At 47.8% G+C, this 72,089-nt stretch overlaps 1 protein-coding gene across 1 annotated transcript; it reads right to left on the reverse strand.

The window, feature by feature from the left end:
* Positions 1 to 21,640: 21,640 nt before the first annotated feature.
* Positions 21,641 to 33,594, reverse strand: POLD3 (DNA polymerase delta 3, accessory subunit). The gene is made up of 12 exons (XM_040426548.1): positions 33,484 to 33,594; positions 29,741 to 29,796; positions 29,332 to 29,434; positions 27,974 to 28,013; positions 27,761 to 27,893; positions 27,441 to 27,675; positions 26,141 to 26,213; positions 24,882 to 25,017; positions 24,623 to 24,738; positions 23,860 to 23,945; positions 23,584 to 23,662; positions 21,641 to 22,645 (listed from the first exon to the last, which is right to left on the reverse strand). The coding sequence occupies exons 1-12, from the start codon at positions 33,538 to 33,540 to the stop codon at positions 22,458 to 22,460; spliced, it is 1,302 nt and encodes a 433-aa protein (XP_040282482.1). The 5' UTR covers positions 33,541 to 33,594; the 3' UTR covers positions 21,641 to 22,457.
* Positions 33,595 to 72,089: the final 38,495 nt, after the last annotated feature.

Consider the following 72,089-nt stretch of genomic DNA (forward strand, 5'->3'; position numbering starts at 1 on the left):
ATAATACTGCTCCTATGTACAGGAATATAACTACTATAATACTGCTCCTATGTACAAGAATATAACTACTATAATACTGCTCCTATGTACAAGACTATAACTACTATAATACTGCTCCTATGTACAGGAATATAACTACTATAATACTGCTCCTATGTACAAGAATATAACTACTATAATACTGCCTCCTATGTACAAGAATATAACTGCTATAATACTGCCTCCTATGTACAAGAATATAACTACTATAATACTGCTCCTATGTACAAGAATATAACTACTATAACACTGCCTCCTATGTACAAGACTATAACTACTATAATACTGCTCCTATGTACAGGAATATAACTACTATAATACTGCTCCTATGTACAAGAATATAACTACTATAATACTGCCTCCTATGTACAAGAATATAACTGCTATAATACTGCCTCCTATGTACAAGAATATAACTACTATAATACTGCTCCTATGTACAAGAATATAACTACTATAACACTGCCTCCTATGTACAAGAATATAACTGCTATAACACTGCCTCCTATGTACAAGAATATAACTGCTATAACACTGCTATGGACAAGAATATAACTGCTATAATACTGCCTCCTATGTACAAGAATATAACTACTATAATACTGCTACTATGTATAATAATATAACTACTATAATACTGCTCCTATGTACAAGAATATAACTACTATAATACTGCCTCCTATGTACAAGAATATAACTACTATAATACTGCTCCTATGTACAAGAATATAACTACTATAATACTGCTCCTATGTACAAGAATAGAACTACTATAATACTGCTCCTATGTACAAGAATATAACTACTATAATACTGCTCCTATGTGCAAGAATATAACTACTATAATACTGCCTCCTATGTACAAGAATATAACTACTATAATACTGCTCCTATGTACAAGAATATAACTGTAGAAAAAAATCCAGCAGCAGGCTCGGGATAAAATCCAATTTCTTTATTTCTTCATTATAAAATCCATAGGCTGACCAGACAGGAAAGGTCTACGCGTTTCGACTGATCCGTTCAGATAATACGACCATCTGCATTCGTTCAGAACGGATCAGTTTGTATTATCTTTAACATAGCCAAGACGGATCCGTTTTCATTGTGCCAGATTGTGTCAGTGAAAACGGATCCGTCCCCATTGACTTACATTGCGTGTCAGGACAGATCCGTTTGCCTCAGTTTCATCAGATGGACACCAAAACGCTCGGTTACACTGGATTCCAATGTTTTACCCCCTGTAATATATTGACAGGTGTTACAAATACTATGGCCACATCTGTAACTGCCCACAACATTCAGCCACGTGGGTTTGCCATTATCCGATTTTTCTATGAACAAGCTCGGGGACAAAGCGGAGCACAGAGTAGGTCTCGTCTGCTCACCACCTGAAAGCCTGGCTCTAGAATTTGTTGCAAGCTGTCATCTTGAAATAAAATAGATATTTCCTGATAATACCTTGTATCCGGTGGCGTGCCTAGGGTGTTTGGCACCCGGGGAGGGTCCTTTCTCTGGCACCCCCCAATACTTGACCACATACCTCTTACATCCAGGGACATCTCCTGTCATGTAGACCTTCTCCTTCCTCTTCTCCTCCGTTTGACCGCCATGACAAATTCTTTCAGCCGCATCTCGTCTCTACAGTTTGTAACACAGACACATTAGATTTCTAAGTTTTGCCATCAACCTCCCCAGCCTGGTGTCCCCACAGTGTCATCCTGCTGCCATCCCCAATTCTGTGCCCGTTGTGCCCCCCAATGCTCCAGGTACTATACTGCTGAAGAAATAGTGACCCCCGCTAGACATAATTTGTCCCGGATGAAGTTAGCAGATAGCTGGAACATATAAATAAATGAGCGACTGGCTTGATCCCAAACTAAGGAGCTTATAGGTGAGCCCTATAAAACCCTAAGAGCTCTCCCTGACTGCTATGCACATGCAAGGGTCTGTATGGTAGACGATTGCATGCCCGCGTACCTAATACTGTGTAACACCTGAAAACCCTATAATAGTGAGGGGACACGACCACCGGCTTAATACGGACGGAGTCAGGGTCACCTAGAATCAAGCCAGCAAGGAAACACAATAAAGTAAATGACTTATCTGAGCAAACAGCAGAAGCTGCCTCCAGCAGTGAACACTTCATCCTGGAAGTAGTATAAACCGCAAAGTGAGGCAGTATGGGAGGGAATATAAAGGAAGACGATCTAAATAAGTGACACCTGGCAGAAGGAAAGGAGATGAGAAAGTGAAACCAAAACAAAGAACATCATACAAGAGGTAGAGAAGAACGTCTGCCAGATCTTCTCACAGAACTGGCGGTGACATAATTGGGGTCATTTATCAAACTGGTGTGACGTAGAACTGGATTTCCAAAAGAGCTGTCAAATATGAAAGGTGGAATCTGATTGGTTGCTATGGGCAACTAAGCCAGTTCTACTTTACACCAGTATGATAAATTACCCTAAATGTCCCCTAGAGTGCCCCCAGTAATAATAACACCCTTTATTGTGCTCCAGGTAATAATCCCTGTATAGTGTCCCCAGAAATAATAGAATTGCCCCTACAGTGCCTCCCCAATAGCAACGCCCCCCACATAGTAATTTCCCCCACACTGCCCCCATATAGTAATTTCCCCCACACTGCCCCCATATAGTAATTTCCCCCACACTGCTCCATATAGTAATTTCCCCCACACTGCTCCATATAGTAATTTCCCCCACACTGCCCCCATAGAAATCCCCAATAGTAATTTGCCCCCTCATACAGTAATTTCCCCCCACAAAGTAGTTTCCCCCACACAGTAGTTTCCCCGACACTGCCCCATATAGTAATTTCCCCCACACTGCCCCCATACAATAGTTTCCCCTACACAGTAGTTTCCCTCACACTGTCCCCCCCACAGTAGTTTCCCCCACACTGTCCCCCCCCACAGTAATTTCCCCCACACTGTAGTTTCCTCCACACTGCCCCATATAATCATTTGCCCCCACACAGTATATCACTATATTATTTTTCCCCCACATGTCCTCCTGTGTCCCCCAAAGTTGGCACATAAAGTAAAAAAATTAAGAAATAAAAAAATAAATAAAAGCTAAATACTCCCCTATGTCTAGGCGCTTGCTCGCAGAGGAAGGCGCACACACATCACTGTGGTGCTGCGTCCCGGCACAGGCGCGCACAATTTAGTCATCACGCACGCCTGCGCCGGGATTTCACTACCGCATAGGCCCCAGGCCTACTAGGCCTGAAGCCTATGGCGGTGATCGGCGGCGGGGCAGGGAACTATGCGTTCCCGTGCCCCGCCGCAATATGTGGGCGTCAGCGCTCCAGTAATAAGTGCTTCCATCTGTGTTGATGGAAGCGCTTATTGCTTCTGGCACCCCTCTGAGAGCTGGCACCCGGGGCGGACCGCACCCCCTGCCCCGGCACGTAGGAGGTGACAACCCCCGTCTGTTGTCCTTCCCTCCTCACTGTACTATGTGTGATCACTGCCTCTCTATTCACGTCTTACTTTCTCTCCTGCCGGCTTCAAAAACCTTTCCCCCCCGATGCGACCTATACACTGCGTGCAGAATTATTAGGCATATGAGTATTTTGACCACATCATCCTCTTTATGCATGTTGTCTTACTCCAAGCTGTATAGGCTCGAAAGCCTACTACCAATTAAGCATATTAGGTGATGTGCATCTCTGTAATGAGAAGGGGTGTGGTCTAATGACATCAACACCCTATATTAGGTGTGCATAATTATTAGGCAACTTCCTTTCCTTTAGCAAAATGGGTCAAAAGAAGGACTTGACAGGCTCAGAAAAGTCTAAAATAGTGAGATATCTTGCAGAGGGATGCAGCACTCTTAAAATTGCAAAGCTTCTGAAGCGTGATCATCGAACAATCAAGCGTTTCATTCAAAATAGTCAACAGGGTCGCAAGAAGCGTGTGGAAAAACCAAGGTGCAAAATAACTGCCCATGAACTGAGAAAAGTCAAGCGTGCAGCTGCCAAGATGCCACTTGCCACCAGTTTGGCCATATTTCAGAGCTGCAACATCACTGGAGTGCCCAAAAGCACAAGGTGTGCAATACTCAGAGACATGGCCAAGGTAAGAAAGGCTGAAAGACGACCACCACTGAACAAGACACACAAGCTGAAACGTCAAGACTGGGCCAAGAAATATCTCAAGGTTTTATGGACTGATGAAATGAGAGTGAGTCTTGATGGGCCAGATGGATGGGCCCGTGGCTGGATTGGTAAAGGGCAGAGAGCTCCAGTCCGACTCAGACGCCAGCAAGGTGGAGGTGGAGTACTGGTTTGGGCTGGTATCATCAAAGATGAGCTTGTGGGGCCTTTTCGGGTTGAGGATGGAGTCAAGCTCAACACCCAGTCCTACTGCCAGTTTCTGGAAGACACCTTCTTCAAGCAGTGGTACAGGAAGAAGTCTGCATCCTTCAAGAAAAACATGATTTTCATGCAGGACAATGCTCCATCACACGCGTCCAAGTACTCCACAGCGTGGCTGGCAAGAAAGGGTATAAAAGAAGAAAATCTAATGACATGGCCTCCTTGTTCACCTGATCTGAACCCCATTGAGAACCTGTGGTCCATCATCAAATGTGAGATTTACAAGGAGGGAAAACAGTACACCTCTCTGAACAGTGTCTGGGAGGCTGTGGTTGCTGCTGCACGCAATGTTGATGGTGAACAGCTCAAAACACTGACAGAATCCATGGATGGCAGGCTTTTGAGTGTCCTTGCAAAGAAAGGTGGCTATATTGGTCACTGATTTGTTTTTGTTTTGTTTTTGAATGTCAGAAATGTATATTTGTGAATGTTGAGATGTTATATTGGTTTCACTGGTAAAAATAAATAATTGAAATGGGTAAATATTTGTTTTTTGTTAAGTTGCCTAATAATTATGCACAGTAATAGTCACCTGCACACACAGATATCCCCCTAAAATAGCTAAAACTAAAAACAAACTAAAAACTACTTCCAAAAATATTCAGCTTTGATATTAATGAGTTTTTTGGGTTCATTGAGAACATGGTTGTTGTTCAATAATAAAATTAATCCTCAAAAATACAACTTACCTAATAATTCTGCACTCCCTGTAATGTAGGGATTAGGGAGAATCACTACTACGGTACAACCATTGGTGAAATGTATTCCAAGTTATTTGGGGGACACGAAGCACGTTCTGGATATTGTAAGTAGAATAGAATGGAGGGAGGGCTTCAGGTGGGCCACATGCCATGTGGTGGTGGCACTTTACCCTTCCATCCCACACCACTCGGGCTTGCTTAGCTCGAAAGACATCTGGATGTATATAGTGAATACAGTCCGGCTCTCTAGGAGTTCCTCTATATGTCTGTCTTACTTTTCCTTCAATGAGAACTTTTATTTGCAGACGAGGGGGGCATCCATGTCCCATTGGGAGGAGCGTCATCTCATGTCCGAGGATAACACATTCATGTCCTCCATCGTGTGGGTTCATGGATGACATTGTCATGGTCTGGGACTCCACAGACCAGGTTTTTTTTTAAGGTATCGACTACATGAATAAGAACGATATGACTCTTAGACTTACATATCATTCGTCCTCAGAGGATAATCCTTTTTTGGACATTAAGCGATCAAATAAGGCGGGGAAGGTGGTTAGCAGGAGTTACAGAAAAGACGCAAGCGGTAACACCCTGCTTCGAGCCTCATCATGCCATCTGAAACATGTAATATAAGGCATTACCTATGGTGAGACCATTAGAGTAGGGCTGCAACGATTACTCGATGTAATCGAGTCAAAAAAATCCTCGATGCAAGTTCCCTGCATCGAGGATTCGTTTAAATCACGTGACCACGGAGCGTGAGTGAAGTGTAGCCTATCACTCACCGCTCCGTGGCCTCCCTGGAGCCTCTGCTGAAGTGTCTGTTGCGGCAGTACCGGGGCTCGGTCGTGGTGCGAGAGGAAGCGCAGTGTGTGCTGCAGTGCCCGGGCTGTGGCGGCTTCCTGCCGGACCCGGTCACTGTGCAGTGCGGGCACACGTACTGCTGGCCCTGTCTGCGGGGAGAGCCCAGGAAGCGCTGCCGGCTGTGCCAGGGGAACATGGGGCACCCGCCCCACCGGACCTGTGTGCAGCTCAGGCAGCTGGCCGACAAGTGCGTGCCCGGAAAAAGCTGGCAGCACCGGGATATCGCCGAGCTGCTAGAGGCTGGAAAGCACCAGGAGTAGAGGCTGGGGAGCACCAGGAGTAGAGGCTGGGGAGCACCAGGAGGCGTTGGCCAGGATCCGCTCCGCCATATACACAGGTAGGAAGCCTGCTGCCCATAGAGATTTGTGCCTGGGAAAGCTGGGTGGCAGCAGCACTAGGCTCTCCAAGGCTCCTGAATGCCAACACTATGGTACTACTGCTGTGACTACAGGGGAGCAGTGGGGTGACCCCTGTGTGGTGACTACTCGAGAGCGGCGGGGTAGTGACCCCTGCGCGGTAACTACAGAAGGGGACATGGCAATGGATGGCATGGAGGGGCAAATGGCACTGGGGGACATGGCATCTGATGGCACTGGGGGATTGGAGCTGAAGGCACTGGGGTGGGGAGAGCTGATGGCACTGGGGGGAATGCTGTGGGCATGGTGATGGTGACACACAGGGAGAGACACACACACACAGTGAGAGACACACAGGGACGGGGACACACACAGGGAGACACACACACACACAGGGACAGACACACACACACAGGGACAGACACACACACACAGGGAGACACACACACAGACACAGGGACAGACACACACACACACAGACAGACACACACACACAGGGACAGACACACACACACAGGGACAGACACACACACAGACAGACACACACACACACACACAGACAGACACACACAGGGACAGGGCCACACACACACACACACACAGGGACAGACACACACACACACACACAGGGACAGACACACACACACAGGGACAGACACACACACACAGGGACAGACACACACAGGGACAGACACACACACACAGGGACAGACGGACACACAGGGACAGACACACAGGGACAGACACACACACACACAGGGACGGACACACAGGGACAGACACACAGGGACAGACACACACACACAGGGACAGACACACACACAGGGAAGGACACACATACATACAATAAATATGATCACATCACGGCTCCTGCCTGTCTGCTTTGGTAAAGCCGGGCATAGATGGGCTATATCAGGCTTTAGCAGAGTGGGCACAGGACACTGGGCACGATATGTATGCGCGCACAGCTGAACGAGTGCAGGGCAGGAGCCCGCATACACATCGCTCCTCCTGCCTGTCTCATTACTTCCCCGGGCATTTTGGGGGGCATTAGGGGTTGGATAACCCCTTTAACACCTTGCTGCTGATGCTGAGTACATAGCCACCAATCATATTCCTCCCCTAAAGGTGACTGATGTGCTGGGGGGGGGGGGGGGGGGGGGGATATGATTGGTGGCTATGTGCATACTCAGCATCAGCAGCAAGGCGTTAAAGGGGTTATCCAACCCCTAATGCCCCCCAAAATGCCTGGGGGGAAGGATGTAGGAGGAAAGCACACTGTGCCCCTGAGGCCTCTATGAGCCCCAACCCCACTGCTTGCTGCTGCCCTCAATCCAACCAACCATATAGACCGGTCCTTCAGTCTGGGGTGGGGGAAGGGCTGCACTCACTGCCACTGGCTGATGACTTTAGGGTGGCAGACGTGAACGCAGGGACCGAGAGGATGATAGTAGGCAGGGTGTGTGTGTGTGTGTGTGTGAACTTACGTGGCGCCTGCTGCCTTTCAGCTACACACTGGCCAATCAGCATCAGGAGTGGCAAGTGTGAAATGCTGCAGACGCCCGCAGCCCGGATCGTCAGGTCAAACAGGGGGGGGCGAGGGAGAACACAAGGGCCTCTGCCGCATTCATGGGTCCATACTTTATTAACTAAGTAGCAGGACACGTAGGGCATACATTGGGGATGCCCCTGCACTTACTATTATTTCTGGGTGCCACTCCATTGCGCTGCTGTGGCCCCCGTTACATTCTCCTGTGCTGTATGCTAAGTAACAGCATCGGAACACCAGGGAGGAGACATCACAGACAGGGAGAAAAAACCCTCACCTTCTCCCTGGCTGTGACGCTCTGCGATTGGACAGCGCTACAGCCAGGGAGAAGGAACGCCCAGGAGAGAAGCTGATGTCTCCTCCCTGGTGTTCCGATGCTGTTACTTAGCATACAGCGCGGGAGAATGTAACGGGGGCCACAGCAGCGCAACGGAGCGGCACTCAGAAATAATGGTAAGTGCGGGGAGATCCCCCATGTATGCCCTACATGTCCTGCTACTTAATAAAGTATGGACCCATGAAAGGTCATCTTTAACTAATAACTGTCTGTGCAGAGTAGACGGAGGGGGCGGGGCCTTCTGTGCGCTCTGGACCCCATAGCAACGGCGTGGTCTGCCTATATTGGCGGTACGCCACGGCAGTGATCACAGTGAGGAGGAAAGGTGAGGACGACAGACGGGGGGTTGTCACCTCCTACAGTCGCCAGTTTCAGGAGATACAAGGTATTATCAGGAAATATCTACCCATTTTACTTCAAGATGACAGCTTGCGACAAATTCTAGAGCCAGGCTTTCAGGTGGTGAGCAGACGAGACCTACTCTGTGCTCCGCTTTGTCCCCGAGCTTGTTCATAGAAAAATCGGATAATGGCAAACCCACGTGGTGGCTGAATGTTGTGGGCAGTTACAGATGTGGCCATAGTATTTGTAACACCTGTCAATATAATACAGTGGGTAAAACATTGGAATCCAGTGTAACCGAGGAGGTCTTCAAGATCAGAACCTACATCAACTGGAACACAAATAACGTCCTTTATTTGGCGACCTGCAGCGTTCACTACGTGGGATGCACCTGCACCTGCCTGAAAGTGAGAAGAAGAAGAAAGCACTTGCCGGATGTCTCCAATCTCACACTGCTGAACGTCTCAATGCTATCTAGACATTTTAGAGATGTTCATCAGGGTGACCTGACAAGCCTGAGTGTCATGGGTATAGAAAGGGGGTGAAAATCCGCACGAGGAGGAGGAGACATAAACAGGCGACTGCTGAAAAGAGAAACTTTTTGGGATTTTTACACTGAACACGAGAAATCCGAAGGGTATGAATAATGCATATGATGTGATCTATGAGCGCTGACTCGCTCCCGTTTTGTTTCTTGTGTTATAATCGAGTAGCATTTTGCATGCATTTTAAGAAAGCCATAGGAGGCAGCTCTGGCTAATCTGGCATCCAGTCTATAATGGGAGATGAATGTTGATTCAGAGCTCCAGGAGGCAGACTTGCAAATCATGTCGAGAGGAAGAAGACTCCTCTCGGCAAAAGAAGTGGCTAAGGCCCTAGTAGAATGGGCCTTCACGAACCCCAGAGGGTCCAGATATTGGGAAACAAAGGCTTCCTTAATCCATCGACTGATGGATGGTATAGATGCCTTACGGCCTTTAACCTTACCGGCAAACAGGATAAGAAGATTTTCATCTTTCCTGAACTCCTTTGATCTATCCACATAGATCCGGAGACGTCCAGAGGATGTAAAGCAGGTTCATCGGAGGAGGTAGAAGTTGTAGAAAGAACCAGGAGGGATATCACCTGGTTGATATTCTGGAACGAAGGAACTTTAGGCTTAAAATACGGGAGAAATCTTATAAGGACCCGGTCTTGAAAAAAGATGGTATAGGGCTCGTGTGCTGAGAGAGCTTGAAGCTCGGAGACCCTCTTAGCCGAAGTCACTGCAAGAAGAAAAGCAAGCTTCCATGTGACTAACTTGAAATCCACCTCCTTCAAAGCCTCAAAGGGGGGAGATGCTAACCCCTTGAGGACTACTGATAAATCCCATTGAGGAATGGGTCTCAGTTCTGTATGCTTTAATCTTTCAGCTCCCTTAAGGAACAGTTTGATGAGCTGATGAGAAAAAGACCTGTTGAAGCAGGCTGAGATGGCTGAAACTTGAACCCTCAGAGTAGATGGAGCAAGGCCTTTGTCAAGGCCGTCTTGCAGGAACTGAAGGATGGCGGAGAGGGGTGGATCTGAAGACGCCACCTCCCTTGAGGTACACCAGGATGAGAATATCTTCATAAACCGTGAGTAGGCTCTCTTGGTTGAGTCCGCTCCTGAATGAGACCGCGTTCTCAGGACCGACTCTGAAAGCCCTTCTACTATGGGAAGCGACTGATCACCCTCCAGGCTGTCAGGTTGAATCTGTGCATATCTGAGCAGAGGTGAATATCCCACGACACCACGGTCTGCTGAGGGGGGAGCCTCCAATATTGCCCTCAACTCATCTGGGTGAGCTGGGTAAACCAGGATCTCTTCGGCCAAAACGGTATGATGGCTATCACTGAGGCCTGATCCTGACGGATTTTCATCAATACCCTCGGAATCATGGAAAACGGAGGTAAGATGTAAGCCAGCCTGAACCTTCAGGATATTGACAGAGCATCTATCGCCAGGGGGTTGTCCTCCCTGTAAAGGGAGCAAAAGCTCTCCACCTTGGCGTTTAACCTTGTTGCCATGAGATCCACCTCTGGCATCCCCCACTTGTGGACTATCTGCTTGAATCTCTCCAGATGTAAAGACCACTCCATTGTTGGAAGACCGCGGCTCAGCCGATCCGCTATCATTGAGGGAGCCTCGAATGTGGATTGCAGATAAATAGGACAGGTTCGACTCTGCCCAATCCAGAATCACCCCGATCTCTGATAGGAGGGGAAGTGATCGTGTGCCTCCCTGCTTGTTGATGTAAAGTACCGCAGTCATATTGTCTGACTAGACTTTCACAGCTTTGCCCCGGATCTGAGGGGCAAAGTGAAGGAGGGCTAGCCGGAAAGCTTGAATCTCGCGGAGATTGGATGAGAGAAGCCGCTCCTGAGGAGACCAGGTTCCGTGAACTGGAGAGTCGTCTAGGTGAGCGCCCCAGCCTACTAGGGACGCATCTGTTGTCAATATGATCCAGGTTGGCTGGGTCATAGACTTCCTGTCTAAAATATGGATCCACCATCTGAGGGAATACAGAGTTCACCAAGACAGGGAGTTTAGCCCGGCAGAGCTGCCATTCCATCTGGAGAGGTCCTCCGACTGTAGAGGGTGGAGGTGCCACAGAACCCAAGGGACTGCTTCCGCAGACACTGACATGAGCACCAACAGCTTCATGAGAGTCCGAATTGGGATTCGCCAGGGAACGGATAGGAACTCTGCCATGTTCTGTATCCGGGATCTTCTTACTGGAGAGACATCCCAACAGAGTCGATTATGAAGCCTAGATATGTTACTGAATTTGACGGGCTCACGTTCGACTTCTGCCAGTTGATGATCTACCCTAAGCGGAACAGAAAGGAGATTGCTACATGAAGATGCTGGGATAGGACCGCCGGAGAAGATAAGAGATGTTCAGCACCTGAAACTATGGATACTGGAAGCCTGTGCTAGCATTTCTCCTGCGGTGTTGCTATCAGTGTGTGAAGAGTGGGAGAAGAGGGTTGCATTGACAATCCAACACAATGGGCAGCACATTGAACACATTTTATAAGTGGTCAGAAACTTGTAAATAACTCATGAAAGAATAAAGTTACGTTAAAACCAAGCACACCATTGTTTTTCGTGTGAAATTCCCAATAAGTTTGGTGTCACATGACCCTCTTCCTATTGAAAAAACAAAAGTTGGATTCAAAATGGCCGCCATGGTCACCACCCATCTTGAAAAGTCCCCCCCCCACATATACTAATGTGCCACAAACAGGAAGTTAATATCACCAACCATTCCCATTTTAATAAAGGGACACTGACAGGCCCAAAAAGCATATTTAGGTATATATATGACCGTACAGGTCTTATAAAGTGTATTAGAATCATCTAAGTATCCCCCCTGTCCGCCTTATAAATACAGTAAAATGAAGTTTTATAACCTGCTTGAATCGGGTTCAATCTGCCCAAGGCGCGGTGTTTCATCTCCACTTGCGCCCAGCCAGCCTCGCCCCAACTGCCGTTTGAAGCGCCGCCCAGCTCATCAATATTCACTTCGCTGGGCGGCTACTCTGAAGCGCTGCTCTGAACTGTGCCCGGCGTATGCGCATAAAGCAGAGGCTGCATCGGCCTCTGAGAATCAGACTGTGCGCAGGCGCAATGTGATCCCGGCCAGTGAGGGTGCCGGGCGCATGCGCTGAAGATGGCCGGGGACACTAGTAGCCGCCCAGCGAAGTGAATATTGATGAGCTGGGCGGCGCATCAAACGGCAGTTGGGGCGAGGCTGGCTGGGCACAAGTGGAGATGAAACACCGCGCCTTGGGCAGATTGAACCCGATTCAAGCAGGTTATAAAACTTCATTTTACTGTATTTATAAGGCGGACAGGGGGGATACTTAGATGATTCTAATACACTTTATAAGACCTGTACTATTTTATATATATATATATATATATATATATATACCTAAATATGCTTATTGGGCCTGTCAGTGTCCCTTTAAGGTGTATCCATATAAATGGCCCACCCTGTACTATAATACTGCTCCTACGTACAAGAATATAACTACTATAATACTGCTCCTATGTACAAGAATATAACTACTATAATACTGCTCCTATGTACAAGAATATGACTACTATAATACTGCTCCTATGTACAAGAATATAACTACTATAATACTGCCTCCTATGTACAAGAATATAACTACTATAATACTGCCTCCAATGTACAGTAATATAACTACTATAATACTGCTCCTATGTACAAGAATATAACTACTATAATACTGCTCCTATGTACAAGAATATAACTACTATAATACTGACCCTATGTACAAGAATATAACTACTATAATACTGCCTCCTATGTACAAGAATATAACTACTATAATACTGCCTCCTATGTACAAGAATATAACTACTATATTCTTGTACATAGGAGGCAGTATTATAACTACTATAATACTGCCTCCTATGTACAGGAATATAATTACTATAATACTGCTCCTATGTACAAGAATATAACTACTATAATACTGCTCCTATGTACAAGAATATAACTACTATAATACTGCCTCCTATGTACAAGACTATAACTACTATAATACTGTTCCTATGTACAAGAATATAACTACTATAATACTGCCTCCTATGTACAAGAATATAACTACTATAATACTGCCTCCTATGTACAAGAATATAACTACTATAATACTGCTCCTATGTACAAGAATATAACTACTATAATACTGCTCCTATGTACAAGAATATAACTACTATAATACTGCCTCCTATGTACAAGAATATAACTACTATAATACTGCCTCCTATGTACAAGAATATAACTACTATAATACTGCCTCCTATGTACAAGAATATAACTACTATAATACTGCTATGTACAAGAATATAACTACTATAATACTGCTCCTATGTACAAGATTATAACTACTATAATACTGCTCCTATGTACAAGAATATAACTACTATAATACTGCTCCTATGTACAAGAATATAACTACTATAATACTGCCTCCTATGTACAAGAATATAACTACTATAATACTGCTCCTATGTACAAGAATATAACTACTATAATACTGCCTCCTATGTACAAGAATATAACTACTATAATACTGCCTCCTATGTACAAGAATATAACTACTATAATACTGCTATGTACAAGAATATAACTACTATAATACTGCTCCTATGTACAAGATTATAACTACTATAATACTGCTCCTATGTACAAGGATATAACTACTATAATACTGCTCCTATGTACAAGAATATAACTACTATAATACTGCTCCTATGTACAAGAATATAACTACTATAATACTGCCTCCTATGTACAAGAATATAACTACTATAATACTGCTCCTAGGTCTATTTTTGTTACATTTCATGTTTATTTTGCAGGTTACATTGTGTCAGTATTATTATTGCATTACGTTATATTTATGTACAGTTAGACTTCTCCATATTTCACCATTAGGAAATATTTGCTCCTGTCCCAGATGAGTATTAATCAGCGGATGATGAGTAACGTGAAGATCGTGCTCTGGCCTCATGTTCCTCTCTGCTCGGATACATCCAGACATGAGAAGTGAGGTGCAGCTGTGATGATGTCATTCGTGACAATGCGCTGTGATACCACTCGGTGTTATCTGCGATGTTACATAGGACTGCAGGTGAAGGCATCGTATGGCGATATCGGAGGCATGCCATGGTGATTTGTGGGCGTGGCTTAATACAATACATATAGATATTTAGCCAGTATAGCACGGCACATGCAGACGTTATTGGCTGCAATTCCCTACTGAAGTCCTCAACGAAACGTGTTTACTAAGATATGGGAAGATATAATCTGGAAGTGTCTATAAAACCGCAGATTGTCCACCAGCACTTATGTACTCTGGGTCAGAAAGTCATCCATGTGCAAATCCTAAAATAAATACCACCATATAGTGCCATAATGTTGTCAAGTAACAGAGCTGAAAAAACCCACCCATACAGTGCTTCACTATACATTGCCCAAGTAACAGTGTTAGACAATTAACAAAGATTACCGCCATACAGTGCCTAAATAAGTGTTTTATAGCACTCAAATAATACTACCGTGCATTCCATAATACAATGTCCAAAGAACATTCTACACAGAGCTTAGAGAATGCTACCATACAGTGCCCACATAGTGTTATACTGAGGTCAAATGTCACCACCATACAGTGCCCACATAGTGTTATACTGAGGTCAAATGTCACCACCATACAGTGCCCACATAGTGTTATACTGAGGTCAAATGTCACCACCATACAGTGCCCACATAGTGTTCTACTGAGGTCAAATGTCACCACCATACAGTGCCCACATAGTGTTATACTGAGGTCAAATGTCACCACCATACAGTGCCCACATAGCAGTGTTATACTGAGGTCAAATGTCACCACCATACAGTGCCCACATAGTGTTATACTGAGGTCAAATGTCACCACCATACAGTGCCCACATAGTGTTATACTGAGGTCAAATGTCACCACCATACAGTGCCCACATAGTGTTATACTGAGGTCAAATGTCACCACCATACAGTGCCCACATAGTGTTATACTGAGGTCAAATGTCACCACCATACAGTGCCCACATAGTGTTATACTGAGGTCAAATGTCACCACCATACAGTGCCCACATAGTGTTATACTGAGGTCAAATGTCACCACCATACAGTGCCCACATAGTGTTATACTGAGGTCAAATGTCACCACCATACAGTGCCCACATAGTGTTATACCGAGGTCAAATGTCACCACCATACAGTGCCCACATAGTGTTATACCGAGGTCAAATGTCACCACCATACAGTGCCCACATAGTGTTATACCGAGGTCAAATGTCACCACCATACAGTGCCCACATAGTGTTATACCGAGGTCAAATGTCACCACCATACAGTGCCCACATAGTGTTATACTGAGGTCAAATGTCACCAGCATACAGTGCCCACATAGTGTTCTACTGAGGTCAAATGTCACCACCATACAGTGCCCACATAGTGTTATACCGAGGTCAAATGTCACCACCATACAGTGCCCACATAGTGTTATACTGAGGTCAAATGTCACCAGCATACAGTGCCCACATAGTGTTCTACTGAGGTCAAATGTCACCACCATACAGTGCCCACATAGCAGTGTTATACTGAGGTCAAATGTCACCACCATACAGTGCCCACATAGTGTTATACTGAGGTCAAATGTCACCAGCATACAGTGCCCACATAGTGTTCTACTGAGGTCAAATATCACCACCATACAGTGCCCACATAGTGTTATACTGAGGTCAAATGTCACCACCATACAGTGCCCACATAGCAGTGTTATACTGAGGTCAAATGTCACCACCATACAGTGCCCACATAGTGTTCTACTGAGGTCAAATGTCACCATACAGTGCCCACATAGCAGTGTTATACTGAGGTCAAATATCACCAGCATACAGTGCCCACATAGTGTTATACTGAGGTCAAATATCACCACCATACAGTGCCCACATAGCAGTGTTATACTGAGGTCAAATGTCACCACCATACAGTGCCCACATAGCAGTGTTATACTGAGGTCAAATGTCACCACCATACAGTGCCCACATAGTGTTCTACTGAGGTCAAATGTCACCATACAGTGCCCACATAGCAGTGTTATACTGAGGTCAAATATCACCAGCATACAGTGCCCACATAGTGTTATACTGAGGTCAAATATCACCACCATACAGTGCCCACATAGCAGTGTTATACTGAGGTCAAATGTCACCACCATACAGTGCCCACATAGCAGTGTTATACTGAGGTCAAATATCACCACCATACAGTGCCCACATAGTGTTATACGGAGGTCAAATGTCACCACCATACAGTGCCCACATAGTGTTATACCGAGGTCAAATGTCACCACCATACAGTGCCCACATAGTGTTATACCGAGGTCAAATGTCACCACCATACAGTGCCCACATAGCAGTGTTATACCGAGGTTAAATGTCACCACCATACAGTGCCCACATAGTGTTATACTGAGGTCAAATGTCACCAGCATACAGTGCCCACATAGCAGTGTTATACTGAGGTCAAATGTCACCACCATACAGTGCCCACATAGTGTTCTACTGAGGTCAAATGTCACCATACAGTGCCCACATAGCAGTGTTATACTGAGGTCAAATGTCACCACCATACAGTGCCCACATAGTGTTATACTGAGGTCAAATGTCACCAGCATACAGTGCCCACATAGCAGTGTTATACTGAGGTCAAATATCACCAGCATACAGTGCCCACATAGTGTTATACTGAGGTCAAATATCACCACCATACAGTGCCCACATAGTGTTATACTGAGGTCAAATGTCACCACCATACAGTGCCCACATAGCAGTGTTATACTGAGGTCAAATGTCACCACCATACAGTGCCTAAATAACAGTATAAAATATAGATACAGCACACTAAAGTGTTAAAAAACCCTCACGAATACCATTATACAGCACCCATATAGCAGTGCTATATCTAGGTCTTATGATAGTGTTTCAGAGCTCAAAAAGTACCACCATACAGTGCTCATATAACAGCGCTATACAGTGCCTTAAAAAAGTATTCATACCCCTTGAACTTTTCCACATTTTTTTCACGTTACACCAAAAACCTTAAATGTATTTTACTGGAATTATGTGATCGACCAACACAAAGTACAAGTCTGTGTGATAAGGAGAAGAAAATGAAACACGGTTTTCAACATTTTTAATAAAACTCTGGAAAGTGTCGTTTGCATTTGTATTAAGCACCCCCCGATTCTCACTGGGATTTAGGTCTGGACTGTGACATTCTAACACAGATTCTTAGATCCAAAACCTTCCATTGTAGCTCTGGCTGGATATTGAGGGTCGTCGTCCTGCTGGAAGATGAACCTCCGCCCCAGTCTCAAGTCTTTTGCAGCCTCTACCATGTTTTCCGCCAGAACTGCCCTATATTTAGCTCCATCTTCCCTGTCCCTGCTGAAGAAAAGCCTCTCCCAGCATGATGCTGCCACCACCATGTGTCACAGTGCTGATGGTGTGGTCAGGGTTAGTGTTCTGCCACACAGAGTTTTGCATTTCAAAAAGTTCCACTTGGTCACATCTGACCAGAGCACCTTCTTCCACGTGTTTGCTGTGTCCCCTACATGACTTGTGGCAAACTGCAAACAGGACTTCTTACAGCCGCTTTCAAAAATGTCTTTCTTCTTGCCACTCTTCCATAAAGGCCAGATTTGTGGAGCACACGACTAATAGTTGTCCTGTGGACAGACTCTGCCACCTAAACTGTGGCTCTCTGCAGCTCCTCCAGATTGACCATTGGCCTCTTCTCCGATTAGTGCTCTCCTTGCCTGAGATGTCCGTTTAGGTGGACAGCCATGTGTTGGTAGGTCTGCAGTTGTTCCATACTCCTTCCATTTTTGGATGATGGATTGAACAGTGCTCTGTGAGATGTTCAGCGTTTTGGATATATTTTTTTTCATAACCTAACCTTGCTTTACACTTCTTCACAACTTTATCCCTGACCTGTCTGGTGTGCTCCTTGGTTTTCACGATGCTGTTTGATCACTAATGTTCTCCAACAAACCTTTGAGGCCTTCACAGAACAGCTGGCGTAATAATACTGAGAATACATCAGACACAGGTGGACTCTATTTACTAATCAGGTGACTTCTGAAGGCAATTGGTCACACTGGATTTCATTTAGGGGCATCAGAGTACAGGGGGTGGAATACAAATGCACAACACACTTTTCAGATTTATTTTTCCTTAAAAATCTGAAAACCATGTAACTTTTTCTTTTCACTTCACACGTACTTTTTCAAGGCACTGTAATACCACCATACAGTGCTACTATTACCTCTATCAAACCCACTATGCCCCCGCGGGTCCTAATGCATCAAACAGATGAGGAACTTCTAACGATCACCAGGCAAAGAATTAGGACCAAGAGCAATTATATTTGTGTCTCTGGAGAGCAGCGATTCACCTGTGTACTTCCTGCCCACCACTAGGTTTATCTTGTCTGCTTTTTGTCCTTTTACACCGGCTGGGGAATCGGTGGTTACCTGGAATCTATGCCGCACATGAAGTCATCTCCTTGTGTACATCAGGATGTACTGCTGACAAACAATGAATCTGTATTTGGATGAATGACTGCAGAGAATGCAGGAGATGATCAGGAAGAAACCGTTCGTTCTCCATCATTGGCCCATGTATCAACCCATGGAAATGGATCACTATTCCTGGCACACAAACACTACAAAACTCAGGTGGGAACGTCCAACCATGACAGCTGGCAAAAACATCTACATGCATAATGAAAGTTTTTGAATGAATTTAATAATTTTTGACTTGTGTGATCATATGGACAATGTTTCTCCAGAAAGTCCTCTTTTCTGTCTTCTGAAAATCATTGTCAACTTGTTGCCTTCTTCCACTTCTCCCAAGAACTGTCTTCTCTAGCTGGGTCTTCTCATGATACATCTACAATTGGATAAAGCTCCAGTTAGTTCATTAGTCCTTCAAGTAGAAGGTCCAATGATCCACTTCTTGTTATCAAAACAATCCCAAAAGGTCAAAACTTTTCACATTGGTTTCTTTGGCTACATCCTGGACATCTCTGGTCTTGGCATCTGCAGATGCTTTTATGGTTCTTTTGTTCTTGTAGAGTTGTTTCCTCCAAGGAATCAGTAAGCATCTCCACTCAACACTATTATCCTACGTTCCAGTAGAAATTATAAGCGTCATGTTACAGAAACCAAAAGCTGTATAGCCATCATCTCCCACCATAAATCATGCCAGAGTGGAGATGAAGGCTCGTCTTCATCGCCACAGACTTCTCAGATTAATTTTATCATGTGAGCTTTTGGTCAAAGTTCCCGAAAGATTGCGTTTTATAGGTTGTTAAAGACAAATCAGATAAATTATTTTGGACAGGTCTGAAGTAGAGGAACATTCTCGTAATCTTACTATACGTCCAAGGAAGAACTCCGAAAACAAGATGGAAACAGAATTTTAAAGGGAAGATCTATGTCTCGTAAAGTGGCGACAGCCACATGCCGAGTTTTTCTCCTATTCTAAGAAGCAATAATCTTCTCAATTCCCCACTCACCATGCAGCAGAAGATAGGTATTTACTATTCAATTTCTGGAGGAGGGTTGGCGCTGCGCCCGGGGGAAATATAACCGCACTGGGATTGTTCTGGAGAATTTTTCAGTTTAGAGCAATGTTTTGTTTCATGGGTCAAAGTCTTTTTCCCACTGCTGAGTCATTAGGTTGGCCATGGTGGAATTAACTACTTCACAGAACTTCCCAAATCTCTGCAGAAGGATCTACCAAGAGACTTAGCTTGAGGCTTCTGGGCTCCAATGCAAGACGTAGAGCAGGGTTGTAGAGCAGGGACGTAGGGCATGTTTTGTGTTGCGGCAGAGACTTTGAAGCCCCCTTATCCATCAGGGTTTGTGTCCAGCTGGTACCTCTGCACACCCCATGGCTAAACCCCTGGGTCCACCTACAACAGGTGACGGAAATGATGTGTATGAGCTCCAGCAAGATGCATCAAAATGGGCCACTTGGTAGGACATACGGTTCATGTTATGACTTCAGGAGAACATGAGGTCACTAGGAAGAGTTTGTTGCTCACCAGGGGCATCCAAGCTCAATGGATCCAGTAAACTCATGTTAGCAGGTGACCAAATATCTCCCCCAGTTGGCTGCAGTAAGGGTTTTCCCCCTTGGGGAAATTTTTGTAGACCCAGTCATGCAAGTTAAGTATCCAAATGAAAGAATAAAAGACCCTTTCAGGGTCAACTAGAATCATGAGGGCATGCAGATTTTGGGTCACACGGGATCATGATGAGGTCAGGATTAGTAATAATACCAGGTGCAGGCTTTTTGAAAGTAGGCAGCTGTTTTTTTCCCCCCATATTTTTAACAACCCCTTTAAATAAGTTAGTGAATGTGACCAGAGACAACTTAGAAACGCCTGGGTCTCAATGCAATATCTGTACTGGGCCCCTCCCATACCATTCCCCCCCCCCCCCCCCCGGACAACTGCCAGGAGGAGATCCCTCACAAGCTGTTCTGCATATTGCGCCCGCTATCCATTAGAAGCTATCCTTTTATATCGGTTGCACACGGCTGCAGCCACCACCAGAGGGAGCTGTACACTACACACATATTGACTCAATGCCAGTACACAGCCAGCTCCCTCTAGTGGTGACTGCAGGCACACCGATTATGATGTAAGATTATTGGAGTAATGATTGCAGACCGCTAGCCATATTTAGATTTTTTTTTTTTAAAGGGTTTTAAAAAGATAGATATTCCCTTTAAGTCTCCATTTAATTTCTTCTATCCTCAAGCTCATTGATGCACATACAAACTTGAGAAATATTGAGGCCCGATGCAAGGCCAACAACATAGAATGCATCATCTCTAATTCCAGCAGAAGTATTACCTCCATCATCCGGTGTCCAGAGCTAAGCAATGTATGACGGGTCAATAAGGCGTCCGCCATACTAGCGGGGCACGAGTAGTCCGCTTTCTCTATATTCAGTGATATACAAATTTACTAAATTGAACTTAGACGCCTTATAACGATTTGTTTTGGATCAGTCCATGGACGTAGAGTGCGCCTCTACTGCCCTCTAGTGGAAGAGAACATCAAGACACTGCCCCTTGTCAGAAGCAGCACGGTCCTCGCTAGTCAACAGGAGCGTACAGCTTGCTGCCTCCCAGAACTGCACATTCCCCTTCTGAAATACTCAGGAGGAGGAGCAGGATCCCTCAGCAGCACAGAGGATTTCAGGCAAGGGGTGTTCTGATCTTGTGGGATGAAAGAATGAGAATAGGAAGAACAACCAGCAGCACAGAGTGAATCAGGAGAGTACTGACCTTGTCAGAGGTCTCAGACTGCAAGTAATGTAGTCTATGGAGCAGGGGCCCCCAGCAGCACAGAGGATTTCAGGAGATGTGAACAGGGGTATACAACACGAGCCACTTGTCACCTTGAACTGTAACTTTTAATAGACACCACATAGAGGATGATATAACCAGAAGGTGGGGTGACCGTCACACTTAAGGGGGGCCCATAATGTAGGGAGGTCCAGTCACTTCATACATTGGGGCGATCTCACCCTCAAGGGTTATAAAATCCAGCACGACAGACAGCAACATAGAATATAAAAAAATAGAACATTTACAATATTACAGCCCAGAGCCAACAGAAGCTCTGCGGCCGCCCTCTTGTCAGTTCCTGGGAAAGCTGGGTGAGCACTGACATGGACGCCATTCTATCTCACACGAGGGCTGTCGGCCAGGAGCTGGGGTGGTATTCTATCTGCAGGTCAGCCACTCATGAGTCTTGGAGAGCTGGGTGACCTTAGCCCAGGCACAACCGCAGGGGCCGTCATCCAGCTTTCTCAGGGTCCTGAACGCTTATGATGCGGAGGCAGAAAAGCTGGGTGACAGACTAACCTGGGAGAGGTTACAGCACGCGGCGCTCACCACCCAGCTGTCCCAGTCTCCTGCCTCGTGATGACATGAGAGCAGGACATGCCTCCTGTATTATAGGGTCAGCACCCAGCTTTCCCACACCCTGAAAGGAAAATCTGCATATTAAGGCAGCAGTGCAGAGGATGTCAGCGCTGGATTCCACTTTGCAGACTCTGGAGAAAGCTGGGTGCCCACTTCAGTGTAATGTATTGGAGGGCACCCAGCTTTCCACAGGCCGGATATTCACAGTCATGGCCGAACAGAGCACACGATGCAGAGCCGCTGCGGTACCACCTTCACTTCTTCTGGAAGAAGCCCATGATGGACGCCTGCTTGGTCCCCTTGGCTGCGGCTGCCTTCTTCGTGGTTTTAGGCTCCGCCTTAGTCTCCGGTTTGCTGGCTGCAGGCGGTTTTGCGGATGGCTTGGAGGCGGCGAAGTCGTCGCTGTCTGTGCAGGACTCGCTCGCGTACACTTTCTCCGTCACTAGAAAATAAAGGGAGACGTCAGAACATCCAACTGGGGCCGAGGCAGCAAAATAAAGGTCACATGATGCAACCGACACCAAGGTCATGTGACTTCCAGCGCGCTCTGCAGGGGCCCCACCGGATTAGCTGCACCTTCCTATGGGGCACAAAGTCTCTTCCTTGGTATTGTAGACACGGTCTTTCAATGCCTCACCGTTTTAATATCTCTGCTAGCTGTCAGTGAGTGAAAAGCACCCATGCTTTACATACAGAGGCTCAGATCCTATATAGACACCTCACGGCTGAGGGTTTGTTACTACTGCATGCAATACAGTTAAATCGCCTGGACTCCGGGCTGATGCATGTTACCTGCACTGATACACTGAAACAAACTAGCATCCAGGCTGTTCAGCCCATAAACAACTGTCTAGACTGGATACAACTGTAACAAACCCTCAGTTGTGAAAAATATTATAGTCTAGGTTCGGATTATTTAGGATTGCTCCCATTCACTGACAGAAAGCAGAAATCTTAAAAACTGAGAATGACTGGTGTAGCCGCTTCCAGAAAATACCAGGTGAGCCCTGTACCATAACCGCCCGAGGTCGTCGTAGCAAAGGAACTACAAGTCACAGCAAGTCCGGCCACTGCTTCAACTTTTCAGGGCATGCTGACACTTGTAGTTCCTCCACTACTACTGTTTAGAGGGCCATATTTAAAGGGGTTATCCAATACTATAAAATGCCCCCCCCCCCATATGAATATACTTACCTGGCTGCCCGCACCGCCGCTTCTCTATGGCAGGTGACGCTAGGGAGGCTCGTCCCCGCCTGCCATTGGCTGCCCCACGCCACCGGATGTTTTCATCCACGCACGGGGAGAAGCTACAGCGGGGACCAGGAGCGGTGCAGGCCGCCAGGGCAAGTATATTTATCCTGAGGGGCCCGGGCGTCTTACCCATGGAGCCTTCAGCATCGATGAAGGTCTTGGATTTCAGGACTCGCTTCCGTTTGCGCCGCTTTTCTCCGGGCTGCGTCTGCGAGAAAAACTATAAAAAAGAGCAGACAATGAGACAAACGGAAGAAAATGCAATGCAGGAATTACAGTTAGTCAGTAGAAGCCAGAAGACCACGGCTGTCCGCTCAGGCTTCACGTGGCCTCCGTGTCTGTACGGAGCGGACGGGAGATCTGTGGATGCAGCTCTGAATGTGACTGGAGTAGACAAAGGCTTACCTGTGACTCTGGTTCTGTCTCCATCTTCACAATGGGCTCTGGAGGAGGAGGGGATGGAGTCTTCACTTCTGGGGGCAAGGGGCCGGCTGAAGGTAAAGAGCACAGGTTCAAAATCACATTATAGCAGACCCATCCCCCCCCCCGCACACAGACCGCGGAAATATAAAGACTGAACTGCGGCTATAGGCAGCAGTGAAGGGGTTACTGCGCCAACAAATGCTGTTGAGGACCGATCTCAGGGAAAGCAGAACTTCCAGCTGCCCCTTTAACACCTCTCCTGGTAAACGCACAATACGAGCCTCAGAGCTAACGCTTTGTGACAGGCGCCGGAGCGGTGACCTTTTCCAGATAAAAGACAAATGGTCTGGAGGGGACAGGAGCAGAGATAAAGTGGGGGCTGATGCACGGCAGACTGACGCTGGGAGCCCCGGAGGCCTCACTGCCCCTGTATAATTGCACACTTAACCCCCGACTCTGGTTAACCCCGCTCTGAACTCCACCTGCGACTAAATCCCTCAGCTCCGCGGGACGGTGAAGAAAGCAAACACACATCAAAGGCGGAGCTGGCGCGAAGGCTTGCGAGCAGGCGACACAAACCGGCAGGGGGCACTGACGTGGGCGCGGCGCAGAAACCGCCACTTACTGCTTGACGGGGTGAATGGCGGTGTTTTGGCAGACGGCACAGCGGGAAATTACTCGGAGCGGCATAAACAGTATGTGGGTGAGAAAGACGCCAGAGCAGGCGCCATTTGCAGTCACTTACCATCCTCCTCGTCACTGCTGTCAGGCTGCGGCTTCTTGATCCTCCTCCTCTTCTTCTTCTTCACCAGCTTGTCCTGCTCCTCGTCGCTGTCCGACATCTCAACCCTCTTCGACTTGCTAGAAAATGTAAATTCAATAAATGTGTAAATCGCTCGCGTTTCCTGGAAGCTTCTGGGTGACTATCGCGGGTTGAGGGTTCGCTGTGGCGCCAATTTATTTCTAGATGTTCAAAACTGAATGTAATAGATAAATGCCGACACCTTTTCTTGTTTTTAGCGGCCGCTTTAGGGGGTTCAATGTCCTCCTTGGTCTCCGGCGGGGAGACCTCCATCTGCGGAGCTGCTGCCTTCTCCTCCTTGAGCGGCTCACTCGTGGTAGGAGGCTCCTTTACTTTATCTGAAAGATTAAAAGGTCAGGAACAAGAAGCTACAGAATGGAGTAAAAAGTATAAAGAGCCTGAAAAAGGGAGAAAGGTGACGCTCCCCAGAGGAAATGATGCCAAATTGTTCTCCTTTACGGTGATCCAGAGCTGCACTCACTATTCTGCTGGTGCAGTCACTGTGTACATACATTACTTATCCTGTACTGATCCTGAGTTACATCCTGTATTATACTCCAGAGCTGCACTCACTATTCTGCTGGTGCAGTCACTGTGTACATACATTACTTATCCTGTACTGATCCTGAGTTACATCCTGTATTATACTCCAGAGCTGCACTCACTATTCTGCTGGTGCAGTCACTGTGTACATACATTACTTATCCTGCACTGATCCTGAGTTACATCCTGTATTATACTCCAGAGCTGCACTCACTATTCTGCTCCTGCAGTCACTGTGTACATACATTACTTATCCTGTACTGATCCTGAGTTACATCCTGTATTATACTCCAGAGCTGCGCTCACTATTCTGCTGGTGCAGTCACTGTGTACATACATTACTTATCCTGTACTGATCCTGAGTTACATCCTGTATTATACTCCAGAGCTGCACTCACTATTCTGCTGGTGCAGTCACTGTGTACATACATTACTTATCCTGTACTGATCCTGAGTTACATCCTGTATTATACTCCAGAGCTGCGCTCACTATTCTGCTGGTGCAGTCACTGTGTACATACATTACATTACTTATCCTGTACTGATCCAGAGATACATCCTGTGTTATCCTCCAGAGCTGCACTCACTATTCTGCTGGTGCAGTCACTGTGTACATATATTACTTATTCTGCACTGATCCTGAGTTACATCCTGTATTATACTCCAGAGCTGCACTCACTATTCTGCTGGTGCAGTCACTGAGTACATACATTACTTATTCTGTACTGATCCTGAGTTACATCCTGTATTATACTCCAGAGCTGCACTCACTATTCTGCTGGAGGAGTCACTGTGGAAGCTGGCTGCCTCTATTTACTATGTGTGACATGATAATCTGGCCCCTGTCAGGTAAATTAATAGCAGATTATTGGAGTTCTCGTCGCCTCCTGGTGACTTTAGCAGAACGCAGTTACTCACTCATAGAAGCTTTTCCGAAGAAGTTGTTCATGGCGCTGGATTTAGCCGATTGTTTGCTGCTGGTTTCCGGCACCTGAAGAAACAACCAAGAAAGTGAAAAGGTCAGCAGGAAAATTATAGTGTGAGGTGGTTATTGGAAACTGTCAGCAAGGATGTGGACAGACGCCCCCTAAAGAATGCAGAGGGACAGTAAACGTGACACTTCTCAGAGTGCAAAACACCATGCTCTGTGCAGACACTGAACAAGATGGGAATTCTGGATGATTTCAGCTCTGAAGTTACAGAATAGTGAGTGCAGCTCTGGAGTATAATACAGGATGTAACTCAGGATTAGTACAGGATAAGTAATGTATGTACACAGTGACTGCACCAGCAGAATAGTGAGTGCAGCTCTGGAGTATAATACAGGATGTAACTCAGGATCAGTACAGGATAAGTAATGTAATGTACACAGTGACTCCACCAGCAGAATAGTGAGTGCAGCTCTGGAGTATAATACAGGATGTAACTCAGGATCAGTACAGGATAAGTAATGTATGTACACAGTGACTGCAGCTCTGGAGTATAATACAGGATGTAACTCAGGATCAGTACAGGATAAGTAATGTATGTACACAGTGACTCCACCAGCAGAATAGTGAGTGCAGCTCTGGAGCATAATACAGGATGTAACTCAGGATCAGTACAGGATAAGTAATGTATGCACACAGTGACTGCACCAGCAGAATAGTGAGTGCAGCTCTGGAGTATAATACAGGATGTAACTCAGGATCAGTACAGGATAAGTAATGTATGTACACAGTGACTGCAGCTCTGGAGTATAATACAGGATGTAACTCAGGATCAGTACAGGATAAGTAATGTATGTACACAGTGACTCCACCAGCAGAATAGTGAGTGCAGCTCTGGAGCATAATACAGGATGTAACTCAGGATCAGTACAGGATAAGTAATGTATGTACACAGTGACTGCACCAGCAGAATAGTGAGTGCAGCTCTGGAGTATAATACAGGATGTAACTCAGGATCAGTACAGGATAAGTAATGTATATACACAGTGACTGCACCAGCAGAATAGTGAGTGCAGCTCTGGAGTATAATACAGGATGTAACTCAGGATCAGTACAGGATAAGTAATGTAATGTATGCACACAGTGACTGCACCAGCAGAATAGTGAGTGCAGCTCTGGAGTATAATACAGGATGTAACTCAGGATCTGTACAGGGTAGGTACACAGCAGATGACAGGTATATATAACCCCCTCCATAGCGGATCCTCTATACCCGAGCTGTCACTTACAGCAGGTTCCTTGGCCTCTGTCTTTGTGTCTTTCTGTGATTCTTGAGACTTGGTGGCCGCACGTGAGAACATTCCCATGATGCCCTTTGGCTGGGGTGCAGGTTTGGCAGCAGGTGGAGATGCGAGGCCATTTATGGCTGGTGAGGTTGGAGCCTCGCTCTGTTGGGACCTCTGGAACTGTGCGATCTCCTCCGGGGACCTGGGCACCGCGGCCGGGCACTGGATGGCACTGAACCTACAGGAAAGGAATACAAAGTTTACCTCCGGTCAGTTAGCAGCGGGGGAGGGGACAAGATGGAGGACGTCTGACGAGGACGCACTTGTTGCAGTTCTGGAGGTTGTTCTTGATGATGTCGTAGTCTGTACTGAAGAGGGGGGAGCTGTCTTTTAACACCGCTTTTTGGATGCTGTACACGTGGATGCTGGCCACCAGGGCAAGCTTGGATTTTGCAGCTGCAGAGAGATGAAAAGGTTAAAAACCAAGAGGAAGGGGGCAAGCGGAGAAAATGTAAAACTGCAGGTGTGAACAGTACCTTCCAGCTTCTCTTCTCTCACTACCGCCACCTTGTGGTACTGGAACGACAACAGGGGGTTTAGTTATACAGTTTTGTACAGAATGAAGGCTGAATTATCTGAAGGACCTCAGAGTGAGAAGTGCCTGATGGGTGGGGGCCCGCCATCCCGATCACAGGGGCCCTGTGTCACCCCATAAGAATGGAATGGTGCTCGAGCAGCTTCCACAGCTATGAATGGACGTGGAGCTCAAATGCTCGACCATCGCGCCATTCATACAGGGGGACTCAGGACCCCCATTGATCAGACACTGTAAATATTGGAACAACCCCTTTAAGTTAAAGACTAGGCTGCATTCTTAACCCCTTCTAGAGCATTGCACGGCCTCTGAGGCGGCTTTCCCTGGCAGCTCTGCGCTGCGGGGCCGGAAGGGCTTCCCTGGGTGGGAGATCGGGGGAGCCGTTCCTTCTAATCGCCTCGGTCTCTGTGAAGAAATGGAGGCTATTACAGTTGCAGTTCTTATGGAGGCCTGCAGGTGGCTCTACAGCAAAACAGTGAATCTTCAATGCAGCGGTAATTCACTGCAACGCATCAGAGAAGCGACCTGAAGACATATATATATATATATATATATATATATATTTTCAAGCTCCCTAAGGGGGTAAAACATAAAAAATAAAGAAATCCAAAAATCCAAAATCACCCCTTTTTCCCCATCATAAAAAAATAAATAAAAAAAAGAATGATCAGAGGCACTGCCACATCTCAAAACACCCAAATTATCAACATAAATGTATTTATCCTGTACAGTGAAGGAAAAATAAAAAAATAAAATAAAAATGCGCACGCGCAGCATTTTTCGGAACTCCAATAGCAGTGCTTTCCTTCACTTTGGGCGGCCTATTCTGGATCCAGGAGGGGGTGACAGAGGTGGGGTCCGCACTTATCCTGGCGAGTACCCCTTAAAGGGATTATCCAGGTGTTGACAACAGTCCGTGAACATTAGAGTGGTGGGGCTCCGACTCTCGGCGGCCTCTACATTGCTCGCGTGGGTCCATACCGTACACGCTTTCCGTAGCGGCTGTGCCAAGAACTGCAGCTTTGTCCGTTTCTGCAAGTGCCGTGTCCTGGTAAATCAGCTATAGTAAGGATAGGCCTTTACTTTCTAAAACCTGGAAGACCCCTTTAAGGGGCCAAGCCCTCAGGGGCGGACTGTGTGCAGGTGTTCGGGCCATTAGGAGCCACACACGGCTGTATAGTCACCGCCCCCTAGTGGCGGGAACAGGCCAAGTCTGTGGGGAGAACAGGGAAAGGGAGCGATGCACTGAAGAGACGGAGCAGTGGGAGCCCCCTTTAATGTGTCGGATGGTGTACTTACGGGGTAGCCATCCTGTAGACATTTGCCGGTCACCAGGTAGGTCACGTGCACCTGCGCGCTCAGGTTCTCCTTTCTCTTCCGAGTGACATAATCATAGAGCATCCTGGAAGAGTGCACACCAGAGGAGGTCAGGAAGCAGGTTATAGGGGCCCTCAATACACAGTCCCTTAATGCTGCAAAGACCCTGTGACCAGAAGCGGATCACATGACGACCTACACCCCCCCCGTCATCTGCTGGAAACTATCACAGCTCCTCCGCAGGAGGGGAGCGGTATTACACAATGCAGCGTCAGTGGCGGTGATGACGGGTTCTTCCAGATCTGAAGATCATGTAACAACCTTCAGCTGTTGTAGAACTATCACTCCCAGCATGCCCCGACCCTCACACGCTCTCTACCCCGGTACTCACTGCTTGGCTTGATTGATGTGAACGCCCAGAGTGAGGCTCAGCCATTTGTACGTCACCTGGAAACAAAATAAAGGCGCGTCACTAAAGATAGTATTGGGGGGATGGGGGGTACACAGTGCAGGGCACCCGTATACAGAGAGTATGGGGGGGGGGGTACACAGTGCAGGGCACCCGTATACAGAGTATGGGGGGGGGGTATACAGTGCAGGGCACCCGTATACAGAGAGTATGGGGGGGGGGGGGGTATACAGTGCAGGGCACCCGTATACAGAGAGTATGGGGGGTATACAGTGCAGGGCACCCGTATACAGAGAGTATGGGGGGGGGGGTATACAGTGCAGGGCACCCGTATACAGAGAGTATGGGGGGGGGTATACAGTGCAGGGCACCCGTATACAGAGAGTATGGGGGGGGGGGGGTATACAGTGCAGGGCACCCGTATATAGAGAGTATGGGGGGGGGTATACAGTGCAGGGTACCCGTATACAGAGAGTATGGGGGGGGGGGGGTATACAGTGCAGGGCACCCGTATACAGAGAGTATGGGGGGGGGGGTATACAGTGCAGGGCACCCATATACAGAGAGTATGGGGGGTATACAGTGCAGGGCACCCGTATACAGAGAGTATGGGGGGGGGGGGGTATACAGTGCAGGGCACCCATATACAGAGAGTATGGGGGGGGTATACAGTGCAGGGCACCCGTATACAGAGAGTATGGGGGGGGTATACAGTGCAGGGCAGCCGTATACAGAGAGTATGGGGGGGGGGTATACAGTGCAGGGTACCCGTATACAGAGAGTATGGGGGGGGTATACAGTGCAGGGCACCCGTATACAGAGAGTATGGGGGGGGGGTATACAGTGCAGGGCACCCGTATATAGAGAGTATGGGGGGGGGTATACAGTGCAGGGTACCCGTATACAGAGAGTATGGGGGGGGGGGGGGTATACAGTGCAGGGCACCCGTATATAGAGAGTATGGGGGGGGTATACAGTGCAGGGTACCCGTATACAGAGAGTATGGGGGGGGGGGGTATACAGTGCAGGGCACCCGTATATAGAGAGTATGGGGGGGGGTATACAGTGCAGGGTACCCGTATACAGAGAGTATGGGGGGGGGGTATACAGTGCAGGGCACCCGTATATAGAGAGTATGGGGGGGGTATACAGTGCAGGGTACCCGTATACAGAGAGTATGGGGGGGGTATACAGTGCAGGGCACCCGTATACAGAGAGTATGGGGGGGGGGTATACAGTGCAGGGCACCCGTATATAGAGAGTATGGGGGGGGGTATACAGTGCAGGGTACCCGTATACAGAGAGTATGGGGGGGGGGGGGTATACAGTGCAGGGCACCCGTATATAGAGAGTATGGGGGGGGTATACAGTGCAGGGTACCCGTATACAGAGAGTATGGGGGGGGGGGGTATACAGTGCAGGGCACCCGTATATAGAGAGTATGGGGGGGGGTATACAGTGCAGGGTACCCGTATACAGAGAGTATGGGGGGGGGGTATACAGTGCAGGGCACCCGTATATAGAGAGTATGGGGGGGGTATACAGTGCAGGGTACCCGTATACAGAGAGTATGGGGGGGGTATACAGTGCAGGGTACCCGTATACAGAGAGTATGGGGGGGGGGTATACAGTGCAGGGTACCCGTATACAGAGAGTATGGGGGGGGGTATACAGTGCAGGGTACCCGTATACAGAGAGTATGGGGGGGGGGTATACAGTGCAGGGTACCCGTATACAGAGAGTATGGGGGGGTATACAGTGCAGGGTACCCGTATATAGAGAGTATGGGGGGGAGGGTATACAGTGCAGGGCACCCGTATACAGAGAGTATGGGGGGGGGTATACAGTGCAGGGCACCCGTATACAGAGAGTATGGGGGGGGTATACAGTGCAGGGTACCCGTATACAGAGAGTATGGGGGGGAGGGTATACAGTGCAGGGCACCCGTATACAGAGAGTAGGGGGGGGAGGGTATACAGTGCAGGGCACCCGTATACAGAGAGTATGGGGGGGGGTATACAGTGCAGGGTACCCGTATACAGAGAGTATGGGGGGGGGTATACAGTGCAGGGTACCCGTATATAGAGAGTATGGGGGGGAGGGTATACAGTGCAGGGCACCCGTATACAGAGAGTATGGGGGGGGGGTATACAGTGCAGGGTACCCGTATACAGAGAGTATGGGGGGGGTATACAGTGCAGGGTACCCGTATACAGAGAGTATGGGGGGGGTATACAGTGCAGGGTACCCGTATACAGAGAGTATGGGGGGGGTATACAGTGCAGGGCACCCGTATACAGAGAGTATGGGGGGGGTATACAGTGCAGGGTACCCGTATACAGAGAGTATGGGGGGGGTATACAGTGCAGGGTACCCGTATACAGAGAGTATGGGGGGGGTATACAGTGCAGGGCACCCGTATATAGAGAGTAGGGGGGGGGGGGTATACAGTGCAGGGCACCCGTATACAGAGAGTATGGGGGGGGGGGGGGGTATACAGTGCAGGGCACCCGTATATAGAGAGTATGGGGGGGTATACAGTGCAGGGCACCCGTATACAGAGAGTATGGGGGGGGGTATACAGTGCAGGGTACCCGTATAAATCCATAAATATGGTGTATATATTGGGGTGTACAGGGCACAGGTGGGGGTGTATATATTGGGGTGTACAGGGCACAGGTGGGGGGGTGTATATATTGGGGTGTACAGGACACAGGTGGGGGGGGTGTATATATTGGGGTGTACAGGACACAGGTGGGGGGGTGTATATATTGGGGTGTACAGGACACAGGTGGGGGTGTATATATTGTGGTGTACAGGACACAGGTGGGGGTGTATATATTGGGGTGTACAGGACACAGGTGGGGGTGTATATATTGGGGTGTACAGGACACAGGTGGGGGTGTATATATTGGGGTGTACAGGACACAGGTGGGGGTGTATATATTGGGGTGTACAGGGCACAGGTGAGGGGGGGGTGTATATATTGTGGTGTACAGGACACAGGTGGGGGTGTATATATTGGGGTGTACAGGGCACAGGTGGGGGTGTATATATTGGGGTGTACAGGGCACAGGTGGGGGGGGGTGTATATATTGGGGTGTACAGGACACAGGTGGGGGGTATATATACTGGGGTGTACAGGGCACAGGTGGGGGGGGGTGTATATATTGGGGTGTACAGGGCACAGGTGGGGGGGGTGTATATATTTGGATGTACAGGGCACAGGTGGGGGGTGTATATATTGGGGTGTACAGGACACAGGTGGGGGGTGTATATATTGGGGTGTACAGGACACAGGTGGGGGGTGTATATATTGGGGTGTACAGGACACAGGTGGGGGTGTATATATTGGGGTGTACAGGGCACAGGTGGGGGGGTGTATATATTGGGGTGTACAGGGCACAGGTGGGGGGTGTATATATTGGGGTGTACAGGACACAGGTGAGGGTGTATATATTGGGGTGTACAGGGCACAGGTGGGGGGTGTATATATTGGGGTGTACAGGGCACAGGTGAGGGGGGTGTATATATTGGGGTGTACAGGGCACAGGTGGGGGTGTATATATTGGGGTGTACAGGACACGTGGGGGTGTATATATTGGGGTGTACAGGGCACAGGTGGGGGGGTGTATATATTGGGGTGTACAGGACACAGGTGGGGGGTGTATATATTGGGGTGTACAGGGCACACAGAGGGTTAACAGTAATGGCGGCGGGCTCACGATCTTGTTGTGGTCGGTCACCAGCTCGTCGATGTTCTCCAGGTACAGCTCGTCCATGGCGCCGACCCCGCTCTCCTCCGGACACTGACAGATTTGGCGCCGCCGTTGAGACCCCCCTCTAGGAGTGCACATGCGCAGACCAGCCGCACTGATAGGCTGCAGTGGAGACTGACGCGAAGAACAGCCAATAGAAAAAGGCCGCAGAGCACGTGTAACCTTGGGACACGCCTTTTCCTGTGAGGGTGGGAGGAGCTAACTGTGCTTCATAATTGTGTACTTGTGATTGCCAGGGAAACGCAGGATGGAGAGAAGAAGAGGATGATAGTGTTATGGGGGGGATGTGCGGAGGACACACTGTTATGGGGGATCTGTGGAGGACACACTGTTATGGGGGATGTGCGGAGGACATACTGTTATGGGGGGGATGTGTGGAGGACACACTGTTATGGGGGGATGTGTGGAGGACACACTGTTATGGGGGATGTGCGGAGGACACACTGTTATGGGGGATGTGCGGAGGACACACTGTTATGGGGGGGATGTGCGGAGGACACACTGTTAGGGGGGGATCTGTGGAGGACACACTGTTATGGGGGTTCTGTGGAGGACACACTGTTATGGGGGATGTGCGGAGGACACACTGTTATGGGGGATCTGTGGAGGACACACTGTTATGGGGGATCTGTGGATGACACTGTTATGGGGGGATGTGCGAAGGACACACTGTTATGGAAGATCTGTGGAGGACACACTGTTATGGGGGATGTGCGGAGGACACACTGTTATGGGGGATGTGCGGAGGACACACTGTTATGGGGGATGTGCGGAGGACACACTGTTATGGGGGATGTGCGGAGGACAGACTGTTATGGGGGATGTGCAGAGGACACACTGTTATGGGGGATGTGCGGAGGACACACTGTTATGGGGGATCTGTGGAGGACACACTGTTATGGGGGTTCTGTGGAGGACACACTGTTATGGGGGATGTGCGGAGGACACACTGTTATGGGGGGATGTGCGGAGGACACACTGTTATGGGGGATGTGCGGAGGACACACTGTTATGGGGGATGTGCGGAGGACACACTGTTATGGGGGGGATGTGCGGAGGACACACTGTTATGGGGGGATGTGCGGAGGACACACTGTTATGGGGGGATGTGCGGAGGACACACTGTTATGGGGGATCTGTGGAGGACACACTGTTATGGGGGTTCTGTGGAGGACACACTGTTATGGGGGATGTGCGGAGGACACACTGTTATGGGGGGATGTGCGGAGGACACACTGTTATGGGGGATGTGTGGAGGACACACTGTTATGGGGGATGTGCGGAGGACACACTGTTATGGGGGATGTGCGGAGGACACACTGTTAGGGGGGATGTGCGGAGGACACACTTATGGGGGGGATGTGTGGAGGACACACTGTTATGGGGGGGATGTGTGGAGGACACACTGTTATGGGGGATGTGCGGAGGACACACTGTTATGGGGGATGTGCGGAGGACACACTGTTATGGGGGGATGTGCGGAGGACACACTGTTATGGGGGATGTGCGGAGGACACACTGTTAGGGGGGATGTGCGGAGGACACACTGTTATGGGGGGATGTGCGGAGGACACACTGTTATGGGGGGATGTGCGGAGGACACACTGTTATGGGGGGGGATGTGCGGAGGACACACTGTTATGGGGGGGGATGTGCGGAGGACACACTGTTATGGGGGATGTGCGGAGGACACACTGTTATGGGGGATGTGCGGAGGACACACTGTTATGGGGGGATGTGCGGAGGACACACTGTTATGGGGGATCTGTGGAGGACACACTGTTATGGGGGATGTGCGGAGGACACACTGTTATGGGGGGGGATGTGTGGAGGACACACTGTTATGGGGGATGTGCGGAGGACACACTGTTATGGGGGATGTGCGGAGGACACACTGTTATGGGGGGATGTGCGGAGGACACACTGTTATGGGGGATCTGTGGAGGACACACTGTTATGGGGGATGTGTGGAGGACACACTGTTATGGGGGGATGTGCGGAGGACACACTGTTATGGGGGATGTGCGGAGGACACACTGTTAGGGGGGGATGTGCGGAGGACACACTGTTATGGGGGATGTGCGGAGGACACACTGTTATGGGGGATGTGCGGAGGACACACTGTTATGGGGGGATGTGCGGAGGACACACTGTTATGGGGGATCTGTGGAGGACACACTGTTATGGGGGATGTGCGGAGGACATACTGTTATGGAAGATCTGTGGAGGACACACTGTTATGGGGATCTGTGGATGACACTGTTATGGGGGATCTGTGGAGGACACACTGTTATGGGGGATGTGCGGAGGACATACTGTTATGGAAGATCTGTGGAGGACACACTGTTATGGGGATCTGTGGATGACACTGTTATGGGGGATCTGTGGAGGACACACTGTTATGGGGGATGTGCGGAGGACACACTGTTATGGGGGATGTGCGGAGGACACACTGTTAGGGGGGATGTGCGGAGGACACACTGTTATGGGGGATGTGCGGAGGACACACTGTTAGGGGGGATGTGCGGAGGACACACTGTTATGGGGGATCTGTGGAGGACACACTGTTATGGGGGATGTGCGGAGGACATACTGTTATGGAAGATCTGTGGAGGACACACTGTTATGGGGGATCTGTGGAGGACACACTGTTATGGGGATCTGTGGATGACACTGTTATGGGGGATCTGTGGAGGACACACTGTTATGGGGGATGTGCGGAGGACACACTGTTATGGGGGATCTGTGGAGGACACACTGTTATGGGGATCTGTGGATGACACTGTTATGGGGGATCTGTGGAGGACACACTGTTATGGGGGATGTGCGGAGGACACACTGTTATGGGGGATCTGTGGAGGACACACTGTTATGGGGGATCTGTGGAGGACACACTGTTATGGGGGATCTGTGGAGGACACACCGTTATGGGGATCTGTGGATGACACTGTTATGGGGGATCTGTGGAGGACCCACTGTTAAGAGGGATCTGTGGAGGACACACTGTTATGGGGGATGTGCGGAGGACACACTGTTATGGGGGATGTGCGGAGGACACACTGTTATGGGGGATCTGTGGAGGACACACTGTTATGGGGGATGTGCGGAGGACACACTGTTATGGGGGATGTGCGGAGGACACACTGTTATGGGGGGATGTGCGGAGGACACACTGTTATGGGGGATGTGCGGAGGACACACTGTTATGGGGGATGTGCAGAGGACACACTGTTATGGGGGATCTGTGGAGGACACACTGTTATGGGGGATCTGTGGAGGACACACTGTTATGGGGGATCTGTGGAGGACACACTGTTATGGGGGATCTGTGGAGGACACACTGTTATGGGGGATGTGTGGAGGACACACTGTTATGGGGGATGTGTGGAGGACACACTGTTATGGGGGATGTGCGGAGGACACACTGTTATGGGGGGTCTGTGGAGGGCACACTGTTATGGGGGATCTGTGGAGGACACACTGTTATGGGGGATCTGTGGAGGACACACTGTTATGGGGGATCTGTGGAGGACACACTGTTATGGGGGATCTGTGGAGGACACAGTGTTATGGGGGATCTGTGGAGGACACACTGTTATGGGGGCATCTGCGGATGACGCACTGTTATGGGGGATCTGCGGATGACGCACTGTTATGCGGGGATCTGCGGATGACGCACTGTTATGCGGGGATCTGCGGATGACGCACTGTTATGGGGGATCTGCATCCTACTAAGTGGGCCGAACGCCTGGGTCCACAATCTTGGACTGCAGGGGACACCACTGCCTCCTCTTCCTCTGTGTTACGTGCTGTCCCATCCTCTGTCCAAGACGCAGGCCCGGATGCCCCTCCTCCTGCACCTGGACCTTCGAATGAACCATCAGCAACAACATCCACTTCCCTGTCCCAGCGCAGCGTCTAAAGGTCCATAACACAATCATTTGAACGTAAGCGCAGCCACCCACCCACAGGCCACAGCACTTAATTGCCAACTTTCAAAATTACTGGCCCTAGAAATGTTGCCATATAGGCTTGTGGACACTGAGGCCATCTGCAGCCTGATGTCGGCGGCCATGACTCGTTACGCAGTCCCCAGCCGCCACAATTTTTCTCGGTGTGTCCTGCCCGCCTTACACCAGCATGTGTCCCGTAACATCACACGTGCCCTGACCAACGCAGTTACTGGGAAGGTCCACTTAACCACGGACACATGGACAAGTGCTGGTAGCCAGGGATGCTTCATTTCCCTGACCGCACACTGGGTGAATGTTGGGGAGGCCGGGAGTGAGTCGTACCCTGGGATGGCACAGGTGCTACCCACGCCCAGGATTGCGGGCCCTACGTCCATCAGGGTCTCCGCCAGCAGCTATATTACTGGCTCCAACCCCCACTTCTCCTCCTCCTCCACCTCCAGCAGCAGTCAGCCATCAGTCGCTAGCTGGAAGCAGTGTAGCACTACTGTGGGGAAGTGGCAACAGGCCGTGCTGAAGCTGATCTGCTTATGTGACAACTAAGGGACCAGACTGAGCTGTGGCTCTTGCCACTCAACCTACATCCAGGCATGGTTGGGTCTGACAAAGGCCATAACTTGGCGTCTTTGGAGCTCGGCAACCTGACAAACATCCCATGCCTAGCCCACGTCTTAAACTTGGTGGTTCAGCGGTTTATCAAAACCTACCCCAATTTGCCAGAGCTACTAGTGAAGGCGCACCTTGTGTGTTCCCATTTCCGCAAGTCGTCCACAGCTTCAGCCGGTCTGTCAACTCAGCAGCAGCGCTTGCGGCTTCCAGCTCACCGGCTGTTGTGCGACGTGAGCACGCGTTGGAACTCTACGTTCCACATGTTGGCCAGGCTTTATGAGCAGCAGAGGGCAGTTCTGGAATACCAGCTGCAACATGGTCGTCGACTTTCGAGTCAACTGCCACTATTCACAAGCGAGGAGTGGGCATGGAGGTCTGACCTGTGTGAGGTTTTAAGAAACTTTGATGAATCCACACAGATGGTGAGCGGTGATAACGCTATTATCAGCGTAACCATCCCACTGCTGGGTCTACTCAAACGCTCGCTGCTGACAATTAAGGACTGGGGGAGGACATCTCACAGGGTGATAGCCAGACCACCCACAGTTCGTCTTCTCAGCACGAATTGGACCATGAAGAGGAGGAGGAGCAGGAGACAGTTGCCTTTGCTACAGAGGGTAGTACCCATGGAACTTTAATTCCATCTGTTCAGCGTGGATGGCCTGAAGAGGAGGAAGAGGAGATGGAGAGTGATCCTGATGTCGATATGTTGCCTGTTGGTACTCTGGCACACATGGCTGAATTGATGTTAGGCTGCCTTACCCGCGACCCGCGCGTTATACGTATTTTAGATAACACGGATTACTGGGTGTTCACCCTTCTCGACCCCCGCTACAAAGAAAATTTTTCATCTCTCATTCCTGTGGTGGAGAGGACAAGTAAAATGGTGAAATACCAGAAGGTACTTGTTGAGAGATTGCTCCGGAATTTTCCATCTGACAACGCTGGCGGCAGAGTCCGTACTTCCTTAGGCTACCGGGGAAGGGAGACAAGGGGAACACACGGCAGTTCCAACAAAGGCAGGGCAACACTCTCCAAGGCCTGGGACAGTTTCATGACACCCCGCCAGCACCCTCACCCTGAAGCACGGCCTAGTGGTACAAGGAGGGAAAAGTTTTGGAAAATGGTGAAGGAGTTCATAGAAGACCGTGTCACCGTCCTCAATGATCCCTCTGAGCCTTACAACTACTGGGTGTCCAAGCTGGACACGTGGCACGAATTTGCGCTCTACGCCTTGGAGGTGTTGTCCTGCCCTGCTGCCAGCGTTTTGTCTGAGCGGGTATTTAGTGCTGCTGGTGGCATCATAACAGATAAGCGTATGCGCTTGTCCACTGTCAATGCTGACAGGTTGACTCAGATGAAAATGAACTGGATTGCCCCAGACTTCTCCACTCCACCAGAGGAACGCTGCGCTGATGAGGAACAAACACACAATTGAAATGTATGCTTTACAATGGACTCAATCCACAAAATTCAGATGCACCCTTTTCACCTCCAAAAAAGGGTATATGTTTGAATCTTGTTTACTCATCCTCCTCCTCCTCCTCCTGTTCCATACAGTATATATGCCCTCAGTACAATGTTTCATACGGTCTGCTCAGCTGTAGGCCCTCACTACAATGTTTCATACGGTCTGCTCACCTGTAGGCCCTCACCTCTAATGTTTCATACGGTCTGCTCACCTGTAGGCCCTCACCTCTAATGTTTCATACGTCTGCTCAGCTGTAGGCCCTCAGTACAATGTTTCATACGGTCTGCTCAGCTGTAGGCCCTCAGTACAATGTTTCATACGGTCTGCTCAGCTGTAGGCCCTCAGTACAATGTTTCATACGGTCTGCTCAGCTGTAGGCTCTCACTCCAATGTTTCATACGGTCTGCTCAGCTGTAGGCCCTCACTCCAATGTTTCATACGGTCTGCTCACATGTAAGATCTCACTCCAATGTTTCATACGGTCTGCTCAGCTGTAGGCCCTCACTCCAATGTTTCATACGGTCTGCTCAGCTGTAGGCCCTCAGTACAATGTTTCATACGGTCTGCTCAGCTGTAGTCCCTCAGTACAATGTTTCATACGGTCTGCTCAGCTGTAGGCCCTCACTCCAATGTTTCATACGGTCTGCTCAGCTGTAGGCCCTCACTCCAATGTTTAATACGGTCTGCTCAGCTGTAGGCCCTCAGTACAATGTTTCATACGGTCTGCTCAGCTGTAGGCCCTCAGTACAATGTTTCATACGGTCTGCTCAGCTGTAGGCCCTCACTCCAATGTTTAATACGGTCTGCTCAGCTGTAGGCCCTCAGTACAATGTTTCATACGGTCTGCTCACATGTAAGATCTCACTCCAATGTTTCATACGGTCTGCTCAGCTGTAGGCCCTCAGTACAATGTTTCATACGGTCTGCTCAGCTGTAGGCCCTCAGTACAATGTTTCATACGGTCTGCTCAGCTGTAGGCCCTCACTCCAATGTTTCATACGGTCTGCTCAGCTGTAGGCCCTCACTCCAATGTTTCATATGGTCTGCTCAGCTGTAGGCCCTCAGTACAATGTTTCATACGGTCTGCTCACATGTAGGCCCTCACTCCAATGTTTCATACGGTCTGCTCAGCTGTAGGCCCTCACTCCAATGTTTAATACGGTCTGCTCAGCTGTAGGCCCTCAGTACAATGTTTCATACGGTCTGCTCACATGTAGGCCCTCACTCCAATGTTTAATACGGTCTGCTCAGCTGTAGGCCCTCAGTACAATGTTTCATACGGTCTGCTCTGCTGTAGGCCCTCAGTACAATGTTTCATACGGTCTGCTCAGCTGTAGGCCCTCACTCCAATGTTTCATACGGTCTGCTCAGCTGTAGGCCCTCACTCCAATGTTTCATACGGTCTGCTCACATGTAAGATCTCACTCCAATGTTTCATACGGTCTGCTCAGCTGTAGGCTCACTCCAATGTTTCATACGGTCTGCTCAGCTGTAGGCCCCCACTCCAATGTTTCATACGGTCTGCTCAGCTGTAGGCTCTCACTCCAATGTTTCATACGGTCTGCTCAGCTGTAGGCCCTCAGTACAATGTTTCATACGGTCTGCTCAGCTGTAGGCCCTCACCTCTAATGTTTCATACGGTCTGCTCACCTGTAGGCCCTCACCTCTAATGTTTCATACGTCTGCTCAGCTGTAGGCCCTCAGTACAATGTTTCATACGGTCTGCTCAGCTGTAGGCCCTCAGTACAATGTTTCATACGGTCTGCTCAGCTGTAGGCCCTCAGTACAATGTTTCATACGGTATGCTCAGCTGTAGGCCCTCACTCCAATGTTTCATACGGTCTGCTCACCTGTAGGCCCTCACCTCCAATGTTTCATACTGTCTGCTCAGCTGTAGGCCCTCACTCCAATGTTTCATACGGTCTGCTCACATGTAAGATCTCACTCCAATGTTTCATACGGTCTGCTCAGCTGTAGGCCCTCACTCCAATGTTTCATACGGTCTGCTCTGCTGTAGGCCCTCACTCCAATGTTTCATACGGTCTGCTCAGCTGTAGGCCCTCAGTACAATGTTTCATACGGTCTGCTCAGCTGTAGGCCCTCAGTACAATGTTTCATACGGTCTGCTCAGCTGTAGGCCCTCACTCCAATGTTTCATACGGTCTGCTCAGCTGTAGGCCCTCACTCCAATGTTTAATACGGTCTGCTCAGCTGTAGGCCCTCAGTACAATGTTTCATACGGTCTGCTCACATGTAGGCCCTCACTCCAATGTTTAATACGGTCTGCTCAGCTGTAGGCCCTCACTCCAATGTTTAATACGGTCTGCTCAGCTGTAGGCCCTCAGTACAATGTTTCATACGGTCTGCTCACATGTAAGATCTCACTCCAATGTTTCATACGGTCTGCTCAGCTGTAGGCCCTCAGTACAATGTTTCATACGGTCTGCTCAGCTGTAGGCCCTCAGTACAATGTTTCATACGGTCTGCTCAGCTGTAGGCCCTCAGTACAATGTTTAATACGGTCTGCTCAGCTGTAGGCCCTCAGTACAATGTTTCATACGGTCTGCTCACATGTAGGCCCTCACTCCAATGTTTCATACGGTCTGCTCAGCTGTAGGCCCTCACTCCAATGTTTAATACGGTCTGCTCAGCTGTAGGCCCTCAGTACAATGTTTCATACGGTCTGCTCACATGTAGGCCCTCACTCCAATGTTTAGTACGGTCTGCTCACATGTAAGATCTCACTCCAATGTTTCATACGGTCTGCTCAGCTGTAGGCCCTCACCTTCAATGTTTTATGGGGTTCGCTCACCTATAGGCCCTCACCTCCAATGTTTCATACGGTCTGCTCAGCTGTAGGCTCACTCCAATGTTTCATACGGTCTGCTCAGCTGTAGGCCCCCACTCCAATGTTTCATACGGTCTGCTCAGCTGTAGGCCCTCACTCCAATGTTTCATACGGTCTGCTCACCTGTAGGCCCTCACTCCAATGTTTCATACGGTCTGCTCAGCTGTAGGCCCTCACCTTCAATGTTTCATACGGTATGCTCAGCTGTAGGCCCTCACTCCAATGTTTCATACGTCTGCTCAGCTGTAGGCCCTCACTCCAATGTTTCATACGGTCTGCTCACCTGTAGGCCCTCACTCCAATGTTTCATACGGTCTGCTCAGCTGTAGGCCCTCACCTTCAATGTTTCATACGGTCTGCTCACCTGTAAGATCCCACTCCAATGTTTCATACGGTCTGCTCACCTGTAGGCCCTCACCTCCAATATTTCATACGGTCTGCTCAGCAGTAGGCCCTCACTCCAATGTTTCATACGGTCTGCTCAGCTGTAGGCCCTCACTCCAATGTTTCATACGGTACGCTCACCTGTAGGCCCTCACCTCCAATGTTTCATACGGTCTGCTCAGCTGTGGGCTCTCCAATGTTTCATACGTCTGCTCAGCTGTAGGCCCTGACTCCAATGTTTCATACAGTCCGCTCAGCTGTAGGCCCTGACTCCAATGTTTCATATGGTCTGCTCCCCTGTAGGCCCTGACTTCAATGTTTTATACGGTCTGCTCAGCTGTAGGCCCTCACCTCCAATGTTTCATACGTCTGCTCAGATGTAGGCCCTCACTCCAATGTGTCATACGTTCTGCTCAGCTGTAGGCTCTCACTACAATGTTTCATACGGTATGCTCAGCTGTAGGCCCTCACTCCAATGTTTCATACGGTCTGCTCAGCTGTAGGCCCTCACTCCAATGTTTCATATGGTATGCTCAGCTGTAGGCCCTCACTCCAATGTTTCATACGGTCTGCTCACCTGTAGGCCCTCACCTCCAATGTTTCATACGGTATGCTCAGCTGTAGGCCCTCACTCCAATGTTTCATACGGTCTGCTCACCTGTAGGCCCTCACCTCCAATGTTTCATACGGTATGCTCAGCTGTAGGCCCTCACTCCAATGTTTCATACGGTCTGCTCACCTGTAGGCCCTCACCTCCAATGTTTCATACGGTCTGGTCGGCTGTAGGCCCTCACTCCAATGTTTCATACGTCTGCTCAGCTGTAGGCCCTCACCTCCAATGTTTCATACGGTCTGCTCAGCTGTAGGCCCTCACTCCAATGTTTCATATGGTCTGCTTACCTGTAGGCCCTCACTCCAATGTTTCATACGGTCTGCTCAGCTGTAGGCCCTCACTCCAATGTTTCATATGGTATGCTCAGCTGTAGGCCCTCACTCCAATGTTTCATACGGTATGCTCAGCTGTAGGCTCTCACTCCAATGTTTCATATGGTCTGCTCAGCTGTAGACTCTCACTCCAATGTTTCATACGGTCTGCTCAGCTGTAGGCTCTCCAAGGTTTCATACGTCTGCTCAGCTGTAGGCCCTCACCTCCAATGTTTTATGGGGTTCGCTCACCTGTAGGCCCTCAGCTCCAATGTTTCATATGGTCTGCTCAGCTGTAGGCCCTGACTCCAATGTTTCATACGGTATGCTCAGCTGTAGGCCCTGACTCCAATGTTTCATACGGTCTGCTCATCTGTAGGCCCTCACCTCCAATGTTTCATACGTCTGCTCAGATGTAGGCCCTCACTCCAATGTTTCATACGGTCTGCTCATCTGTAGGCCCTCACTACAATGTTTCATACGGTGTGCTCAGTGTAGGCCCTCACTCCAATGTTTCATACGTCTGCTCAGATGTAGGCCCTCACTCACTCCAATGTTTCATACTGTCTGCTCACCTGTAGGCCCTCACCTCCAATGTTTCATACGGTCTGCTCACCTGTAAGCCCTCACCTCCAATGTTTTATACGGTCTGCTCACCTGTAAGCCCTCACCTCCAATGTTTCATACGGTATGCTCAGATGTAGGCCCTCACTCCAATGTTTCATACGGTCTGCTCATCTGTAGGCCCTCACCTCCAATGTTTCATACGTCTGCTCAGATGTAGGCCCTCACTCCAATGTTTCATACGGTCTGCTCATCTGTAGGCTCTCACTACAATGTTTCATACGGTCTGCTCAGCTGTAGGCCTTCACCTCCAATGTTTCATACGTCTGCTTAGCTGTAGGCCCTCACTCCAATGTTTCATACGGTATGCTCAGCTGTAGGCCCTCACTCCAATGTTTCATACGGTCTGCTCAGCTGTAGGCCCTCACTCCAATGTTTCATACGGTCTGCTCAGCTGTAGGCCCTCACTACAATGTTTCATAAGGTCTGGTCAGCTGTAGGCCCTCACATCCAATGTTTCATACGGTCTGCTCAGCAGTAGGCCCTCACTCCAATGTTTCATACGGTCTGCTCAGCTGTAGGCCCTCACTCCAATGTTTCATACGGTACGCTCACCTGTAGGCCCTCACCTCCAATGTTTCATACGGTCTGCTCAGCTGTGGGCTCTCCAATGTTTCATACGTCTGCTCAGCTGTAGGCCCTGACTCCAATGTTTCATACAGTCCGCTCAGCTGTAGGCCCTGACTCCAATGTTTCATATGGTCTGCTCCCCTGTAGGCCCTGACTTCAATGTTTTATACGGTCTGCTCAGCTGTAGGCCCTCACCTCCAATGTTTCATACGTCTGCTCAGATGTAGGCCCTCACTCCAATGTGTCATACGTTCTGCTCAGCTGTAGGCTCTCACTACAATGTTTCATACGGTATGCTCAGCTGTAGGCCCTCACTCCAATGTTTCATACGGTCTGCTCAGCTGTAGGCCCTCACTCCAATGTTTCATATGGTATGCTCAGCTGTAGGCCCTCACTCCAATGTTTCATACGGTCTGCTCACCTGTAGGCCCTCACCTCCAATGTTTCATACGGTATGCTCAGCTGTAGGCCCTCACTCCAATGTTTCATACGGTCTGCTCACCTGTAGGCCCTCACCTCCAATGTTTCATACGGTATGCTCAGCTGTAGGCCCTCACTCCAATGTTTCATACGGTCTGCTCACCTGTAGGCCCTCACCTCCAATGTTTCATACGGTCTGGTCGGCTGTAGGCCCTCACTCCAATGTTTCATACGTCTGCTCAGCTGTAGGCCCTCACCTCCAATGTTTCATACGGTCTGCTCAGCTGTAGGCCCTCACTCCAATGTTTCATATGGTCTGCTTACCTGTAGGCCCTCACTCCAATGTTTCATACGGTCTGCTCAGCTGTAGGCCCTCACTCCAATGTTTCATATGGTATGCTCAGCTGTAGGCCCTCACTCCAATGTTTCATACGGTATGCTCAGCTGTAGGCTCTCACTCCAATGTTTCATATGGTCTGCTCAGCTGTAGACTCTCACTCCAATGTTTCATACGGTCTGCTCAGCTGTAGGCTCTCCAAGGTTTCATACGTCTGCTCAGCTGTAGGCCCTCACCTCCAATGTTTTATGGGGTTCGCTCACCTGTAGGCCCTCAGCTCCAATGTTTCATATGGTCTGCTCAGCTGTAGGCCCTGACTCCAATGTTTCATACGGTATGCTCAGCTGTAGGCCCTGACTCCAATGTTTCATACGGTCTGCTCATCTGTAGGCCCTCACCTCCAATGTTTCATACGTCTGCTCAGATGTAGGCCCTCACTCCAATGTTTCATACGGTCTGCTCATCTGTAGGCCCTCACTACAATGTTTCATACGGTGTGCTCAGTGTAGGCCCTCACTCCAATGTTTCATACGTCTGCTCAGATGTAGGCCCTCACTCACTCCAATGTTTCATACTGTCTGCTCACCTGTAGGCCCTCACCTCCAATGTTTCATACGGTCTGCTCACCTGTAAGCCCTCACCTCCAATGTTTTATACGGTCTGCTCACCTGTAAGCCCTCACCTCCAATGTTTCATACGGTATGCTCAGATGTAGGCCCTCACTCCAATGTTTCATACGGTCTGCTCATCTGTAGGCCCTCACCTCCAATGTTTCATACGTCTGCTCAGATGTAGGCCCTCACTCCAATGTTTCATACGGTCTGCTCATCTGTAGGCTCTCACTACAATGTTTCATACGGTCTGCTCAGCTGTAGGCCTTCACCTCCAATGTTTCATACGTCTGCTTAGCTGTAGGCCCTCACTCCAATGTTTCATACGGTATGCTCAGCTGTAGGCCCTCACTCCAATGTTTCATACGGTCTGCTCAGCTGTAGGCCCTCACTCCAATGTTTCATACGGTCTGCTCAGCTGTAGGCCCTCACTACAATGTTTCATAAGGTCTGGTCAGCTGTAGGCCCTCACATCCAATGTTTCATACGGTCTGCTCAGCTGTAGACTCTCACTCCAATGTTTCATACGGTATGCTCAGCTGTAGGCCCTCACCTCCAATGTTTCATACGGTATGCTCAGCTGTAGGCCCTCACCTCCAATGTTTCATACGTATGCTCAGCTGTAGGCCCTCACTCCAAATGTTTCAGACGGTCTGCTCACCTGTAGGCCCTCACCTCCAATGTTTCATACGGTCTGCTCAGCTGTAGGCTCTCCAATGTTTCATACGTCTGCTCAGCTGTAGGCCCTCACCTCCAATGTTTTATGGGGTTCGCTCACCTGTAGGCCCTCACCTCCAATGTTTCATGCGGTCTGCTCAGCTGTAGGCCCTCACTCTAATGTTTCATATGGTCTGCTCAGCTGTAGGCCTTGACTCCAATGTTTCATACGGTCTGCTCAGCTGTAGGCCCTCACTCCAATTTTTCATATGGTCTGCTCCCCTGTAAGCCCTCACTCCAATGTTTCATACGGTATGATCAGCTGTAGGCCTTCACTCCAATGTTTCATATGGTCTGCTCACCTGTAGGCCCTCACCTCCAATGTTTCATACGGTATGCTCAGCTGTAGGCTCTCTCTACAATGTTTCATACGGTATGCTCATCTGTAGGCCCTCACTCCAATGTTTCATACGGTCTGCTCAGCTGTAGGCCCTCACCTCCAATGTTTCATACGGTCTGGTCGGCTGTAGGCCCTCACTCCAATGTTTCATACGGTCTGCTCAGCTGTAGGCCCTCACTCCAATGTTTCATACGGTCTGCTCAGCTGTAGGCCCTCACTCTAATGTTTCATACGGTATGCTCACCTGTAGGCCCTCACCTCCAATGTTTCATACGGTCTGCTCAGCTGTAGACTCTCACTACAATGTTTCATACGGTATGCTCAGCTGTAGGCCCTCACTCCAAATGTTTCAGACGGTCTGCTCACCTGTAGGTCTGCTCAGCTGTTTCATATGGTCTGCTCAGCTGTAGGCCCTGACTCCAATGTTTCATACGGTCTGCTCAGCTGTAGGCCCTCACTCCAATGTTTCATACGTCTGCTCAGCTGTAGGCCCTCACTCCAATGTTTCATACGTCTGCTCAGCTGTAGGCCCTCACTCCAATGTTTCATACGGTATGATCAGCTGTAGGCCTTCACTCCAATGTTTCATATGGTCTGCTCACCTGTAGGCCCTCACCTCCAATGTTTCATACGGTCTGCTCATCTGTAGGCCCTCAGTACAATGTTTCATACGGCCTGCTCACCTGTAGGCCCTCACTCCAATGTTTCATACGATCTGCTCAGCTGTAGGCTCTCACCTCCAATGTTTCATACGTCTGCTTAGCTGTAAGCCCTCACTCCAATGTTTCATACGGTGTGCTCAGCTGTAGGCCCTCACTCCAATGTTTCATACGGTCTGCTCAGCTGTAGGCCCTCACTACAATGTTTCATACGGCCTGCTCACCTGTAAGATCTCACTCCAATGTTTCATACGGTCTGCTCAGCTGTAGGCCCTCAGTACAATGTTTCATACGGTCTGCTCAGCTGTAGGCCCTCACTCCAATGTTTCATACGATCTGCTCAGCTGTAGGCCCTCACCTCCAATGTTTCATACGTCTGCTCAGCTGTAGGCCCTCACTCCAATGTTTCATACGGTCTGCTCAGCTGTAGGCCCTCACTCCAATGTTTCATACGGTCTGCTCAGCTGTAGGCCCTCAGTACAATGTTTCATACGTCTGCTTAGCTGTAGGCCCTCACCTCCAATGTTTCATATGGTGTTCTCACCTGTAGGCCCTCACTCCAATGTTTCATACGGTCTGTTCAGCTGTAGGCCCTCACTCCAATGTTTCATACGGTCTGCTCAGCTGTAGGCCCTCACTCCAATGTTTCATACGTCTGCTCAGCTGTAGGCCCTCACCTCCAATGTTTCATACGGTATGCTCAGCTGTAGGCCCTCACTCCAATGTTTCATACGTCTGCTCAGCTGTAGGCCCTCACTCCAATGTTTCATATGGTCTGCTCAGCTGTAGGCCCTCACCTCCAATGTTTCATACGGTCTGCTCACCTGTAGGCCCTCACCTCCAATGTTTCATACGTCTGCTCAGCTGTAGGCCCTCACTCCAATGTTTCATACGTCTGCTCAGCTGTAGGCCCTCACTCCAATGTTTCATACGGTCTGCTCAGCTGTAGGCCCTCACTCCAATGTTTCATACGTCTGCTCAGCTGTAGGCCCTCACCTCCAATGTTTCATACGGTATGCTCAGCTGTAGGCCCTCACTCCAATGTTTCATATGGTCTGCTTACCTGTAGGCCCTCACTCCAATGTTTCATACGGTCTGCTCAGCTGTAGGCCCTCACTCCAATGTTTCATACGGTCTGCTCAGCTGTAGGCCCTCACTCCAATGTTTCATACGTCTGCTCAGCTGTAGGCCCTCACCTCCAATGTTTCATACGGTATGCTCAGCTGTAGGCCCTCACTCCAATGTTTCATATGGTCTGCTTACCTGTAGGCCCTCACTCCAATGTTTCATACGGTCTGCTCAGCTGTAGGCCCTCACTCCAATGTTTCATATGGTATGCTCAGCTGTAGGCCCTCACTCCAATGTTTCATACGTCTGCTCAGCTGTAGGCCCTCACTCCAATGTTTCATATGGTCTGCTCAGCTGTAGGCCCTCACCTCCAATGTTTCATACGGTCTGCTCACCTGTAGGCCCTCACTCCAATGTTTCATATGGTCTGCTCAGCTGTAGGCCCTCACCTCCAATGTTTCATACGGTCTGCTCACCTGTAGGCCCTCACTCCAATGTTTCATACGTCTGCTCAGCTGTAGGCCCTCACTACAATGTTTCATATGGTCTGCTCAGCTGTAGGCCCTCACTCCAATGTTTCATACGGTCTGCTCACCTGTAGGCCCTCACCTCCAATGTTTCATACGTCTGCTCAGCTGTAGGCCCTCACTCCAATGTTTCATACGGTCTGCTCAGCTGTAGGCCCTCACTCCAATGTTTCATACGGTCTGCTCAGCTGTAGGCCCTCACTCCAATGTTTCATACGTCTGCTCACCTGTAGGCCCTCACCTCCAATGTTTCATACGGTCTGCTCAGCTGTAGACTCTCACCTCCAATGTTTCATACGGTCTGGTCAGCTGTAGGCCCTCACTACAATGTTTCATACGGTCTGCTCAGCTGTAGGCCCTCATTCCAATGTTTCATACGGTCTGCTCAGCTGTAGGCCCTCACTCCAATGTTTCATACGGTCTGCTCAGCTGTAGACTCTCACTCCAATGTTTCATACGGTATGCTCAGCTGTAGACTCTCACCTCCAATGTTTTATACGGTATGCTCAGCTGTAGGCCCTCACTCCAATGTTTCATACGGTCTGCTCAGCTGTAGGCCCTCACCTCCAATTTTTTGGGGGGTCAGCTGACATGGTATATTATTTTCTATGTTTCAGATACATAGAAACATAATTTGGTTTCCTTCAGTGGTGAATCTTTCACGCATGTGTTTTTTTACAGGATTCTGGTTTTTATATAGTGGCCTAGGGGTAAAAATGTCAATGTTTTTTTTTTTTTTAAAATATGTCAGGCTTGACTCCATTTTCTCCTCTCTCCTTTGCAGATGCCTTTTCAGAAGATATTAGACCCTTTCACATTTGGGGCCTGGAGGAATTACAATTGTATTCCTTTTTTTCATTGTATGTGCCACTTTCCCTAGATCTTTTTTTGGGGTTTACAATAGAATTCCAAGATGGTCTGATAGCAGCTTGTAATTGTGGTACAGTTCCATAATGTAAGGAGGCAACAAATGCTGACCGCCATTCCCTGCGCTAACTCTGCTATGTGACGTTCTCTATGGAACCCAAAGGAACATTACGATTAGAAATTGGTCATTCTTTCTTGGTGGCCTGTGCCGACCGGGTCAATTAACTTCTTAGGTGTTTAGATCAGCAGGCCCTTGCCCCTAATGTTTTTGAGGGCCACCAGCAGGCCATCAATGATAATTTTTCAAGGGTGTCTATGATGCCCTCCTTTATGTGTAATAAAGGGTGTATTGTAGTGCCGGTTCCTTGTAATTTTTGGCAGCCTTTCCCTTAGTGCATAGGCTTTATGAGTGTAGGAGTCCCACTACCTGAACAATTGTACCACCATGTGAATGAGGCCCTCCTTGATGTCATATATAGGTTGTATCTCTTCTTCCTTGTAATTTGTGGCAGCACTTACACTGTATATACAATTGAATCTACAGGAAAGAATGTTTCCTGACAATTTTTCCTCTAAAAAAATGTGGTTTTTTTTGGGCTTTTTTTTGCCAGTCTGTAAAAGTGGCGTCCAACTCGGACAACATGGTTCCCAGCAGCGACATTGGTGTCCAAGATGCTTCCAGACCTGGTCCCCCTGCTGTTCCTGATCGATTTCAGAGGTGTTTCCATCACTTTCAGACCTTTTCCTATGAACCAGGCACCCTCCCGTCATCCGAGCAGGGGGTGCATGGTCGCCTCACATTGACTTCCATTATACTCGGGTGCTCGGACGAGCGCACGAATATCGCGATGTGTTCGGACCGAACACACGAACACTTTGGTGCTCGCTCATCACTAGTTGCTATGTAATTGGTTACCATTGTTCTATGAATATAAGCTCAAACTGTATTTTGGCTCCATCTAGTGGTGGATTTGTATTACTTCACCCATCATTCTGCAGCCCTTTCTCAGTGCTAACCAGTGTAATACGTGGTGTTGATCACGAATATTCGAATCGCAAATATCGCCACTTCTAGAATTCGTGAATATTTAGAATATAGTGCTATATATTCGTGAATAGTGTTGATCGCGAATACTCTAATTGCAAATTTTTATCGAGAATATATTACATTGCCAATTTTTGCAATCAAGAAAATAATGACTGAAGATCACGAATTCTTGAATTTGCAAATTTATGGCGAATATTCGGCCAAAAATTCGCAAAATTTCTTAAATTCGAATATTGCCTGTGCCGCTCATCACTAGTAATAAGGAGATGATAAGAGTTGTAGTATTATTATTTATTACATATTGTGTTTTGGTCACTTTTGCTGTAGACGTTTTCTTGGTTCCGGTCGGAGACATTTTTTATCTTCCTTTTTCCTCCGTCGTTTCTCACCACAAGTTTCCAAGAACATTTTGGACACAACATCTGTGGGAAAAGAACGTGACGGGGAAACAGCCATCAGGATAGATTTCTGTATATAAGGCAGTGCGTCCGAATACAGGGTTACACTTATGGGGGCACTGTATTACATCCATGAGATCAGTACGGTTACACTTATGGGGGCACTGTATTACATCCATGAGATCAGTACGGTTACACTTATGGGGGCACTGTATTACATCCATGAGATCAGTACAGTTACACTTATGGGGGCACTGTATTACATCCATGAGATCAGTTCGGTTACACTTATGGGGGCACTGTATTACATTCATGAGATCAGTACGGTTACACTTATGGGGGCACTGTATTACATCCATGAGATCAGTACGGTTACACTTATGGGGGCACTGTATTACATCTATGAGATCAGTACGGTTACACTTATGGGGGCACTGTATTACATCCATGAGATCAGTACGGTTACACTTATGGGGGCACTGTATTACATCTATGAGATCAGTACGGTTACACTTATGGGGGCACTGTATTACATCTATGAGATCAGTACGGTTACACTTATGGGGGCACTGTATTACATCTATGAGATCAGTACGGTTACACTTATGGGGGCACTGTATTACATCCATGAGATCAGTACGGTTACACTTATGGGGGCACTGTATTACATCCATGAGATCAGTACGGTTACACTTATGGGGGCACTGTATTACATCTATGAGATCAGTACAGTTACACTTATGGGGGCACTGTATTACATCCATGAGATTAGTACGGTTACACTTATGGGGGCACTGTATTACATCCATGAGATCAGTACAGTTACACTTATGGGGGCACTGTATTACATCCATGAGATTAGTACGGTTACACTTATGGGGGCATTGTATTACATCCATGAGATCAGTACGGTTACACTTATGGGGGCACTGTATTACATCCATGAGATCAGTACGGTTACACTTATGGGGGCACTGTATTACATCCATGAGATCAGTACGGTTACACTTATGGGGGCACTGTATTACATCCATGAGATCAGTACGGTTACACTTATGGGGGCACTGTATTACATCCATGAGATCAGTACGGTTACACTTATGGGGGCATTGTATTACATCCATGAGATCAGTACGGTTACACTTATGGGGGCACTGTATTACATCCATGAGATCAGTACGGTTACACTTATGGGGGCACTGTATTACATCCATGAGATCAGTACGGTTACACTTATGGGGGCACTGTATTACATCCATGAGATCAGTATAGTTACACTTATGGGGGCACTGTATTACATCCATGAGATTAGTACGGTTACACTTATGGGGGCACTGTATTACAGCCATGAGATCAGTATGGTTACACTTATGGGGGCACTGTATTACATCCATGAGATCAGTACGGTTACACTTATGGGGGCACTGTATTACATCCATGAGATCAGTACGGTTACACTTATGGGGGCACTGTATTACATCCATGAGATTAGTACGGTTACACTTATGGGGGCACTGTATTACATCCATGAGATCAGTACGGTTATATCATTATGCTTATAGGGGTACTATGGCTGGCACTATTTTGGGGGCACCATGACTGGCACTATTTTGGGGGCACTATGGCTGGCACTCTAATGGGGGTCACTTACAGAAATCCCTCTGCACATTCTTTTTGGCCGACAGAAGATTCCCGGGCAAAACAGGCCAAGCGACAGTATCCCATGAAGCTGTCGCAGCCCCAGATGGAAGGAACAGCGCCCCCACCTGTGGAGGAAACACATTCCATTCAGAGACATGGGACCTGTTACAGGTAACCTGAATAGATGGCCCTTTACCAGCAGGTGGCAGTAGAAGTCAGGCTGTCTTCATGATAATACTGACCACATGTTGTACAGATACATCTAGTGGTGAGACGCCATCTTGTGGTCAGGATACAGAATGCTGTCTTCTGTGGACTCCATTGTGCACTGCTGCTGCCCGTGTGGATTTATTACCAGTCACCTGCCTGCAGGGGGCGCTATACTAAAAGCCCTTAAGCTGTTTGAAACATGAAAAGTTCTGCATCTTTCTGACAGACCATGGCTCATATTTATTACAGTATTTTCACCGGAGACTTCTCACAGCTGATGGTTTGTTACAGCTGTATCCAGTAACAAATGGCCAGGACAGGAGAGATTTTACTGCTGATGTGTACAGAGTATTGTCTGGACTGGATACACTGTAACAAACCCTCAGACAATGGTCTTATATACAGACGGGCTCTTCATCTGCCCATAGTGGTAGTCATCTAGCTTTCCCCAGACCCTGACATACACAGTATTATGACTGGTGGGGTCTAAGAATGGACCCTCGCCAGTCCCAAAACAAGGTGGTCCTAGTCCCTAGTATGGGCAGACAGGAGGCTGCCTCTTCCTGCTTTCTGTGTCTGCCTGTGTCAGTTTTAACTGCAATTCTAGCATTCCCTCCATAACACATTCTGATCAGGGTGAACAATGTTAAATTCCTTACAAAGGAACGACCAAAGGGCCCATGCTGGCCCAAGGGGCAACCAAAGAGCCGCGAGGACCCAAGGGGGCAACGAAGGAGCCTCGAGGACCCAAGGGGGCAACGAAGGAGCCGCGAGGACCCAAGGGGGCAACCAAAGAGCCACGAGGACCCAAGGGGGCAACGAAGGAGCCTCGAGGACCCAAGGGGGCAACAAAGGATCCTCAAGGAACCAAGGGGGCAACGAAGGAGCCTCGAGGACCCAAGGGGGCAACGAAGGAGCCGCGAAGACCCAAGGGGGCAACAAAGGAGCCTCGAGGACCCAAGGGGGCAACAAAGGAGCCTCGAGGAACCAAGGGGGCAACAAAGGAGCCGCGAGGACCCAAGGGTGCAACGAAGGAGCCGCGAGGACCCAAGGGGGCAACGAAGGAGCCGCGAGGACCCAAGGGGGCAATGAAGGAGCCGCGAGGACCCAAGGGGGCAACGAAGGAGCCGCGAGGACCCAAGGGGGCAACGAAGGAGCCGCGAGGACCCAAGTGGGCAACGAAGGATCCGCGAGGACCCAAGGGGGCAACGAAGGAGCTGCGAGGACCCAAGGGGGCAACGAAGGAGCCGTGAGCATCCAAAGGGCAGCCAAGGGATCCATGAGGGTAAAAGGGGTGTAAAAGGAACCTAGAGGGATCCAGGAGGTAATACCGGAGCCATGAGGATACGAGGAGCTAGAACAGATAACTCATAATCCGCTATATATGGACTCAGGTGACACTTACTGAGGCTCCAGGTGACAGCGAGGATGAGCAGGAGATACATCCTGAGGTGACTCATGGTGGCTTGGTCCTTCTTCGAGACGTCTGTGTTTTATGTCTTAACTTGGTTTACAAACTTCAGAATGAAGTATAGGGGTCAAGTTTCATCGCTGCAGAAGAGCCGACCCCAGATAGACAAGGGTTAAATCTCCAGACATCACATTACCCGGCGATAACTTCATTACAGCGGACAATGGGATCATGGGACGTGGACGAGGAGAACAAGGACCCGAGTGTTACACCCAGGGACAGTGGATGAGGGACGTGACTGGAGTGATGGCCCCTCCAATTAGAAGGCAGTCACATGACCGTGTCCGCAAACTGCCAATCTGCAAAACACAGATACCGGCCGCGCACTTTCCCTTCCGCACATTGCAACTCCTTATTACAAATGACTGATCCCCGCGAAAAGAACAGGAATAAGAGAGCTTCTATCTTTATAGTGGGGCCGCGAAACAGACAGTCACCCCTGCAGAATATGTAATAGTGACCCTGTATTACTACTACATAGGAGCAGTATTATAGTAGTTATATTCTTGTACATAGGAGCAGTATTATAGTAGTTATATTCTTGTACATAGGAGGCAGTATTATAGTAGTTATATTCTTATATTCTTGTACATAGGAGCAGTATTATAGTAGTTATATTCTTGTACATAGGAGGCAGTATTATAGTAGTTATATTCTTGTACATAGGAGCAGTATTATAGTAGTTATATTCTTGTACATAGGAGCAGTATTATAGTAGTTATATTCTTGTACATAGGAGCAGTATTATAGTAGTTATATTCTTGTACATAGGAGGCAATTTTTATTAGTATAAACAAGCAAAAATACAATAGTACATTTCAAAATAAGAATGAACAAACAATTATTAAACTGAAATCATACATATCATCAAAATAATAAATTTATAATAACTTTAACTTAAGAGTCCATTGCAAATAAATGGGAGAAAAGATGAATAAATAAACATAATTTCAGGACACATGAACCAAAAATTACTCCAAATATACATTCCTCCATAATTTTTCATTCTCGCCCTTTCTCCTAACTTCTATAGATCTGACCCACCTTAGCTCCGACAGGATGAGGTTTACGGCTTTCTCATGATTGAAGGGCTCACTGTGGATGGACACTCTTGTTCTTGTATGCCAGTGATAGTATTTAACGATGGTAATAATCAGATGCATGGTCCCCCGGTCAATGTCAGCTACCTGTGATGTCACACCATATACAATGTCTGGGTAGGTCAGAGACTGCAGTCTTGGGATTTTTAGCTTGCTGGTTATCTCCTGCCATATCTGTCGCCCTCCCCAGCACTCGGTTATAAAATGTTCCATAGTCTCCTCCTGCTGACAGCCCAAGGGACACATGCGATCTAGAACACTCAGGAACTTTAAATTGCCTCTGACAAAAAGCTTCCCATGGAATGACAGCCAGGCAATGTCAAACAACTTTGCAGGAAGCCTTGGTCCGTTGAGGAACCTAAGACTTTTCTGCAAGGTGGCTGTTGTGCAGTCTCTCAGTGCTGGCTGCAAGTTATAGAAGGCCCTACAGATCCTTATATAGAGATCCTTCCTGGTCTTAGTCTCCAGATACACCTTGTCTATTCCCCATTTCTTCACACACTTTAGACCATATTCCAGGTACTGGGGGAGGAAGCCACGAGTAAACCGACCCCTCTTGAGACTGCCGCCTCGCACCCAAGACTCTGCAAAAGGCAATATCCAGTCCCTGACACTGTTCACCCACAGGGAGCTGCTGTTTGAGTCCAGGCAACCAAAATTAACTTTCAGAAACATGGAGTCAAAGAACACCCTTGGATTTAACATATCCAGCCCACCCTCTCTCCTCTGTAGGTAGGTGATCCCTCTTTTTATTGGGTTCAACCTGTTCCCCCACAAAAGTTGGAAGAACAGGCTAAAGAGCCTAGCCGAGAAAGGTTCTGGCAAAGGAAAGACAACAGAGACGTACAAGAAGACGGGGACCAGGTAAGTCTTCAACATAGTAACCCTTTCTCTATAGGTCAGCCTCCAGTTCTTCCATCGCTGAACCTTTGCATTTCCGGAATCCAACTTTTCTTCCCAATTTAGTTTGGCATTATCTTCCCTCCCAAATTTGACCCCAAGGATTTTAATATAGGTGGAGGCCTTTGCAAACTGTGGCAGATCAAAGTCTGGATCAGTACTTAAAGTCCAGAGAGCTTGACTCTTCTCAAGGTTGACTAGAGACCCTGAGGCCTCCGAGTAGCTTCTGATGGCTGCAGACAACATCTCCACCTCTCGAGGCTCAGATATCACCACAGTCACATCATCCGCATAGGCAACTACTTTCAAAGGCAAGCAGTGGGGGACCAGCACCCCCTGAAAATCACACTCCTGTAGTGACCTCAGGAACGGGTCCAAGGCAAACACATACAGCAGTGGACTCAAAGGGCAACCCTGTCTCACCCCTGCCTCTACTTCAAAAGTGTCCCCTTGCCAACCATTGATTAGAGGAAAGCTCTTCGCCTCACAATATAAAGTTTTCAGCCAATCTACAAATTGTCCTGGAATACCGTACTTTGACAAAGTGGCCCATAGATACTCGTGATCCACTCTGTCAAAGGCTTTAGCCTGGTCCAGACCAACAACATATCTCCCACACCTCAGAGCTTTACATCTCTCAAACATCTCCCTTATCGAGATGACTGCTCCAGAGATGTTCCGCCCTTTTACTGTGCCAAACTGACAGCCTGCCAACAGTGCCCGGGACAAACAGACTAACCTAGAGAACAGGATTTTTGCCAGAATCTTCCTGTCGACATTCAAGAGGGCAATCGGCCTCCAGTTCTTGATGTCACTAGGCTCCTTACCTTTAGACAGCAGAATTAGCGAGGACACCCTCATGGACGGAGGCATCAGGTGATTTTCTAGACAATTTTTGTACACGTCCACGAGGATTAGGGCTAAGTGGTCTCTGAACTTCTTATAGAATTCTGCTGTTATACCATCTGGACCTGGTGCCTTCTTCAGATGTAACTGATCAATGGCCACTTTAACTTCCTCCACCGTTAATTCTGCTGTCAAAGGAGAAAAGTCCACATCATTAGTATCAGGGCCTGGAGTTGCCTCCAAGAATTGCGTCATCTTCTTTTTATCCAAAACCTTCTTCTGAAATAAGTCAGCATAGTAAGATCTCACCACCCCCAGGATACCCTCCCGAGATTCCTGCAAAACACCCTGGGAGTCAGTGAGACCTGCCACCGATTTATTAGCCACACGTTCCCTGCAATTCTCAAAGGGATCAGGAGCCCCTAAGGTCCCATAATCCCGTTCCAGAACCAGGGAGGTGTACCTGCTGTACTGATACTGCCTTATCTCAGATTTCAGTCGGTCGATCTTTTGTTTTTCATCCCCACCCGCCGAATACAGTGACTCCAATTCTTTCCGCAGCCTGAGATACTGGCTATACTTACTCTTCCCTCTTTTAACTGACAGTCTCTGTAAGAGGGATCTGATCTCCACCTTGACATCCTCCCACCAGTCGGCCACGTTGTTATAAAAGTCCACTCTCTGTAGCTGAACCTGGAAAAGAGAGTGGACACAATCCTGGACATAGACATCATCCAGGAGGCTGGAATTAAGCCTCCATAGCCCTCTACCAATATCAGAGCGTCTAGTGGCTCCCAAGCAAAAAAACAAAGCCAGGTGGTCAGAGTAGGGGACGACCTTCTCACTTATCCCGCTAACAGTCTCTGTGGGGTTCACAAACGCCATGTCGATTCTACTGCTTCTGTCAGCACAAGAATATGTGAAGTTTGGCTTTCTGCCACCCCATGTGAAGACATCACTTAGGCCAGCCTGCGATATTATGTTACTTAAGACTCTGGAGTCTCTGACCACCGCTCTGCCCGAGGACCGGTCACCTGATGACAAAGTGACATTAAAGTCCCCCGCCATTACCACAGGTATAGAGGTAAAAAGATACTGCTTCACATCATTAAACAGCTGGATTCTCTCAGCCACTGTCTGTGGGCCGTAGATGTTAATAAAGCGGAGCCGTCTACCATGGATGGTCACTTCCAGCACCAGGCACCTTCCCATAGCTACCTCCGTTAACCTGTGCACAGTCACGTCATTGGTGTTAAACAATATGGCCACCCCGGCATAAGGCTCCAAAGCCAGCGACCAGTAAGAAGGACCGGACCGCCATTCACTCTCAGCCTCACGTAGATGCCCCAAGGTGTTCAAACGTGTCTCCTGCAGAAAGATGACATCTGCATCCAGGTATCTGAGGTGATCGTATACCGCGTGTCTGGTCCTTCTTACTTTGATGCTGTTCACATTGCTCGAAGCAACTTTTAGAAAAAACCCAGCCATCACAAGACAACAGAGAAAGAGCAGATAAGTGACTCCCATCATCATAGATCAGGATCAGAGGCTTCCTGCCTACCACCGGTCTCCATATCTGACTCTACAGGGGCTTCTACAGGAGGGGGCTTCTTCTTTGTTGGGGGGTCCCCTGTGTCTGCCTCACACTCATTATCTATTCTCTGTTGCTCTTCCTCATAATCCCCATCAGACTCTGATAACGCCTCATATCTGTTTGATAGGACCATGACGCCTGCACCGGTACTGACTTTTTTCCTGGTGTTTTGGCCCAGGTTATGTTCCTCCTCAGACTTACGGGAAGACTTATCTTTTTTCCTCCTTTTGTTCCTCTTGGCCTCTTCATATACAGAAGGTGATACAGAGGCGGCTGCCTGAGACTGGTCCTGAGTGACCACCTCCATGGTGCCCTGTGTGTTCTCTGAAGGCTGAGGTTCGGGTGTTGTCTCACCTGACCCCTGTTGTACCTCGTGCCTCGCCAGTATGGTCCCTGACATCAAAGCCTCCTCCTCTATAGCGTCTGCGACCTCCACTAACTCCTCATCTGGAAGCTCCCTGCATACGTTATGCCAGGCATCTGGGCAATCCTTATGTGAGTGGCCTATCTGTCCGCAGAGATTGCATCTAACGTTCTTACACGTGGCACTCAGATGGCCGAGCTCACCGCACAGGTTGCACTTGACCACTGTGCACACATTTGCCACATGACCGACCTTGCCACACTTGAAGCACTTTCTAGGTTGCCCAGGATAGAAACAGATGCCCTTCTCTCTACCGATAAAGAAGGAGTTAGGGAGATGTAAGGAGATGTTATTGTGCTGGCGCAGCTTCACCAGCACCTTCCACCCTCCAGTCCAGACACCATCATCGTCCCTGTTCTTAGTGAGGTCGGACACGAGGTCACAGTGCCTCCGGAGCCACACCACAATGTCCTGGGGAGGAACAGATTCATTCCAGAAAATAACATTCACAATAACAGTGTCTGGCTTGGAAATGGGAATGAAAATGAACTTATTCCAGCCCTCGGTGTCTCTAACCCTGGCAAAGTTTGCCCAGAACCTGTCCAGACTAGACATAAGCTTAAAGCTGACATCATAGCCCTGCCTGTCTGGTAGATTTATCACCGCCAGGATGTCCTCTGGAGCAAACCCCATCTGGTGGCACAGGAGTTCCCTCACCACAAACCTCCTATCGGGGAGGTCTTCTTTGGTGCCTCGGTGTTTAAACCTCACCACGTTCCTCCTCTTAAACGCCTGGCCTGTATAGCCTGCACTGGAGGTGAAGGATGGAGCGCCGCGGCTCCAGGCATTTCTGGGAGGATCCTGACGGGGCTCACTACCCTGAGTATTGGGGCGAGTGTCTCCACTAGAGGGGCTTGACGGGGGGGCACTACCCTGAGTAATGGGGTGCGCGTCTGCACTAGAGGGGACAGTCTCATCCGATGTGGGTTGTGTTAAGGGGGGGAAATTACAGACATCATTCTGTACACCTTCCTGACCGCCATCCACCTCTATATCCCACACAGACTGTACAGTATCCCCAGCCCCCAACCCCTCATGTACAATATCAATGTCCCCGGTCTGTGCCCCAGTAACAGAGCTCTCCTGCGTCTCCGCATCACCCTGACCCATGGATACATGTCCACTGTCCTGCCGTTGGGCTGGCTCTGCTGGGACTTGTGGTGCCACATATCCAGGATGTTGCTCAGGGACAGCTGAAGGTTCTTGCGGCTGCACTTGCCCACCTCCCTTCTGGAAAGAGAAACTTGCAGGCTTCAGTATTAGTTGTATCACTCGCCGGGGCTCATCTGGGGACACGGACCCTGATTCTGCTCTAGAGGAGCGGGATCCAGAGTCACTGTTCTGTCTCTGCTGTGAGAAGCGTTCCTGGTTCCCGTAGGACTCGGCCAGGGGCCCCATCCTCTCCAGGACACAGTCCATCTCCTTCACCACCTGTGCCAGCTCTATGCTCAGTGAGTGCAGCTTGGTATCATACAAGGTGTTACTATCGGGGTGCGCAGTTTTCAGGTTATATACACAGTCTATCTGCATCTGCAGCAGTTGTTTGTGGTGCTTTAACTCCCCCATTCTCCTTACCAGAGCCGGGATCTCCTCCGCCATCTGCAGCTCAGGTGCTCGCGTGGTCTCCTTCACCTGCTGTCGGGGCAGGGGTCCAGGCTGTTTGGATTCACCGGTCTCCTGCAGCTTTGCCTTTCCAGCTTTACTGCTAGTACTTGCAGTTGCATCTGCTGAGGCCTGTTCACACTTTGCAGTGTTTGTAGACATGGCATTCCTGGTTACCTGTAGAGGCATTGCTGCAGATCTGGTGCGGCCTTGGCAGGCCATGCTGGAAGCCACAACTTGCTGTTTCAGGTTTTCTTGCAATGTTTGTTTCTCCAGTGATGTCCGTCTCTGTCTGTGTGCAGGAGAGGGGAGCTGCTCACCTGCTGCACGGCCTGTGCTCATCACCTCTGCACCTTGCTGGCTGGACTTGGGATCCGCTTGCATCTTCACTGCACTCACTTTCTTCTCTTCTTCTTTCTTCAGAACAACAATATTTCCTTCATTCTGCTGCTGACTGGAAACTTTGGGATTAGTATCCACTTTAGGAATGGTTTGGGAGTTTTCTCCCAGTGTAGGCCTGGAAGCCTGGGCCTTGCTGAGGGAAGTTCCCCGCCCGGGCTGGCCACACCCTGGGCTCTGGACAGACATCCACAGGCTCAGGAGAGCTACTCACACACGTCCTCACAGCTAGGAGGCAGTATTATAGTAGTTATATTCCTGTACATAGGAGCAGTATTATAGTAGTTATATTCTTGTACATAGGAGCAGTATTATAGTAGTTATATTCTTGTACATAGGAGCAGTATTATAGTAGTTATATTCTTGTACATAGGAGCAGTATTATAGTAGTTATATTCTTGTACATAGGAGCAGTATTATAGTAGTTATATTCTTGTACATAGGAGCAGTATTATAGTAGTTATATTCTTGTACATAGGAGCAGTATTATAGCAGTTATATTCTTGCACATAGGAGCAGTATTATAATGGTTATATTCTTGTACATAGGAGCAGTATTATAGTAGTTATATTCTTGTACATAGGAGGCAGTATTATAGTAGTTATATTCTTGTACATAGGAGCAGTATTATAGTAGTTATATTCTTGTACATAGGAGGCAGTATTATAGTAGTTATATTCTTGTACATAGGAGGCAGTATTATAGTAGTTATATTCTTGTACATAGGAGCAGTATTATAGTAGTTATATTCTTGTACATAGGAGGCAGTATTATAGTAGTTATATTCTTGTACATAGGAGCAGTATTATAGTAGTTATATTCTTGTACATAGGAGCAGTATTATAGTAGTTATATTCTTGTACATAGGAGGCAGTATTATAGTAGTTATATTCTTGTACATAGGAGCAGTATTATAGTAGTTATATTCTTGTACATAGGAGCAGTATTATAGTAGTTATATTCTTGTACATAGGAGCAGTATTATAGTAGTTATATTCTTGTACATAGGAGCAGTATTATAGTAGTTATATCCTTGTACATAGGAGCAGTATTATAGTAGTTATATTCTTGTACATAGGAGCAGTATTATAGTAGTTATATTCTTGTACATAGGAGCAGTATTATAGTAGTTATATTCTTGTACATAGGAGGCAGTATTATAGTAGTTATATTCTTGTACATAGGAGCAGTATTATAGTAGTTATATCCTTGTACATAGGAGCAGTATTATAGCAGTTATATTCTTGTACATAGAAGGCAGTATTATAGTAGTTATATTCTTGTGCATAGGAGCAGTATTATAGTAGTTATATTCTTGTACATAGGAGCAGTATTATAGTAGTTATATTCTTGTACATAGGAGCAGTATTATAGTAGTTATATTCTTGTATATAGGAGCAGTATTATAGTAGTTATATTCTTGTACATAGGAGCAGTATTGTAGTAGTTATATTCTTGTACATAGGAGCAGTATTATAGTAATTATATTCTTGTACATAGGAGCAGTATTATAGTAGTTATATTCTTGTACATAAGAGGCAGTATTATAGTAGTTATATTCTTGTACATAGGAGGCAGTATTATAGTAGTTATATTCTTAACCAAATCTCTTTTTATTGAGACAGCAAATAGTTAGAAAGTGCAACAGTACAGCATGCGCCATACGCAGATGGCATCAAATTAGTGCAATCATATATAACCGCAGCCAAATAAAGGGGGGGGGGGGGGGAATAAACAAAAATAGACATACAAGACAACAGATAGGGGTAACGAAAACACAAACAAGAAGAGGGGAGGAAAAAGGGGGGGGATGGGGAGGGAAGGGGGTAGGTACAATGATGGCAGTATCAATCAGACCTCTATAAGGTTGTTCAAGGCGTTAGATGACGATATGCTTTCCAGGGACTCCATATATCTAGGAAACGAGGGCGAGTGTGAGATTCCCAGTGAGCCAGCTCTTCAAAGCGACATATCTGATCCACTTTCTCCTGCCACATCAGCAGCGTAGGCGCAGAGTCGTTCTTCCATAGCAAAGGGATTAGCAGACGGGCAGCAGTAAGAAGTAATGTTGGTAGGTTGTTCTTAGAGGGAGTAAGGGACATATTGGGGCACCAAAGCAGAACTAATTGTGCATTTAGACTTATATGGGGGTCACAGATGTGCCTGATTAAGCTCTCAATCTGTGTCCAAAAGGGACGGATTAGACTGCATGACCACCATATGTGAGAAAGCGACCCCTTCTCTGTTCCACACCTCCAGCACCGATCGGGTATTTCCTGATTGAGATTATGAAGGAACTCAGGCGTTTTGTACCAACGTGTGAGTAGCTTAAAGGAGTTTTCCTGTATTTTGATACAACGACTGAATCCATGAGAATTGGAAAGGATAAATGCCTTTTCAGGTTCTGAGAGGTGGAACGAGAGCTCCTTTTCCCAGGCAGTTAGAAAGGTCAGCGCCGGGGGTGTGGAAGAGAGAAGTTCCTTGTAGAGAGTCGACAAGGGCTTCTTCGGGGGGATCGGCATAACTATCTTCTTTTCTAGCCATGTGGGTTCCTCCGAGCAGAAGGGAGGGAGTTTCAGGTTCGCCGTATCTTTGCGAAAGGCCGCAAGAGCCAGGAAGGATTGCTTTTGAACCTCCGGTAAGGCCCAAATTGTGTCCCATGCCAAGTCCCCAGCCGCAGATACAACGTCCTGCAGTTTGTGATTAGACAACTGACGCCAGACCCCGGTAGGAGTAGTGGATTCAGGGTGAGCTAAGTTTTGTAGTAGGTGCAGAGGGAGGTGGGGATTGGGGAATCTTAGATCTTTAGATCTGTATAATTTGGCCCACTCAACGAGCATGCCCTTCCAAATGGGGGAGACAAAGGAATGTGAGGGCGTGCAGCTACGGAACCCCCATAGGACGAGAGTGTCCTTATATGTAACTAGGCCACGCTCTAGAGCTGTGCACAGGTTTGGGGAGCTTCGCGAAAGGAGAGAGAAGCACCTATTCAGGTGTGTTGCAGTGTAATACAGGTGGACATCGGGAAGGCCGAAGCCACCAAACCTCTTTTCCCTCGTCAACGTGGAGTAAGCTATCCTAGATGGTTTATTCGTCCAGAGGAAAAGGGAAAATCTTCTACGTAGTTCTCTAAAGTACGAAAGCGGGAGCCATATGGGTAATGTCTGCAGTAGGTATAGGAGCTTGGGAACAATGAAGGTCTTGAGATAATTCTTCCTGCCTATCCATGATATGAAAGGAAGTTTAACCGACTGTAGATGGGATGTAATTGAATTAAGCATAGGGGTGTAGTTAAGGCTGTAAAGGTCGTTCAGGTTAGCAGAGATGTGAATCCCCAAAAATGTGATGTCCCGTGCAGCCCAGGTGAAGGGGGTAGAGCGTTTAAGCGACGCAACAAGAGCGGGTTTACAGGTGACATTCAGGGCAATGGATTTGCTATAGTTTATTTTGAAATTGGAGACCCAACCAAATTCTTCAAAAATAGAGTGCAACCGGGGGAAGGATTTCTCCGGGTTGATGGTCATAATAAGGAGATCGTCTGCAAACGATATCGGGATATCGGGATCTTGCCTGATTTTGCACAGGAGAGTTTCCATGACTATCACGAATAGCGAGGGGGAGAGAGGGCAACCCTGCCGAGTGCCATTAGTAATGGCAAAGGCGGGTGAAAGAGTGCCGTTGACTTTGACCCTGGCAGAGGGGGCCGAGTATAGGGAGAGAATAGCTGAAATAAGTTGATCAGGAAAGCCAAATTTCGACAAAGCCAGTGACATATACTGCCAGCTCACTCTGTCAAAAGCCTTCTCTGCATCAGTGCTCAGCAGAGCTAGAGGAGTTGAAGTAGTCCGTGCCCAGTTCATAAGATGAAGGAGGCGAACGGTATTCTCATTGCCCTGTCTGCCAGAGACAAAGCCAACTTGTTCCTTGTGAATAACATCCGGGAGAACTTTTTGAATCCGTTGAGCCAGGATCTTAGCCCACCATTTAATGTCCGTATTTAGTAAGGAGATAGGGCGGTAGCTACCACATTGCAACGGGTCTTTATTCTCCTTATGAATAATGGTGATATGGGCTGTGAGTGATTGGGGAGGAAGGTGGCCACCCTCCAGGAGATAATTACATAAAGAGCTAAAGTGAGGGACTAGAACAGATTTAAAAGTTTTATAATAGGAGATGGTGAAATCATCAGGGCCAGGGCTACGTCCGGAGGGAATAGTGGCTAGAACTTTAAGGACTTCTGGGCCAGAGATAGGAGCCACTAGTTGGGAGGACTGGTCTGGGGATATGGAGGGAAGCTGAAGGGAGGAGAGGAACTTATTTGAGGCCTCCGCGATGGAGCAAGGAGATGAACCAGGAGGGGCCGGGAGGTTGTATAGGTCTTCATAAAAAGCACAGAATGCTTTGGCTATGTCAGGGGTGGATTTAAGATGATTGCCCGCAGCATCTTTAATTGCCGGGATGAAGGAGTCAGAAAATTGTTGTTTAGTTAGTGCCGCCATAAGCTTGTTCCCTCTGTCACCGTGTGCATATGACTTAAAGCGCGCACGTAGGAGCAACTTAGCCGAGGTAATGTTTAACATATCTTTTAGTTGAGATCGCGCGACCGAAAGCTCCTCCGCGAGGCTTATCGCTTGGGATTGCTTATGGCTGAGCTCGAGAGTAGCGATACGGGATAGGAGGGTAGACATGGCCTGGGCTCTTTGTTTTTTAATATGGGAGCCGAGAGCGATAAGCTCTCCACGGATTACCGCCTTGTGGGTTTCCCAGATTACAGCAGGTGAGGGAGGGGAGGGACCTGCGGTGTTAGTACTGAAAAACTCCTGGAGGGAGGTGGCTATTTTCTCAAATGACACCTGGTCCTGAATGATGGTTTCATTGAGACGCCAGTTCCATTCCCGTGTAGGGAGGGTGGACAGTGATACCGTCAGAAAGACGGGGGCATGGTCTGACAACGTGATGCTGCCTATTCGGGTGTTTACAATTTGTTTGAAATGTTCAGAGGAGAGAAAGACATAGTCTAACCTGTGGTGTGAGGACTTGGCATGGGAGTAAAATGAATAGTCCCGACCTGTAGGGTTCAGGGTACGCCAGGTGTCAATAACACCTAATTTACGTAAAGCCACCCTCAGGCGTCTAAGACGGACATGAGTGATAGCCGATCTCCCCGAGGAGGAGTCCAGGAGTGGGTCTAGAGTTACATTAAAATCTCCCCCTAGAATTACCATACCCTGTTTGAATGCGGCAAGCGCAGAGAGGATCTGAACCAGCCATGCAATATGTCCCCTATTAGGCGCGTAAATATTGGCCAGTGTAACCGGTGTGCCTGCTATAGAGCCCTTCACAAATAAGTACTGGCCATCAGGATCCGAGGAGGAGGCTGTAACCGCAAAGGGCACCTGCTTGTGAATGGCAATACTGACACCCCGGCTAGCAGAGGTCTGCGCACTATGGAACCACTGAGTGAACCTTTTGGAAGGAAGATTAGGAATCTTACCTGCCCGAAAATGCGTCTCTTGAAAAAAGGCGATCGAGACTTTGTCTTTCTGTAGTAAGGAAATCACTTGGGATCTTTTGCACGGCTCGTTCAGGCCCCGGACATTAAGGGATGAGACTACAAGAGAAGCCATTTTAAGTTAGTGGGAAAGCACATAGCAATCAAGGTCTGAGCGAACCAAGCAAGAACATTAAGGTGGGAAAAGAGGACACAAGAGGGGAAACACATGAGGGCAAAAAAGGGTAGACAAAACGGCAAACAATAATTCAAAATCACGTAGTGCAATTCTAAGAGCTCCACGGAGCGCCTGTGAACCAGAGGATCCTTTCTCATCACGGACTGGTGCCGGGATCCATCAGGCGGGGGGTCTCGTAGAGCCGGAATAGGCCAAGAAAAGGCCATCAGGTAACAAGGAAGTCAATGAGGGAAACATTGGCAAACAAATCCCCTACGCAAAAGGGGTGGGAGGGGAGAGGTGAATAAAACTCAGGAAGGTAAGGTCCACAGGGAGGTGAACAAAGGCCTGAATACATCCAGAAAGGCCTTATCAAAAACTAGGCGGCCCTGATGCATGTCCTGAACAGTAAAACAGAGGAAATCTTCAGGAGAACACCGGAACTATGGCCGGCAAGAGATGACAATTTTCACAGCAGGAAGGCTTCAGCGATGAGGAGAGCGTTCCGCAGCAGTGGAGGCTTGAAAACCCAGGCTGGAACGGGATTTCTTCCCGGCTGGTACAAGGGACCAGGTTTCTGCAGTCGGAGGCGAGGGTATAGGGTCTCCCTGGTCCGCTGGCATCCAGGACGGGATTTCAATCGGGGCTATACCCAGTGAGACCCAGGCCCCGGACAAGTCCTGGGGTGTGCGTATGGTGATCTGCCTTCCGTTTTTGAGGACTGCCAAGCCAAAGGGGAACAACCAGCGAAACTGGGTCCCGGAGGATCTAAGCGCTTCTAAAAGTGGACGCAAAATACGTCTTTTTGTCAGCGTGGAAGGTGCCAGGTCTTGAAAGAACTGCAGCTGCGAGCCTTCATATTCTAGACGGTCCGTCTCTCTACTGGCCTTCAAAAGAGCCGCGGTGTCCACAAAGCTGAGGATACCACAGATAACATCTCTCGGAGGATCTGAAGCTTTTGGCTTGGGACGAAGAGCTCGGTGTATGCGTTCAATAACAATATTCGCTGCTCTTTCTGGATTCAAAAGAATCGCGAATATTTCTTTCGCGACTTTTTCGAGCGCTTCCGGTGCGAATATTTCAGGTATGCCTCGGATGCGAATATTACGTCTGCGGCTGCGATTTTCCTGGTCTTCGATTCGCAGGAGGGCATCGTTGATGAGATCTTTATGCGCACCCAGGGTAGAGCATGTTTCTTCGCTAAAGCGAATAATCGCATCTTGCGAATTTTCCAGTGCCGCGACTCTCTGGCCGATGGAGCGGAGATCGGTCTTTATTTCCGCCAAGTCCTGCTTCAGGGGAGCCAGAGCGGAATCCATAACTTCGCGAAGGATTGCTTTTGAAAGATTTTGTCCCCGCCGTCTGTTTTTATATTCGGAAGCATCCGAAATACTTCCCGCTTCTGAGCAGTCTTCCGCATCAGAGTGGAGTGAGGGAGCCGGCGCCATCTTAGGCGTCCCTGCAGCGGTGCCCTTGGCAGCTTTCCTCAGAAATTGCTCCATGTCAGGCTGTTTGGAGCGGTTCACAGGTGGGTCGATAGGTTCCCTGGGGCGATCTCTCCCCGTTTTGCCCATTTTTAGCGTCTGACAAGTGCTATTTAAGGGGGTTTGTGCCGATTAGGAAGAGGAGCTCAGTCACCAGCAGCCATGCAGCTCAGCGGCCAAACTCCGCCCCCCATAGTAGTTATATTCTTGTACATAGGAGCAGTATTATAGTAGTTATATTCTTGTACATAGGGGCAGTATTATAGTAGTTATATTCTTGTACATAGGAGCAGTATTATAGTAGTTATATTCTTGTACATAGGGGCAGTATTATAGTAGTTATATTCTTGTACATAGGAGGCAGTATTATAGTAGTTATATTCTTGTACATAGGAGGCAGTATTATAGTAGTTATATTCTTGTACATAGGAGGCAGTATTATAGTAGTTATATTCTTGTACATAGGAGCAGAATTATAGTAGTTATATTCTTGTACATTGGAGGCAGTATTATAGTAGTTATATTCTTGTACATAGGAGCAGTATTATAGTAGTTATATTCTTGTACATAGGAGGCAGTATTATAGTAGTTATATTCTTGTACATAGGAGCAGTATTATAGTAGTTATATTCTTGTACATAGGAGCAGTATTATAGTAGTTATATTCTTGTAAATAGGAGCAGCATTATAGTAGTTATATTCTTGTACATAGGAGGCAGTATTATAGTAGTTATATACTTGTACATAGGAGCAGTATTATAGTAGTTATATTCTTGTACATAGGAGCAGTATTATAGTAGTTATATCCTTGTACATAGGAGGCAGTATTATAGTAGTTATATCCTTGTACATAGGAGGCAGTATTATAGTAGTTATATTCTTGTACATAGGAGGCAGTATTATAGTAGTTATAGTCTTGTAAATAGGAGCAGTATTATAGTAGTTATATTCTTGTACATAGGAGCAGTATTATAGTAGTTATATTCTTGTACATAGGAGGCAGTATTATAGTAGTTATATTCTTGTACATAGGAGCAGTATTATAGTAGTTATATTCTTGTACATAGGAGCAGTATTATAGTAGTTATATCCTTGTACATAGGAGGCAGTATTATAGTAGTTATATTCTTGTACATAGGAGGCAGTATTATAGTAGTTATATTCTTATACATAGGAGCAGTATTATAGTAGTTATATTCTTATACATAGGAGCAGTATTATAGTAGTTATATTCTTGTACATAGGAGCAGTATTATAGTAGTTATATTCTTGTACATAGGAGCAGTATTATAGTAGTTATATTCTTGTACACAGGGAGCAGTATTATAGTAGTTATATTCCTGTACATAGGAGGCAGTATTATAGTAGTTATATTCTTGTACATAGGAGGCAGTATTATAGTAGTTATATTCTTGTACATAGGAGCAGTATTATAGTAGTTATATTCTTGTACATTGGAGGCAGTATTATAGTAGTTATATTCTTGTACATAGGAGGCAGTATTATAGTAGTTATATTCTTGTACATAAGAGCAGTATTATAGTAGTTATATTCTTGTACATAGGAGGCAGTATTATAGTAGTTATATTCTTGTACATAGGAGCAGTATTATAGTAGTTATATTCTTGTAAATAGGAGCAGTATTATAGTAGTTATATTCTTGTACGTAGGAGCAGTATTATAGTAGTTATATTCTTGTACATAGGAGGCAGTATTATAGTAGTTATATTCTTGTACATAGGAGGCAGTATTATAGTAGTTATATTCTTGTACATAGGAGCAGTATTATAGTAGTTATATTCTTGTAAATAGGAGCAGTATTATAGTAGTTATATTCTTGTACATAGGAGGCAGTATTATAGTAGTTATATTCTTGTACATAGGAGGCAGTATTATAGTAGTTATATTCTTGTACATAGGAGGCAGTATTATAGTAGTTATATTCTTGTACATAGGAGCAGTATTATAGTAGTTATATTCTTGTACATAGGAGCAGTATTATAGTAGTTATATTCTTGTACATAGGAGGCAGTATTATAGTAGTTATATTCTTGTACATAGGAGGCAGTATTATAGTAGTTATATTCTTGTACATAGGAGCAGTATTATAGTAGTTATATTCTTGTACATAGGAGCAGTATTATAGTAGTTATATTCTTGTACATAGGAGGCAGTATTATAGTAGTTATATTCTTGTACATAGACTCACCTAAAGAATTATTAGCAACACCTGTTCTATTTCTCATTAATGCGATTATCTAGTCAACCAATCACATGGCAGTTGCTTCAATGCATTTAGGGGGGTGCTCCTGGTCAAGACAATCTCCTGAACTCCAAACTGAATGTCAGAATGGGAAAGAAAGGTGATTTAATCAATTTTGAGCGTGGCATGGTTGTAGGTGCCAGACGGGCCGGTCTGAGTATTTCACAATCTGCTCAGTTACTGGGATTTTCACGCACAACCATTTCTAGGGTTTACAAAGAATGGTGTGAAAAGGGAAAAACATCCAGTATGCGGCAGTCCTGTGGGCAAAAATGCCTTGTGGATGCTAGAGGTCAGAGGAGAATGGGCCGACTGATTCAAGCTGATAGAAGAGCAACGTTGACTGAAATAACCACTCGTTACCACCGAGGTATGCAGCAAAGCATTTGTGAAGCCACAACACGCACAACCTTGAGGCGGATGAGCTACAACAGCAGAAGACCCCACCGGGTACCACTCATCTCCACTACAAATAGGAAAAAGAGGCTGCAATTTGCATGAGCTCACCAAAATTGGACTGTTGAAGACTGGAAAAATGGTTTCTTGAACATGACAA

This window comes from Bufo bufo, chromosome 3 (genome assembly GCF_905171765.1).
Source record: "Bufo bufo chromosome 3, aBufBuf1.1, whole genome shotgun sequence".
Lineage (NCBI taxonomy): Eukaryota > Metazoa > Chordata > Amphibia > Anura > Bufonidae > Bufo > Bufo bufo.

Coding starts and splice junctions, on each gene's coding strand:
- POLD3 (XM_040426548.1), bottom strand. CDS start 33,540: ATGGACGAGCTGTACCTGGAGAACATCGACGAGCTGGTGACCGACCAC. Junction 27,894..27,973: donor GAGAGAAGAGAAGCTGGAAG/GTACTGTTCACA, acceptor ATCTCTCTGCAG/CTGCAAAATCCAAGCTTGCC. Junction 26,214..27,440: donor CAGAGGCCAAGGAACCTGCT/GTAAGTGACAGC, acceptor TTGTTTCTTCAG/GTGCCGGAAACCAGCAGCAA.